This window comes from Podarcis vaucheri (assembly GCF_965113315.1).
Source record: "Podarcis vaucheri genome assembly, chromosome: 5".
Lineage (NCBI taxonomy): Eukaryota > Metazoa > Chordata > Lepidosauria > Squamata > Lacertidae > Podarcis > Podarcis vaucheri.
Genome location: NC_138763.1, coordinates 103,928,317 through 103,990,413, shown reverse-complemented (window position 1 = coordinate 103,990,413; position 62,097 = coordinate 103,928,317). Strand labels below are relative to the sequence as shown.

The 62,097-nt window shown below is 42.5% G+C and overlaps 2 protein-coding genes and 1 pseudogene across 4 annotated transcripts; 2 read left to right on the top strand and 1 right to left on the bottom strand.

Annotated features, from left to right (window-relative positions):
• Positions 1-1,394: 1,394 nt before the first annotated feature.
• Positions 1,395-29,368, bottom strand: TTC38 (tetratricopeptide repeat domain 38). 2 transcript variants are annotated; one of them, XM_082223214.1, is made up of 14 exons: positions 29,256-29,368; positions 27,932-28,009; positions 25,018-25,099; positions 23,058-23,229; positions 19,404-19,577; positions 18,033-18,108; positions 17,086-17,205; positions 13,402-13,461; positions 12,172-12,210; positions 10,671-10,752; positions 9,628-9,793; positions 7,561-7,720; positions 6,045-6,118; positions 1,395-3,092 (listed from the first exon to the last, which is right to left on the bottom strand). In XM_082223214.1, the coding sequence occupies exons 1-14, from the start codon at positions 29,277-29,279 to the stop codon at positions 2,999-3,001; spliced, it is 1,401 nt and encodes a 466-aa protein (XP_082079340.1). In that variant the 5' UTR covers positions 29,280-29,368; the 3' UTR covers positions 1,395-2,998. The 2 variants fall into 2 exon arrangements, with proteins under 2 accessions (XP_082079340.1, XP_082079341.1); XM_082223215.1 differs by having other exon boundaries at positions 27,932-28,072; positions 29,256-29,347.
• Positions 29,369-29,903: 535 nt separating this feature from the next.
• On the top strand, positions 29,904-40,712 carry LOC309532583 (polycystin family receptor for egg jelly pseudogene; annotated as a pseudogene). The gene has a single exon. The product of its transcript is annotated as a polycystin family receptor for egg jelly pseudogene (transcript).
• An 11,669-nt stretch (positions 40,713-52,381) lies between these two features.
• LOC309532958 (uncharacterized protein) lies at positions 52,382-55,518 on the top strand (the record flags this gene model as incomplete). The annotated part of the gene is made up of 2 exons (XM_082223741.1): positions 52,382-54,682; positions 55,386-55,518. The coding sequence occupies 2 exons, from the start codon at positions 52,382-52,384 to the stop codon at positions 55,413-55,415; spliced, it is 2,331 nt and encodes a 776-aa protein (XP_082079867.1). The 3' UTR covers positions 55,416-55,518.
• Positions 55,519-62,097: the final 6,579 nt, after the last annotated feature.

Here is a 62,097-nt window from a genome sequence, read left to right as displayed (position 1 = left end):
TTACAGTGTAGGTATGTTAATAAAACAATCCCACCTTTGTGCTGGAGAGGCTGCAGTAGTATAGGTACAACATTTCACATGTGGGCATGTGAACATATACGCCCTTCTGAGAGAGGGTATTTACAGATAAGAGCTATATTACAGGTCAACATGTTGAATGTACCACAAGTTTGGGGACTATTTTTCAAGAAGGGCAATCTGACCTTTGCTATAAAGAACCAAAAACTTTTTTAGTAGCAGTTACAGATAGGTAGCCGTGTTGGTCTGCCATAGTCAAAATAAAAAAATTCCTGCCAGTAGCACCTTAAAGACCAACTAAGTTAGTTCTTGGTATGAACTTTCGTGTGCATGTGTATCTGAAGAAGTGTGCATGCACATCAAAGTTCATACGAAGAACTAACTTGGTCTTTAATGTGCTACTGGAAGGATTTTTTTTTTTTTTTTTTTTAGTAGCAGCATGCCTACTAGTGGCACAGAATGGGAAACGATTGGAACACCAGTGTATTTCTCATTGGGGAAAAAAGTATGGTTTATTGCTGTATCAGAAAAATTAACAAAGAGATTACATGCATTGTATTATTCAATCTATGTGATATCTTTGTTAATTTTTTTATATAGATGATTTTGTTGAACTATTGCATCCTTATATATAATATTGATAACCCTTCTTGTAGTTGTTATACCGTATTTTTCGCCCTATAGGACGCACTTTTCCCCCTCTAAAAATGAAGGGGAAATGTGTGCGCGTCCTATGGGGCGAATGCAGGGAGTTCCCGCCAGGCTCCCAAGGCTTGCGGACAGCAGCCTGCAGCTCGAAACCTGGGGAGTGCTGAGCATCATGCCCCGGGGGGCTTCGGGCAGATATCCGCAAGCCTGGGGAGACCAGCGCGACTTCCCACCGGTCTGCCTAGGCTTGCGGAGAGCAGCCTGTTCTGGGGGCTGGGGTCGGGGAAGTTCGGGCTTCCCCTGCCCCAGCCCCATGCCTGGGGTGGAAATATTTTTCCCCCCTTTATTCCCCCCCCAAAAAAAACCCACTAGGTGCACCCTATGGGCCAGTGCACCCTATGGGGTGAAAAATACGGTATATTGGAAATCAATAAATCTCTTTTTTAAAAAAAATCCCAACCCACAAGTAATCTCTGTATTTTTACAGTCAAGACTAGACAGTAAGAGCAGCCTTGTCTCTTTCCTTTCTTCCTCTAGAACCTGTACATTGTCCTTATTACCACATTCAAAAGAGATGCTGGTGATTTTATCACTACACACACACACACACACACACATATGAATGAGATTGTGTTTGCTAGTTGCTTGCTTTTTTAAAAAAACATGGCTTTTCTATTGTATTATTTTTCAGTGCCCAAAGAGGGTTAGTTTTTGCAAGGTGTTAAGTGTTAATAAAAAAGAAATTCTGGGCCTCTTCAGATGAGCACTTGTAAAATGCTGCTCCCACACCATCTGAGTATTCTCATGCTATCCATGTGTCACAGAGAGGCAGCACATGGCAGTTCTCATACCACAAACCTAATGTAGGAAGAAGCGCATAAAGTGTGAGGAGCTGGCGCAAAAAAAAAAAAAAAAAAGAACCACTGGAAGATCATATTTATATGCTCATCAAATTTTATCTGTTGCTCTGAATGAGAGCTTCTGAATTGTATATCCAAAAATTAAATTTTGTTAAAGGAACTGTTTCATTTCTACCCTGGGAAGCAGCAATTATAGTGACAAATTTCCATTCCATTCATGAATTACATAAAATGTTCATTGTCCAAAACGTATGGTAAGATGGGCACAGGTAATGTTATTCAAACGGAAACATGGAGATGTTTGTGGTCAATGGGAAACAATTTTTATGCATAAACAGAAGATAAAATTATTAATAAAATTATAGTTTGCATAATTATTCCAGTACCGCGCCCCCGCCCCCGCCAAAGCATGATTAACAAACACTCACTACAATTCTGGGTATTGAATGCTTTGCGAAAAACAAGGCTATTTTTACTACATGGCAGCAATTCCTAGTCATAAAAATATTGTTGGAAATTTCAGGCATTAATGAAAAAAATGTTATTCTATCAGATCAGATCCACAGTTGCTCTTGTTGATTTACACACAATTTAGTTAAGAAGAGAACATTGTAGCTATATGATAACATTTTCCAGTTTACAAATGATAAGAGATCAGGGAAATAACGTAAAGCAACTATTGCCATAATCCCCCCCCCCCCCATGAAAGAAAACACTTCCATACACCAAGGTTGTCCACAAGATATATTCACAAGCATACCCGAGGCACTTTTGGAGGTACCATGTGGAAAAATGTGTATTACAAAATTTGTGTATTCAACCTGTAGTCCCCAAACTATTAATTGCATCATGATAATAGTTTCTGAGGCTGCCAAGGCACAAAGGCAATGCAGTTTTTACAGTACTGGTATATTAGTTTCCCAGTTATACCATACAACTTCATCCCATGCTATTCTGGAAACAGCAGTACAGTCATAAATAAATACACTTTAGGATAAGTATTTTTGGGTTCCGCTCTGCAGAAACCCGGAAGTAACGGAACGCGTTGCTTCTGGGTTTCGCCGCTCGCGCATGCGCAGATGGTCAAAATGACGTCACATGCATGTGCGGAAGCGGCAAAATGTGACCCGCGCACATGCAGATGCGCTGTCATGTCTTATGTTCTGTTCAGGATGCAAACTGGGCTCTGGAACAGATCCTGTTTGCATCCCAAGGTACCACTGTAACCTCAAAAAAGAATCTTCCTGTAGCTGTCTTGTCATACCCCACTCCCCTTTGCCTTTCTAAATACATATGGGAGCCATTTACTTTGAACAGTTCAAGAAAGCAATGTTATGAAAGTGGTGCAAAAGCTGAAGTGAAAAAATGCAACATAGTGTCTCCTCAATGTGGTTTGCTTCTTGCCATAATAGGAAATTGTTGATTAGGAAAGCTGATGATGAACCTGTTGCACAATAAGGCTTTTCCAAGGTTTATCCCAGAGCGTGAAGGGCTGTGGTCTTCCGCAACAGTCGCTCAGTCAATGGTGAATTTGGTCTCAGCTCATCACGTTCTAGAAGGAGGCACCTGAAGGTGAAGAGTATAATTAATAAATAAATAAATAAAATAAATAAATAAATAAATAAATAAAATAATATAATATAATATTTATCTGCTACCCATCAGCCTGGGGTGTGGCAGCCACTCTGGGTGGCTCCCAACAAAAAATAGTAAAAACACAATACAGCATCAAACACTAAAACTTCCCTGGACAGAATCCTTTGACTGGTCAATGGTCATCTAAGTTCACAGGCCCACTCCATTGTTACTGTTTTTTGTAAAAGCCTCTCCATTAAGAGCTCAAGTTATTTAGCTTAGTGCTTTTGAGAACTGCATCCCATAAGAAGCTCCAAAGTGATTTATATAGTAATAAAAATCACGTTAGGAGCAGTGCTACCTTACCACGGCATCTTATCGATATTTCATCTACATTTGTGAAACAAACAAAAACCCCTAATGATAAAGCACTTACCAATTCTATGACATTAAATTTAAGAGTAGAAGATGTACTACAGTGGTACCTCCAGTTACGACCTTAATTCGTTCTGGAGGTCCGTTCTCAGCCCAAAACCACTCGTAACAAGAGGGGCGCTTTCACTAATGGCGTCTCCCGCTGCTTGGGGCCCTCTGGCATATTATAGCAAACATTTATTTTATTTATAATTTTTATTTGCAATATTGATATTACACACATACAAAAAGAAATACAGTTATACAAATAATACAAATTACCTTAACTAACATGTACCCAAAAATGAATAATAAAAAGAAAATTACAAAAATACAAAAAAGAAAAAGTAGGAAAAGAAAAAATAAAAATATCAAAAGAAAAAGAAAAAAGAGGGGAAAAATGACTTCCTTCAACTACTACATGGTTCCCATAATCTCATATTTTTGGTTGTCTGTAATCATTTTAAACTTTGTGGAGAGATAATTTGTTTACCTGTGGAGTTTTTAATATAGACTGAGCCAATCGCAATTTGGGGAACCTACCTTCTTCATATAATTTAGAAAGACATCCCATTCTCTCCTGATTTTTTCACTTGATTGATTTCTTACTATTTCAGTTAGTTTCGCCAATTCAATATATTTGCTTAATTTTAGTAACTACTCGTCTTTTGTTGGAATTGTATTGCTTTTCCAGTATTTTGCAATTGTAATATTATAGCAATCATGACAAAATGGGTTTTTGAGGGTATTGTGACACAGAACTACTTTTAATGTTCCAGAAAAGCAGGGCGAGATAAAGTGTGAGCGAAATATAATGCTTAGCTTCTCCTTTCCAAGTCTCTTTGAAAAGAGAGAAATGTGTGTTGTCAGAACGTCATGTACAAGATCTACATTTCTCTGCTTTGAGTGGAATGTGGTGAGAAGGGAGGAAGCGCAGACCACTCAATGTTTCCTCTTCTGCTTCTTTTTTGGAGTGTTTAAAATGGCTCACAGTGATGCTTCCTCCCCACTCAAAGTGCCCTACTAGACAACAGTGCACTGAGTCAGCGAGCTCAAAACTTACTAGTTCTGTTGGGTGCCAGGACTGAGTAGTGGACCTAGCCTATGCCGGATGGGGAGAAAACCCTCCCTGGAATACCCGAGAGACCATGGGCAATGGAGCAAGTTGGAACCAAAGGTGTGAACCAGAGCACTCTTCCTAGTTTCCTGCTGGAAACATATCTCCATATATATCATCCAGAAGGGAGAGAAAAACACAACACAATGGCAATGTGTTGAACTGCCTAGAAGGGCATGATAAAAAAGTCCATGGCAGACTTTTAAAAAAGGAGAAAGGGGGCTGAGTTTTGTTTTCTTACAGGATAAGCATATGGAGAGCAGCTTTCACCAGCCTTGTGCCTGGGAGGCTGGTTCCATCCGCTTCCCTCCCTTCCTCTAACAGAACTTTGTCAATGCCCCGGTGGTTTTCTGTGCTTTGAGCTTCATTGCAGAGTACACCCAGATATCTAAATGAAGAAGTTTCTTCTACAGACTGCTGATCCAAGCCCCATCTGTAACTAGGATTGTGCCTGCCAAAAACCACAATCTTGGAGTAATTTATAGACAGACCTTCCCGTTTACAGTAAATGTTGAACACCTCCAAGAGATTTTTGAGACCCAGTTGGGAAGAGAGAGGATCACTAAATCATTTTCATGCATAAATATGGAGATCTTTCTCTTCCTAATATTACTGGAGAGAGCGAGTTTGCATTGGCTAAATAAGGCACCAAATCATTACTATAAAAGTTAAAGAGAGTAGAAGCCAGAATGCAACTGTGCTTTACTCCTTGTGACATTTTAAACGCATCAGTCAAACCACCATTTAAACCAGGGGTCAGCAAGGCTTACCAGCCATGGGCTGGATCACTCCCACGGAGATTGTCTGTGGGCCGGACCAGTGCAGCGCTACACCGGAAATCACATCTGCGCATGTCTGTGGCACCAGAAATCACTTCTGTGCATGCCCAGACGCCAAAAATCGCGCCTGCGCAGAAGTGATTTTCGGCACCTGGGCATGTGCAGAAGTGATTTCTGGTATCTGCATGTGCGCAGATGTGATTTCCGGTGCCGCTCAGCGAGTCCCTGCGTTGGTTTAGCACAGCATGCAGAGGACTTGAGCATGAGCGGGCAGCTTGTGGGTCAGTAAAATGGTCTTTGTGGGCTGGATCTGGCCCATGGGCCGCACGTTGCCGACCCCTGATTTAAACCTACTCTGACCCTCAATTCTGTGTTGCTGTATAGTTATTAGATCAATAGCAGAAGTCTGCAGCTGATGGCTAACATAAGCAGAACATTCACATTCCCCCTAAGGGGATATAAACAGGTAAGGCTGCCATAGTTTCAATAGAACGAAATTGCTTCAACTGGGCAGATTCCATCCTTCCTCCCTTCACTGGCCATTGCCACCCACCACTCACATTTATGAATACATCCCAATGCTTAATTCAAGTAATAATCAGAAATTTGTATTTTTCAGAAGGTGGCACTTACCTAGCAAGTTTTTGGTTAGCTTTAGATTTACATTTCAAAGCAGCATGAATCAGTAACTGGGCAAAAACATCTCTCTGGAAAAAAGATAACAGCCCAAGATAAGTTATGGGGGATTGGCATTGGGAGAGAAATCCCAATTGCTAACCGTTTATCCATAACTATAGTTTGTATTTGCTACTGTTTTTGTGTTCACTTGCCGCCTGTTAGTTCCTTTAAATACCACATGGAACAGTAAATTAATATTGCAGCCCAAATTCCCTGAGTAAATTGCTGGTAAAGTGATTTAACAAAGGCAACCAAGGGCTCATTTTGCCATCAATGAATACCAGACAATACCAATTTGCTTCTGTCAGGCACGCCAAGTAGGAGGGGCCCCTCAAAATTTTCAGTGAAGGGGACACTCCTCACAAAGTTCCACAACAACCATATGCACACACCATGGGGCATCTGAGCAACACACCAGCCTCCCCCATGGTGATGTCAGCACACAATGGGGCATGCATGCACAGCACGACCACACTGCGGGATATACTGACATCATGCATGCACACAGCAGGGTGTGCTTACGTCATGTGCACACTCCATGGGGAATGCATACATTGCATGCTGACATCGCGCGGGGTCAAGGCAGTGCACATGATACCTGTTGCTACTGATCATAGGGAAACAGAATAAGACTGGAATTGTTGGGGAAGATCGGACTGTATATCAACCATCTATTATATTTGGTATATGGGTGTAAGCTGTGAAACAGGTAAGTGCTGGCTCAGTTTGCCAGATGGCTCAGGAGAGCAAGCAGTGCAAAATGTTTCAGATACTCAAACACTCCAAATGCATCATTCAGGCAACACTCATTGAAGGCATCACATGTGAAATCATGTATTTTGGGAACACCTGAAAAGCCTGAAAATAATAATAATGATGATAATAATGATAATAATTTATTATTTATACCCCGCCCATCTGGCTGAGTCTCCCCAGCCACTCTCTAAACCACTGGAAACCCTTGAAAAACCCTCTTGCTCAATCACCTTGCTCAAGAATGGAAGATCAGAGACTGGGCCATATTGACCAGGTCCAAAGATGCTTTTTAAGAAGCGGCTTAATAACTGCCTTTTCATAGCATTCAGAGGGTGGCAGCATTTGCCCTCAGTGATCGTCTTTCAACCAGCGTGAAAGAATGGTTGCTTATTATGTCTACATTTGTAGAGTTACAGAGAGACTATGAAGCAGCTTCTAGCAGGGAAACACACCTTTAGCTAGGGGGAGCTCAAGCTGTCAAGCTCTGGGCATCTATGGAGCAAGATCACAGAACAGTTCTGCCATGGAGTACTCAAGTAACCCCAATACAATGACTCTTTTTAGAACTTGTTTTCAAAGCTGAAGCTCTGCCTTCACTGTGCCCTCACCCACTCCTGATGATACGACTCTGGCCTCCATTCTTCATGCTTTAATGTCACTCCACCAACAATGAACAGAACAGTCAACAAACTGAGCATTAAAAAAATTCCCTCACCTGCGCATTGCTCCCTCCTATTTCGACAATTTGGTAGCGAATGGGATACAGTAATTCCACTGCCTTGTCATAATTGCCATTATCAAACTCTACAAATGCTTTCAAAAGAGGCAGCCCTAATTTTGGAACTAAGTTTAGCTCATGGTCTTCATCAGGTGCCCTGGAGAAGAGAAAGAGAGGGGGAAGCGAAAAAAGTAGATCAAAATATTTATAAACCAGTAAGTTGTTGGTGAATTTGCACATCCAGATACTCAGAACTCTGGCAGAAAACTGAACACCTATTTAACAAAACGGTCCAGAATATACCGTAATTACTGTAGGAATTGTGTTGTAATTAGCTGCTTTATTTTACCTGGATGGTCGTACACCACCAACCTGATGCATCAGTTTATATCTTTAAGCAGATTATATCCAGCTGTTAAGCAACACTCATTTTGTTTGACAAAATAATACCTAATTAACACTTCAGTATGGTGTGGTGTGCACAGACAACATCTTAAAAGCATCGCAGGGAGACACACGCTTGGGACACATGGAAGACCATGGGATGCTGGGAAGCTCCAGCCATTCCCTGGACTTATGGGACAAAATGCCACAGTATCTAATTTGCTAATCAATTCCAATTCCCAAGTGGTCTTCCTCTGAAACTTTTTAAAATTAACTTTAAGGTCTGCTACAATATGTTGTAGGAGAAAGAAATGCTTCCCAGGCAGATTTCCAAGTGTTCCCTTTTCAAGTATCTCAACTGCATCTGTCTATCTTCATATACAGATCAACCTGCTTGGCCTTCTGGAAGGACATTGTTGGCAGACAATGATATATATTACAACAGAAGATGCACAGATGATTAAGCCCGTAATGCTATGGTTATTGTTTAGTTCCACAATAGTACTGGAATGCTTTGACTTGCTCACTTATTTACACTGGCCATCTTGCAATGGCTATTTATCACCAGTGGCTAGTTGGGGAATAGGTCACACCCATGTTGACTGCATTTTACTCATTTGTTTATATTTCGTATCCCATTTTGCAGAGATTGCACAGCATTGACTCTTGCATTGCTTGGAATTTTGGCCTCATTGTGTTTGTTTGTTTGTTTGTTTGTTTGTTTAAGGCACCATGACCAGGTATTCATTATTTACCCATCTTGGTGTGCATTTTATGTATCTGATTAAATGGCTCTGGCCCACAAATGCTTCTGCCACCAGTGCTGGGTTCAGGGTGGTGCGGGGGGTTCCCCAGCACAGGGTGCTGAGTCGAGGGGGTGCAAAATTGAGAAGATCAATAACAGAAGTTCCATTTGGGGGCACAAAATTTTGGCCTTGCACAGGGCACCATATTACAGAAGATTACCAAAGTCCGCCCCGGATGCCACAGTAAACCTTACAGCATCTTCAAGCAGCAACAAGCTGTCACTTTTGAATCTCTGTTCTGGGTTCAGATAGCAAGGGCACAATGTAAGGGAGGCTGCTCTACCCCTCAACGTGGGTCTTCCTCCCACTGCACAGCCTGAGTGCCTTTCTGAGAGAACTGCGTTACTTGCCTGCTAGGGCTTGGCATTAAATTGGGCAATAGAGAAATTTCCATAATTTAGACTGTATTGTGCTTATTTTTTTCCTTCCTGTGCTTGGGCTGAGCTTTCATGGTATTTCTGGGCTATACATCTAAAATAAGCAAACTAACCATTTCCCAACACATCTGTTTTGTACCTGCTGATAGCAAGTACGAGAGTAACAGCCAAATCCTCTCCCCTCCTGCAGCAGAGAAAGCACCCCATTTGAGATAGACAGGGTAGGCATGTCTCACTCAGCTCCACTTGGCTCTAAATACAAAAAAAGATCTCCTTGTAGATTCTCCTGGTGCGAAGCAAGGTTGGGCAGGGGTTAGGTGCAAGGTTGCCCTCAACCCTTTGCGCATCTTCTTGAAGTCTGGCAGCTCCATCTTTACATTGAGTAGAAACTCTAAGGAGGGGATTTCACATGGCGTTCAGTGCCCACCCAGTCCCCTGAAACGGGGCAAAACCTAAGAAGAAAAAATTGCCTATTCATAAAACTGTTTGTTGCTTACTGGGTGACTTCATGAAGAGTTGCTAAGAGTTCATCAGTAGTTTTGTGGTCCTGGGCCCCTAATGAAGACATCAGAATATGAGCATCATTGAAAACCAGGATGTGATCTTTGGCATGTTTTTTTGTCAGCTGGTTTACTGCTTTCCACCTGTCACCAACATTCAGACCTAGGAGAAAAGTTAACACGTTTTTTAAAAAGCAACTTAGAATATTAAAAAATGGCCATGCACATTTACTTCAGAGCAGACCCCACTGGAAATAGTGGGACATACTTTGGAGTAAAGATGCATAGCTTTTGCTGCAAAGCCACTGAGTGCAAAACACTTTTTTATATGTACTTTAATGTCTATACTCATACATAAGCATTTAGGACCTCTCCAGAGTGGTTTTTTGATTTTTAGATTATTCTGTAACATGTTTTTGACATAATAATGCTCTATTACTGGCTGATTTATTCTGCTTTAATTTGTTCTGCAATGCTTCCACATTATTGCTGTCTGGAGGACTATAGCACAACAAAACAAAAGTAGTACAAAAAACAACAACTCTCAGAATATTTGTCGTATGAAAAATTATGGGATTTCAACAGGACGATGCAGGATTGGAAATGAAGGAGCCCCAAGAGATTTGCAGGTGAAAGTCTTGAAAGTGGACTCACTTATGACTGTCCTGAACACAAATCACTAGGCATATGCAATAAAAGCGACGTCTGGAGGGTCCTTTACTGGCTATATGGATTCATGTCTCAGTCATTGCTGACTGGAAGCTGCCTCTAACCCAATTCAGTTGGTCTGGGTACCCAATACATTGAAACAAAACAAAAGAGATGGAGGGGCAGAGAAAAGTAGCCAAGAAAATTGTGAGATTTGCTAGAGTAGCTCATGCACAGTATTGCTCAGGCCAGCTCTTTTTCGGTCCTTCTTCTGTTTAGCCAGGGAAGGGAGTGAAAGCTAGAGCAAAGAGATTCAAATGCATAAAATAAAAAGAAAACTGTTTCCAGTCTAAATAGGCAAGAGCACAGCCTCTTCGGAGTTTCTCTTTTACCTTCTAACTGAAGCCGATACAGCATGGAGCAATTGTCAACAACATCCAGCATAGTTCCACTCAACTGGCACCTGGGAGCAATCTGTAAACCGCAAAGCATTCAGAATTTGGATTGGCCTCACAGTCCAGATTTAAGATTTCTAATATTCTCCTTAAACTGTGCTTTAGGAGACAGCTATCTTGCACTTTGCACTTCCTTCATCCCCTTGTGAACCTCTGAGCACCATCCATGTCAGAAGAGTTTGGGACTCCTCCTCCTCCTCCTCCTCTTTACACAGACTCTTTTTTGCTGCTGCTTCTCTATCTCCAGTTCTTCTAATTCAATAAGGGACTGTTCTTTCACAAAACTGATTAGAAAGTCTCATTGGGAGAGAGAGAGCACCACATACTTTTGCTGTTCTTGTTGATCCAAAACCACATATAAAAATTAAAAGAATTAATAGAAGTTACATGTTTCTTTGGAAGACTGAAATAGCCCAACAAATGCTTATGATAGGAAGAAAGACATGGGTGTTGATAAAGATACAAGGCACTTTCTATTTCACATACACAGAACTATAGAAAAGCTACTTCTCAGATTGCCAGGCCAATATGGATCAGGAAGCTAGGATGTGCCAGCAACACACCTCCTTTAGAAGAACCCATAGTGCAGTTAATGCCCTAATTGTGACCTGGCCATAGCAATGCCACATGTAGCAATGGGAAGTCTCATGTGAGAGATGAATGAAATAATGAAAAGGATTCTGTGAGGCCAAGGCTCCTCTCCACAGAGGAGCCTCTGAAGGGAACCTGCAATTCTGCGAAATCCCTGCCTGAAAGCTAACCTTCCCAATCGAGACAGAACATTTCCTACCCACAGAGGAGACTCAACAGTTGTACCTCTGTGTAAGTTGCTACCTTGAGTTTGCCTTCTTTCAATCAGAATGAATGTCCAGAGCAATAATTTCTACAAGGAGTTATTTCCTTCTGTTACATACTCCCAGGGTAAACCTTTCTAATGCAACAATGAAGAATACTTCCAAATTTACTTCAGAAGAAAAAAGAGTACATCTCAACTATCAGAAACAACGTTTTAGTGCAAACTCAAGAGAGTTCAAAGCAGATGAACTATCCAACCCCCCCAAACACTTGGACTGTGCTTTCATCTTACAAAATCAAGGTTGTAAAGCAGAGCTATGTATATTCTGAGCTAAAACACTGTTTAAAAAATTTACCAAATTGGCTCAAATTCTGCAACAAAGTAGGCTGGATTATCAAATCTGCATCTTTTATGTTGTATCTGGCTAATGTTGTAAAATCAAGCATGAGCGTGCAATCCTATACACATCTACCAGGGTGTAATTCCCCTTGAAGCCAGGGCTTAGTTCTGAGAAAATATGTTCTTCCTGGTGCTGAAATTATAGTTATTTTAATGGGGAGTGAAAATGCCAGCCTATATACAGCAGAAGGAAAGGCACAAATATGGTTTCACGTGTCTGTTAAGTATGCTGCTCATACTTACATGAGTGTCATAAATTGTCAAAGCAGCCTCGTAGTCACCCTACAAGAACAAGGAGGATTTCATTTTATTCATGCATTTGCAAACAGTCAACTCATCATATTGTAACTTCTGTAATTACCATGCATTGGGATCAATAAATTAGACTACAGTGGTACCTCGGGTTACATACGCTTCAGGTTACAGACTCTGCTATGCCAGAAATAGTACCTCGGGTTAAGAACTTTGCTTCAGGATGAGAACAGAAATCGTGCGGCAGCAGCGGGAGGCCCCATTAGCTAAAGTGGTGCTTCAGGTTAAGAACAGTTTCAGGTTAAGAACAAACCTCCGGAACAAATTAAGTACTTAACCCAAGGTACTACTGTATCAGATTTCTGACAAACTGAAACATGTTTTAAATGTGCAGGTAAGAGAAAATGCAGTTTTGTTGGTGAGTGGGGGCACTGCACATTGGCTACAAAGTCACCACCCTTTGCCCCCAGGGAAACAGCTGCTTCGGTGTTGAGGTATACAACTCAAGGTACTGTCTGCCACCAGAATGCAGTTCCTGGGAGTAGATTATCCCCAAGTGCAGCTCCCCAGAGAGGAAAAGCCATACCATGATCTATAACCATACCCACAAGTTGTTCCTTCATGTGTTGTTCTAATGGGGCTTCCCATGGCATCTGCTGAAGGTTCATGCCTATTTAGCCTGAGCAGTGCTGCAGAATGGTATGGAAGCACTTCATTTTCTAAACCCTCATTCAGCTGATTTTAGCGAAGATAATTGCAAGTGACTTGCAGGCAGACACAACCTTACTATAGAAATGGGCTATCACGTGTTATCATGCTGTGTTGCCACTGGTTTTACTGTATTCAAATGAGTTCTATTGCTTTGAGCACTTAAATGGAAGGAAGTTGGCCTGGAGATCAAATTCACTGCTTCTTACTAAAGTCTCTAACTGTAGACAGACAGAAGAGGCACCCTGTCATTCTGCAGAGCATTCAGGGCAGAAAAGAATTTAAAGACCCTAGCAAATATTTTGACCTCACCATGGAGCACTATCTGGTTTTCCCAGCTGTAACAATTTTTGTGTGAATGTGAGAAACAAATATATTAAAGAAACTAAAATGAGATAAGGAACTTAAGTGTAAGGGTAGTCAAAGGATGAATGGTGAAAGGATAGCAGCAAATGAAATGTATTGAAAGGATTTTCTTGCAGACTCAATACAGTTACAGAAGCATCCACATACCTTTTCAATAAAATACAAAGCCCAGTGCCAGTAGTTATGGCAAGCAAGCATGTCGCTATCCTGGAAAAGATGAAAGAATGATGAATAAATGTTAAATATAGTTTTTTAATGGTCTACCATTAAAAAGTTACAGAATGTTAACATCAGAAAGTAATCATAGATTGTCTAAGGGAAACTCTAGCATTTAGACTTGGCTAGTACAGTGGTACCTCGGGGTACATACGCTTCAGGTTACAGACTCTGCTAACCCAGAAATAGTACCTCAGGTTAAGAAGTTTGCTTCAGGATGAGAACAAAAATCGTGCAGCAGCAGCGCAGCGGCAGCAGGAGGCCCCATTAGCTAAAGTGGTGCTTCAGGTTAAGAACAGTTTCAGGTTAAGAACGGACCTCCGGAACAAATTAAGTACTTAACCCGAGGTACCAATGTAATGAAAAAAATAGAGAGCTCCAATATAATGATCAAAATTAGGTTTTGAGAGCAAAATATTAAAGCATGCCAGAGGAAAAAAAACTTTCCTATATTTAGGAACAAATAGCTAATTTAAATAAAGCATCTCATTCTTAGAACTGGAACCTGGCAAACACAGTGACCTGAGAATATGAAATAAGGATCAACAAACTAGAATCATAGAACTGCAAAAACAGAAGGGACTCAAGGGCCTGAGCTGCCACAGGAAACTGCGTAATAAGGACAGTCAGCTTAGATGCTCAGGGACTCAGCCTGGCCCACTGAGGAGCTGGTGACCTCTACCAGACCTCCTGCAACCATAATCTTTCCACTAACCCTGTAGGGAAGGCCAGTTTTCATGTGACTGATGGAAAGGACTGAGGTCGAGAGAAAACTGCCTTGTCTATCAATACCTTCAGCATGTCAGTTTGCATTTTTTGGTGAAGAAGGTATTGAACTATTTGGTGAAGAAAGTATTGATCCCATTCTAACTGATTCAAGATCAAGAGTGTTCTGGAAGCTTCTCTGTGTGATACAAGCTGGAAGTTTCTAGCTGACAAGCAAGCTTCTATTCCAGGGGTCAGCAATTTTTTTCAGCCGTGGGCCGGTCCACTGTCCCTCAGACCTTGTGGGGGGCCAGACTATATTTTGAAAAAGAAAGAAAGAATTCCTATGCCTCACAAATAACCCAGAGATGCATTTTAAATAAAAGGACACATTCTACTCATGTAAAAACACGCTGATTCCTGGACCGTCCACAGGACGAATTGAGAAGGTGATTGGGCCGCATCCAGCCCCCGGCCTTAGGTTGCCTACCCATGTTCCATTCTGCCTAGAAACAGGAAAAATATTCCTGATGTTTAGGTTATTCCTTCAGAGAAGCTGAACAGCTGGTTTAAACTGGTTCTGTTATCTCTTTCACTCAAGGTCCTGCTCGAGACCAGAAGGAGCTTGGTTTCACTTTATCCCTCTTTTATTCTGGTGTGATGTTCTGTATATAGTATGCTTAGTGTTAATGTTTTAGTCTTATTATAAGTTATTGCAAGTTTAAGTTAAGTCTGCTGCAGCTGGATTTCCTATGGGCAGTGCCAATCCTGAATTTATTGGATTTGTGACCATTATGCTCATCTGCCTTCAGCAGCAGTTAAAATTCTGCTGGATGAAACATAATTGCCCCCGGTATATATTTTTGGGAATCAAAACTGCAATGTGTTTCAAATTTTACCCTGTTAACTATATACTGGAAGCTGCTCTGGATCAATACGAGTAGAATTCTTGACTACAACAGTTCTCAAAACATGTGGTGCTTAATTCCTTATTAAAAATGTAAATCCATAGGAAAGTTTGAATTAAAAATTCCATGAAAAACATGTTCCAACACAATGCCCCACTTCAAACAACAAGGTATAAGAACAGGGAAACTAATCAGGTTTCCCAGAAGTTCTCTGAAATTGAAAGGTTTTGGCCATCTTTTCAAAAGATACATGTGAGCAGCCCAAATTACAATCTGAAAAGGCCCTTTGGTCTCTGACTTACCTCAGAATGACAAGGCACCCAAAGCGTAGCCTCATCAGATGTGCTGATATTTATACACTAGTGGCTTTGCTCCGGTTTGCTCCATTTACACCCCCCACGCCATTCCCATTAATCACCTAGAGCGCCTCCCCCACCACCACATGCAATGACTAAGCACACACACCCCTACTTCTTCCATCCTCCTTTTTTTCAAACTCTCCCTTGCACACAAATCACCCTTATTTCCATGCCTTCTCCATGCAGCCTCTTTTGCACAAACACACATACAACACACTTACACAAGCTACTGTATTTTCAAGATGAATAGATTTTTAAGAGCAAGCCTGTCAATTAACCTATTCAGTTGAAAAAGATCAAGTTCGGTCAATTGTTAATCAACTATCTCTAATTACTACACTGAATCTGGAACTTCATGTGGAAGACAACACATGGTACCAGGAGTGAAAAACCAGATTGTACGAAGGTACTATGGAATATTTGAAGCGAACAAAACAGACCTGTGGCGTTTGCCCTCCTAGGTGACAACATGCTGGGTCCTAAGGAAAGGGTTAAATGAGTGTGAAGTGATTGACAAGTGGGAACCCAAGGGGAGGAATTAGAGTTAGTGTTGCTGGGGAGGGAGTTGGGTGTTAGAGAAGAGAGAGGGAGGATAAGTCTGTGGGTTGGGATAGTTTGATGTGAGAGAGTGAGAGAATCTGTTAAGAGGAGTCAGATAGACAGTTGGGATAATCAGTTAGAAGTTATTAGGGAGGTATAGGCCAGTAAAGAAACTAAGATTAAGAAACTGACAAGAAAAATTATCTGAAACCATAAACTTGCTCATGCTTATAAAATAAACTTGTTTATTTGGTTTAATGTTAACAACTGTCTGTACTCCGTGTGTACCCGAGAGAAACGGGTTGGTGGCAGCGGAGAAGCAATCACAGTGGTGGCACAGGGATCAATAGACCGTCAAACGTCCGGTAACCCTGTGTGATCGCCACAAGACCTTTCCCCAGTTCCCTTCTTCGGATCATCATCATCATGATTTATTAAATTTGTATCCCGCCCTTCATCCAAAGGTCTCAAGGCAGTAAACAGCTCAGAAATACAGAACAGCACCACAGACCTTGTTTGAAACTGCTGTGCACACAACCTTGTTCCCTTTACTCACGCCTCTGCCATTGTTTAAAATCACCACTTTGCTGCTCTTTGTTTCCTTTATTCAAATCTCTGCTTGATTCAAACCGTTATTGTTGTTTTATACCGCCATTTTGAACATGCCTTCTCTTTTACTCCCCTCTCCCATGCAGACTTAATGCAAATCCAGGATTGTGACGAGGCACCACAAATACAGTGGTACCTCGGGTTAAGAACTTAATTCGTTCTGAAGGTTCGTTCTTAAAGTGAAACTGTTCTTAACCTGAAGCACCACTTTAACTAATGGGGCCTCCTGCTGCTGCTGCACCGCCACATGATTTCTGTTCTCATCCTGAAGAAAAGTTCTTAACCCGAGGTACTATTTCTGGGTTAGTGGAGTCTGTAAGCTGAAGCGTCTGTAACCCAAGGTACCACTGTACTACAATCTGGACTGCATGATGGCAGCCTTACATTTTTATGTATATAGGAAGATAACTTGCTATGCGGAAGAACGTGCCATGGAGCAGGCCTTTCAGGGTGAGAGTGTGTGAGCAACCACCTCAGAAAGCAATATATTTTACCTTCCAGTTGTTTTCAGTTTGCTTCATAAATGACAGCCCATTCTTCAGATCTGCCTTCATTTCGTTCACGTGAGCTATGGTGTGGACAGACCATGCATCTGTTTGGTTGATAGCTAAAGCCTAACAAAAGGTTAAGAGGAAAAAATTGTACTTGTTAGCTAATGTGCTCTGTTGCTAGAAAAGCATAAATAACACTTGGCTTGGTTTCCTCTTGGTTGAGCGACATGGTGGAAAGGTCATTCCAGATGCAACTGAAGAATATTAGGCTAGTACACCAAAATGAGGAGCAAGTGAAAAGGATTCTAGAATGTTTCTGGAAAGAGTCCGTTGACACCTATGAGGAAGTCACTTAAACTGAGGACATCAGAATAGCAAAACGAGGTTGCGTGAGATAAGGAAATGAAAATATTGTCTGCAATATCTCCCAGGCTGTGCCTTTTCCTGGCAGTATAAACTGGGGAAGCCAGGAAATCTCAAGAGGCCAAAAAACTATTCCTTTTAGCTCTCGATGGGCCAGACTGGCATAACTACTAGAACTACTAGGGCGGTTCATAAAAAACTTTTTTTTTTTAAATGCCTGCTCCAAAGATCTCATCTTACTACACTAGGGATTATATAGCTGTATCTGAAATATCATGCATATCACTTAATACCTTGACCCTGCTTCACTGAATTGAAATTTCAGCCTTCACAACATAGGGAAATGGCCAAATAAACAGCTATTTTTGTGGAGGAGGGTCAAGATATTAACTGATATGCATGAAATTTCAGATGTAGCTATATAATCCCTAGTGTAGTAAGATGAGATCTTTGGAGCAGGCATTTTTTAAAAAAAGTTTTTTATGAACCGCCCTAATAACTACCCAGCTTACCACCAATTACCTCTCTCGCTCACCTACACAAAAAATAACTTGAACACCCCATATTTCAGCCTTTTTATTTTTTACCTCATAGGCAAGCTTCTCAGCACGATCAAAGAAATTGGTTTCCATCAGTCCAAAGGAGTACATGCCTTTTAAGTAGCTAAACAGAAAAGGTAAAAACTGACAGTCAATATGAGATTACTTAATAGCACCTTGATAAATACCTTAAAATAGAAAAGAGAATTGTACTTGATGAAACTACATAAGAACTAGCATTTGCAACAGGTTCTAACTAGAAATTAGTACATTCAGGGAATCGACACTTCATTCTTAACACATGAGAGCATGTGTCCAAATTTCACTTCAGTCTGTAAAGCGTGTCAGCTCCATCCCTCCTCTGGTCCTGGTTCCTCAGAACCCCAGGTGGTCTCTTGTACTCAGAGGACCCTTGAGGGAGTCCCGTACTTGGTCACATCCTTTTATCACAGGACACCTACTATGTTTGGTTCTTTATATAGTTTATTTTCCTGACAGTCTTTCCTCTCTTCTCTGAAGTAAACAGCCACAGACCCTTCCATATGCCTTCTCCCCTCATATCTGCCTCCTTGCTCTCCTGGGTTCCTCGTCTCTTCTCATGGTCCTCCTCTTCCCTGCTGGGACCTGGGCTGGGTGCTTTAAAGAGCTGCTGGGTGCCTTGGGATGAATGGCATTTGCATGTAGGTCCTTCTCCAGTCCCAAGGCCTCCGTGTTGCATCCGACTGGCCAAGGAGCTGCCTGGAGACTGACAATGCCTGCCAGGCACCTTACACACAAGCCTTCTATTCTCTCAGCCTCAGATCCTCTTTCTAGAATCTTCCCCTCCATTTCTGAAGTTCAAAGGCAAGTGCCAACCATTATGTAGGCAAACAGCACCAACCACACACAAGAGGGAGGTAGGAGTAAGGCTCAGGGAACTGTTTGTATTTGTGTTTACCTCAAACAACAACCACTTTAGGCAGGAAACAGCTCAATGAGGAAACGATTATGTGGGATCAGAATGCAGATTAGCAGTTGTCAGGTGGGGTTTACAAAACCATGGGGGATGGAATTGTTTACCATGGCGGAGGATGCAGATGACTGATGGGAACAGTGTATGGGAGCCCTCCAGTTTGTCACAGGTCTCACTTGCTTAAGAATATTAGTACTGGGGGGGGGGGGGACAGTTATTCTGAAAATTGAGCTTCTTATTATGAATCTTTCTCTAAAATCCAGTTGTGTTGATTTACATGTACTTTTAGATTGTACCCTTGTAGACTGATCTGGACACCTTTTTTGGCTGAAGAGTAGGGTAAACATGTTTTAAAATAATAAACAAATAAGTTGGACTGCAAGATCTGATAATATTTCTTATCTGAGGTTCTTGAATTTGAGCATGCAGTAGAATCAGAGAGTGCAGCAGAAGCAAAATGATCTTACCTACTAAGAGGAATGTCTGGTGTCCAATAAGGATAGACTCGAGCAATGGAGTCTCTCATCTGGGTTTGATGTCCCAAGTAGAAATAAGTGTCATGTGCAAATTTGAGGGCTAACAGGTCAGTTGGGTGGTTCTGCAGGATTTGATCCCAGGTGTCACAAGCTTTTGGGAGCTGCCTACACAGGGAAAAAACCCAAGGCATATAAATATCCTTCAAGGCGTATAAATATCCGTTCACATAGTTGGTGCCTATTTCGCGCAGATAACCAGGAAGAAATGCTGCAATAAATAATGTATCCCCCCCCCCCGTCCTTTTAGCCAACAGATTATAACCTTGTTTGGAGGGTTAGTAAAAGTTGTTTGCACCACTGGTAACTTTTGTGGGTTTGCGTGCAAGACTTTTTCATACTATAAACCAGTATTCTTATATTTAAAGGTGTACAATGCTGCTAAATAATGTGAATGAGATCTCCCATATTTAATTACTGATTACCTTGTGACTTTCTTTTTTGAAGTACAGTGGTGCCCCGCAAGACGAACGCCTCGCGAGACGAAAAACTGGCAAAACGAAAGGTTTTTTCGTTTTCGAGTTGCTTCGCAAGACGAATTTCCCTATGGGCTTGCTTCGCAAAATGAAGCTTGCCCCGCAAGCTCCGGGGACAGCGGGAAGCGCAGCGCATCTTCCCCGCTGTCCCCGGACCTCTTTTGAAGCAAGGGGCGGCGCGGAGAAGATCGCTTCTCCCCGTTGCCAGCCCCGCAAGCTCCGGAGACAGAGGGGAAGGCGCAGCGCCTTCCCCTCTCTCCCCGGACCCCTTTTGAACCAAGGGGTGGCAAGGGGGAGAAGCGATCTTCTCCTCTCCGCCCCTTGCTTCAAAAGAGGGGACAGAGTGGCGCTTCCCCTCTGTCCCCGGACGGTCTCCATAGGAACGCATTGATTGATTTTCAGTGCATTCCTATGGGATTTCGTGCTTCGCAAGACGAAAAACTCGCAAGAAGAACAAACCTGCGGAACGAATTAATTTCGTCTTGCGAGGCACCACTGTACTATTTGTTTACTCAAGCCTGCACAGCTTATGACCCAGGCCACCAACCACCTAGGGCAGTCTGCCAGGTGCCGGGGGGGGGGGAGTTGCCAGCAGGCTCCTATGGGTGCCTGGAGGGCCATGTCTGTCCTTGTGGGGCACAAGAAGCACAGGTATGACTTAATTTTAAGAGCTACATGTTAAAAGAAGTAGCCCGAAGGAACTGTTTCTAATCCCTCTGTGTCTGAAGGGAGCAACTAAAACTAATGGCACTAAGTGTTGAGAGCTACCATTTGTGGATGAGATTCCATACAATTAACAACAATAAGCTAGAAGCAGGTTAGACCCTTGAAAATATATTTTTCGTTTAAGAACTCAATTTGAAACATCATCTGTCCTTTCACTCATTATACAGGGCTACCAAATAGCATTATAACATTATGCCTTATGGACAATGAGGAAAGGAAGTTATTACAAGAAAAGACGGGCCTAGTCTTTGTGAAAAAAGTTAAATATCTGGGGGTCAATTTGTCGGTGAAAAACTTGAATCTATATAAAGATAACTATGAGAAATTATGGAATGAAATTAAGAGAGATTTGGAGATTTGGTCGAGTTTGAAATTGTCATTAATGGGCAGGATATCTGTAGTTAAGATAAATGTATTGCCAAAGATGTTGTTTCTGTTTCAAAGAATGGCAAAAAGCACTATCTAGATTTATCTGGCGGGGGGAAAACCCAGAATCAAATATAAATTACTAATGGACTCGAAAGAAAGAGGGCGATTTTCCCTTCCATATTTGAAGATGTATTTTGAAGCAGCAGCTTTTTGCTGGATTAAGGAATGGATACAACTAGAGGACACTGATGTTTTAGATTTGGAGGGATTTGACAATGTGTTTGGATGGCATGCATATCTATGGTATGACAAGGTAGAGGCCCATAATGGCTTTAAAAATCATGTGATTAGAAAATCTCTATATAATGTTTGGATTAAATACAAAGATCTTCTAGAAAGGAAAACACCCAGATGGCTTTTGCCAATGGAGGCAAAGGCCCAGAAAAAATATGGAATCCAAGTGGTTGAGATATTCAGATTTGTTATTGGAAGATAATGAAGGATTTAAATTAAAACCATTTAACCAAATCAAAGATAAAATAAATTGGTTACATTATCACCAGATTAATGAATTGTACAAAATAGATAAGAAAAATGGTTTTGCTTTGGAAAAAACTAAATTGGAAATGAGGTTGTTAGATTCTAAAGTTAAAAATTTGTCTAACATGTATAATTTATTGTTGGAGTGGCATACAAAGGATGAACAAGTTAAATCTGTGATGATAGATTGGGCAAGAGATGTGGGACATAACATAATGTTTGAAGATTGGGAAAGGTTGTGGAGGAAAGGGGTCAAGTTCACTGCATGTACAATGTTAAAGGAAAATAATATGAAAATGATGTATAGATGGTACTTGACTCCTGTAAAGTTAGCAAAGATTTATAACAATAGTGATAATCTATGCTGGAAATGTGAAGAAAAGGAGGGTACCTTTTACCATATGTGGTGGACCTGTCCCAAGATGAAAAACTTCTGGGAGAAGATTTATAATGAGTTGAAAACAATGTTGAAATATACATTTGTTAAGAAACCAGAGGCCTTTCTTCTTGGAATAATAGGTTTGGAATTGCCCAAAAAAGATGCTAGACTGTTTTTGTATGTCACAACTGCAACTCGAATTTTATTAGCCAAAAATTGGAAAACACCAGAAATACCAACAGTGGAGGAATGGCAGATGAAGATGATGGACTTTTGGGAGCTAGCCGACCTGACCAGAAGAGTCTGCGACCAGAGGGAGGAGGAACATCAGGAAGAATGGAAGAAATTTGAAGACTGTTTATCGAAATATGCTAAGATAAATTAAACAGAAATACTTGCAAAATAACAGATAGGCTAAGGACTTAAATATGTGAAATTATAAAACAATATGTTTAAAGTTAAGATGAAAAGAGACAAAGATGTTAAGGAGTAAGTAAATTTTATGAGAAACTGTCTTGGAAAACCGTTACAATGTTATATAATGAAATTCAGTCAAGGGAATTTGAGGAAGTCATTTCACTATGATATTAATATTGGACTAAGTTCAGTTTTGATTTGTGTTTGTTTGTTTAAAAATGTGGAAAAATAATTTTTTTGGAAATATATATATATATATATATATATATATATAAAAAACACATTATGCCTTAGGTCCAAGGGTAGATGTTGCAAAGCTATTGTTTGGCAAAGGAAAAAAAGCGAAATCAGAAGTGTTTTAAAGGAAAGTAGGGAGGGCAAGTACCAGGGCTTTTTTTCAGCCAGAACTCACCAGAACTCAGTTCTGGCCCCTCTCAGGTGGGCGCCAATGTCACTGCAAGAGAATGAGGGAGGTGTTCATGGTGAGTTCTAGCACCTCCTTTTCTAGAAAAATAGCACTGGCAAATAGCACTGGCAAAAAACCAAATCAAGTTTTTTACAACCGACATTGCCCCTGAGAAAATGAAAATAAACTGCTTGTTCTGCAGATTTTGAGAGCTACTTTTTACAGAAAAGGCAAAAAAGCTTTCCAACTTCACTGCCTAAAATCCAAGGACTTACCCATTAGCAAAGAGCTCCAATGCAGAAACGTGTAATTTCTCTCGTTCAGTCAATGGCTGAGACTGTGACAGTGCCACCATTTTCTTTATTGCACCATCTAGTTTTCTGTCAAGTCGAGGTGAACTCCCAGTACCAATCAGAACCAAACCATTAGCAATCACATGACCCATTACTGCAGATAAAGTCAGAAGTAAAAACTTTACGTAAAAGATTATATCAGTGGACAAAACCTGTAGTCCTTTACCTAATTTCATGCAGATTAGGAGGAGCCTGGAAGGAGAGGAGTGGGGAGGAAGTCAAAACTGATGGAGTGATGGAATGAGAAAGGGTGGCAAGCCCTCTGGAAATTATTAATTCAGACTTATTACAGGAGTGATCTGTGTGTCCGCTGGCAACTCCTTGGTGAGCAGGGAGAGAAAGGGGTGGCAGAAAGAGGGAGAGAGGAAGAAAGCGAGAAGGGAGCGCTCCCAGTTGCTTTGGGCTCCGGCATGCAGCCCTCAAAAGATTGCCCAAGAAAATGGGGCCCTCAACAAATAAAAGCTATAGTCATATTTTAGTTATATAATAGGTTGTTCCTCAAACATATTTCTTTATTTTCTCAACTATACAGACAGCCTGATTCTAGATCAAGGGAAGTAATAGTGCCACTGTATTCTGCTCTGGTCAGACCTCACCTGGAATACTGTGTCCAGTTCTGGGCACCACAATTCAAGAAGGACACTGACAAACTGGAACGTGTCCAGAGGAGGGCAACCAAAATGGTCCAAGGCCTGGAAACGATGCCTTATGAGGAACGGCTAAGGGAGCTGGGCATGTTTAGCCTGGAGAAGAGGAGGCTAAGGGGTGATATGATAGCCATGTTCAAATATATAAAAGGATGTCACATAGAGGAGGGAGAAAGGTTGTTTTCTGCTGCTCCAGAGAAGCGGACACGGAGCAATGGATCCAAACTACAAGAAAGAAGATTCCACCTAAACATTAGGAGGAACTTCCTGACAGTAAGAGCTGTTCGACAGTGGAATTTGCTGCCAAGGAGTGTGGTGGAGTCTCCTACTTTGGAGGTCTTTAAGCAGAGGCTTGACAACCATATGTCAGGAGTGCTCTGATGGTGTTTCCTGCTTGGCAGGGGGTTGGACTCGATGGCCCTTGTGGTCTATTCCAACTCTATGATTCTATGATTCTATGATTCTATGTAATGAACCTCTATGTGGTTTACAAAGAATAAAAACAAAACATTAAAAATATCAATAAAAGACTGTTAAAAACAGGTATTTAAATAAAAAAGATAGTTCAAATCAACAGGAGGTTTAAAAGATGTGTTTTAACCTCAGCTTTTACATATGTGGATAGGCTTGCATAAACAGAAATGTTTTAGACAGGTTCCAAAAAGACTAAAGTAAGGGAACCCGTCTGATGTCAATACAGAGAAGGTGGCCAGGTAAAATAAAAAAAAAGTTCTATCCATTTACCTCCAAGAATCACATCCAAAGTATTTTTCATCATATATTTGAACCCATGAAGACTAGAAACATTAGCTTTTCTTTTTTTAAAAAGAAAAACAAAACTTAAGATCCGACTATGGTGAGAAACTGGCCAATCTAGATTCAAATCATGGCTTACAATGCAAGTTTATTTTAAAGTAACCATATATAGTGTTAAGAGAAGTTTTTCTGTTCAGATGAAATGACAGATCTCAGGTAACTAAAAGTTGAATGCATAAGTTTCTGAAGGAGAGAGGATGGGTAGGCAGATGAATGAGTCCAGGGGCCAGCTGAGCCTGAGTTCAACCATTATGGGTATTGGTGGTCCCAAAGAAAATAAGCATTGCACCTCCCTCCCTCCCTCCCTCTCCCCTCTGACCTCTCTCTCACACACACTTTTTTGGCCAATTTTTCACATTTTCTACAAGGAAACAACGTTAGGGCACACAAAGATGCACTGAAGTCATTTCGTTACTTACAAAAATTAGGGTCAGCTGCCTGTAGTTTTGAGAAAGTTCCTTCAAGGCCCCCTAAACTATTATCGTTTTTCCAGGTGACATACTGTAAGAAATACAAACAATACACTGGTTAAGAATTCAAGAAGAGATAAGTTTCTTTTCATCATCTCATGCAAGCGAATCTTACATTAAGCAGAAAACAAATTTAATATATTTCCACTTCTAGCTCATGTGGCAATCCACGGGAATATTCTTAAGGTGATTTTCTTAGTTCCATTAATACAGTATACAGAATTCAGAACTACTAACCAACTTTAATTCTGTTATTCCAGTCTCTGCGACAGATAAGTCCAATTATTCCTGAGTTGAGCTCATGATTCCGGGAACTAAGATACTACTGGGGGCAGGGGGGCTGAGCACTGCATTTCCCTGCAAAGGCAAGAAGGGCAAAAAAGATTGTTCCTGACCTGACTGCAGCATGTCCTGTTGCTGCACGTGGAAGCTTTGCTGCTTCAATTGTTTTAACTCTTTTTAATTTGTGTGGTGGGTGTGGTGTTGTTTGTTTTTATTGAATGAGAGGAGAGCATCTTGTGTTGGGGAGAGCAGGGAGGTTCCCCAATTGCAGTGGTTCAGGGTGGGGGGAGGTGTGGTGTGGGAGGGGGTGCAGGCTGAGTAAGGGGCAAATGGCACAGGCGGTTATTAGTATTATTAAATTTGTTTATATCCTGCCTTTTTCCTAGGTTGGGTCTCAAGGCAGCTTACAGATAAAATAGAAACGGCTAAAAATGTAGATTTATGTTGGGGGTGGGCAAATGTCCACGACTCCTCTTGTTTTACTTAAGTATGTTTACCCTACATTTTCAAATAAGGTGCTTGGCATACATACAGAATAAAAGACAAAGTTAAGTGACTGTGCCACGTGCCAGCTCCTCCTCCAGCCTGGGCAATTGTGGTTGTCCTGTCAGCCAACCTTTGGGTCTGTTGATGAATGCCAGGCTGGCTCGGAGTAAGACCTCCCTCACCCATGACCTGATTGTGGATGAGGAAGCCCATCTGGTCTGCATCACTGAGCCTGGACGGGTGAACAGAGCAGAGTTGATCTCACCCAGCTGCCCCCACCTGGGTACTTAGGGCAGCAGCATCAGGACAGATTTGAGTGTTGGGGAGGAGGAGATACTGTGGTCCAGAGATTCTTCTCTCCCTCTCTCTCCAGGCTGTTTGTACACTTGGTGGGAAATCTAGAGTGTGTGTTCCTGGCACTGGACAACCAGGACAGAAAAGGGGATTCTGCTGGTTTGCCACCTGCCTCGCTGCCAAGCAGTCTCCCTGCCTGAGCTGACAGGATGGTTTTAAGGGCAGTGTTGAGCACTCCCAGACTGCTGGTTTTGGGGGACTTCCAACAGCCATACTGAAGCAACTGTCTCTGGGGTGGCTTAGGACTTCATGGCTGCCACAACCATCATGGGGCTGGTTTAACATGTCATTGGTGCATTGCATGTGGCAGGCCACACACTGAACCTTGATTTCTCAACCGGTCAGGAACGTTTTTATACCCGAAGGAGCGTCTCCACCCCCATTGTCCATTCCGTACACTGAAGTCCAGCGCCGAGGGTCTTCTGGAGGTTCCCTCGCTGTGAGAAGTGAGGTTACAGGGAAACAGGCAGAGGGCCTTCTCAGTAGTGGCGCCCTCCCATGAGATGTCAAGGAAATAAACAACTGCCTGACTTTTAGATAACATCTGAAGACAGCCCAGTTCAGATAAGTTTTTAATGTTTGATGTTTTATCGTGTTTTTAATATTCTATTGGGAGCCGCCCAGAGTGGCTGGGGAAACCCAGCCAGATGGGAGGGGTATAAATAAATAAAATAAATAATAATAATAATAATAATAATAATAATGATTTGATCTGAAAGTGGAAGATATGGACATCAGTTCCTTGTCAAGGTCAGATCACTGCCTTTTCAGCACCTTTTCTCCTCTGCAGAGCCAGGGGGCTTATTAGGATGGTCTGCCCTTGGAGACTGATGGATCCAGTGGGTTTCAAGGTGATTCTGGGGGGTTTTCCAGTTACTATGACTGGTTCTCTTGTCAAAGTCCTGACCAACCTCTGGAACATCTGAATGGCTCAGGCTGCTGACATTATAGTTCATGAGCAACTTCTCTCATTTCACAGAGCCTGCTTGGCTCCTTGGTATACTCCAGAACTTAGGACAATGAGACAAGCTACAGCAAGGCCTGAATGCAAGTGGAGGAAAACTGGGACTGTCTCTGAAGAGGGTTCAGAAACTTCAGGTGGTGCAGAATTTGGGGGTTACGTTGCTCACCAGAGCAAGACGGTTTGAGCATAGAATGCCAGTCCTGGCTTGACTGCAGTGGGTGCCAGTTAGTTTCTGTGCTGAATTCAAAGTGCTGGTTTTGAAATATAGAGCCTTAAAGAGCTGAGGACTGCAATGCTCCTGCTCACTCCGCTCATCCAGAACCGGGGAGACCAGGGCTGAAATCCCCAGCTAGTCAAGAAGCTCCCTGGGTGAGCAGGCCCAGCTGCCATCTCCCAGGGTGGTTGTGAGGAGGATGAAACGGGGAAGAGGGGAACCAGGTGACCTTCTTGAGTTCCTCGGAAGATTAAGGTGGTATGTAAATGTAATAAAAATATTCATTTATCAAACAGCCATTGCCTTCACCTTTCTTCAAACTTTTTGAGAGCATAGCAAAAGCAAACTAAAGGGAATTTTATCACTAAAGGGGGTCTTTATTTTCCCTTTATTGATATGAATTTTCCCTTCACACCTGAAAGACTAACACAGCCCCTTTGTAACTGCAATTTTCTTATTTCACCCCTCCAAAATTTATGGGAAAACGTATCTAATATTTACAAAAGGTAATCCATTAGAATAAATGTTGTTTTTAAGTGCCATAATCTCTTCTTCATTCCTACCTGAGTCAGGGCAGCATCATACATTTTACAGGCCTCATTACTTGTGGTTGAAAGAAGAAGTCCCGCATCCTGCCAGGCCTGGAAGGCATAAGACACAGCTTACTTTATCTCTAATGTAGAAATATTAAAATTCTGGAAACTCTGAAGTCATAACAAAAGAACACTTAAATTTTTTTACACACACACACTTAAATTTTATATACTACTTGAGAGTAGTAAAATCTCAAAGCAGTTTAATAAATACATGAATTGTTAACTGTCCTGTGATCCTCAGATGAAGGGTGGTATTGAAATTTAATAAATAAATAAAATAATTTAGAGCATTTGTACCCTTGCTCTTCAGCCAAAAAAAGGCTCCCAGAGAAACTTGAATACAATCAATGAAAACAAGACAGCTTCGCCCTGCAGGCTTACAATCCCACAAGCGCTGCAGCCAAGGGGAAAGGGACAGGGAGGGAGGAGGAAAGAAGCAAACTCAGCACCAGCGGGCAGAGAGTGGGCCCGGGGGCAAGAGGCAGAAGATGGGGCTGGTCTAGAAGAAGCCCTGCCCACCATCACGCCCACCAAAGCAGTCCATCTGACTTACCCATCATACCTAAAACTGAGGAGTTTAAGAACATTAACCGTATCAAGGTTCAACAATGCATTTTCCCACAGAGCCTCTAAAATCTCTCTTCTGCTATGACAGTGTCATCATGAGAAGGAAATGTGTAAGTGAGCATTTCGGTCAATGTATAACCGGATGACAAGAGGACCTTTGAGCTTTGAGCCTCAAGTGAAAATGCCCTTACATAGTTCATGCAATTATCCTGTGGTCTCTGCAGGCTTGACGAAGAAATTATGACCAAACACACACACATTTTATGTCCACGGACTTTTACCACTGCTTAATTTTCCAGTATGCTGGGTTTTATCTCTGCCTTTTTAGTTAACAGCTGCATTGTAAAACCTTTATGTTTCTGAACGCAGATTATACAATTTACAAAGATTCAAAATCATTACTGCATTGAGCAGATTAAGGCTGCCATCCTAGCCCCATTTCCTGGGAGTAAGCACCGTTGAATTCAACAGGACTTGCTTCTGAGTCGCATCCAATAAAGCATTTCCAAAGGGCTCCTGCTGAAAGTTTCCCATTTCCACGGGGTAAGGAACACCAGCTCGCGCCCCGCCGCCCTTGCTCTCGAGTAAGCGCAGCTGGACACGGGCCCCCGATCCGCGCTGCAGGCAAAGCCAACCTTCTCCGTTTCCCCCGGTCTCTCTCCGCGCCTTCGCCCCCCATTTCTCACCCCGGAACTCAAATGCCTGCGGGAGCCGCGCGACTCACCTGGCAGTCGCGGAGATGCGCCATCTTCCCGCCGAGAGAGGCTTCGCTCTCCGCCCCGGAGTCGCCGCCCCAATCCGGAAACGGCGTCGGAAAAGAACCTGGAAGCCAGAAGTCGCCACGGAGCAGCGAAAGGCGAGGCTGCGGCGCCCCCTCGCGACTCCCTCTCGCTTTGCCGGAGCAACGAGCCGGGCTGCCCGCGTCCTCGGGGGGCTGGGGCTGGCCGGGCGCGGGGGGCGCGGGGAGGCCGCGAGAGCCCCGCGTCCTCCGGGCGCTCCAGCCGCGAGAGCCTGGGCTGCCCGCTGACTGGCCTTGCGCGGCTTGCGAGGAGGCTCCCTTTTTATTTTTAGAGGAAGTGCATATTTTATTACGCAGTTTGGGGGTGCTTGTCTTAAACGGAAAGCATTTAAATTGGGGCCACTTTAATTTCTGAAGTGTGCCGAGAATGTAGGTGCGCGCGTACTTGTTTCAAGTGTGCGGTGCAGACACGTGTACCTCTCGGGATTCTTGGGGGGAAACGAGCTCATGGCTTCCCTCTCAGGCTTTGGAAACAACGAGCTCATAAATGGTGTTGGGGAAGCTTCTTTTGGTCACTTTTTGTAGCAATGGCCTGCTCTTCCTCCTCTCCCTGTCCTGTCTGGATTCAAGGTCAGACCCCCATCGGAGTCGGGGAAGGAATACAGGGGCCCATAACTTGGTGGCCTTTTCAGGGTGAAACTATAAAGTTGTGAGAATTGTGTGAGGCCAGTGTGACTTGCTGCAAATGCATAACTGGGGGGTGGGGGTGGGGGTAGGCAATGTTAGGTTTTCGACATCACAATGTATCATCAGCCAAACATCATGGTTTGGCTATAAACCACCTCAGCTCTCCCCACGGGCGCTCAGCTCCCCAGAGGAGCCAGCCCATCTCTCTTTCCTTGGGGCTCCTTCCTGAGGCTTCCTTCGCCGGCATGGGGGCAGGTGAGCTACCTCTTTCTTCCCGCTCGCCCCCCCCCCCAAGACGGAACAGGCGGCGCTAGCCAAGTGCACAGAACCTGACGTGTGGCTGGGGGGCAAAGTCTGCAAGGCCCAGGGTGCAAAGCCACCCCATCTGTGGCTTGCAGAGTGGGGCTGCCTGAGGCTGCTGGCAGGCAAGCAGGAGCGGGATGGGGGCTCTTTCAGCTGGGGAGTCTTGGTGCTGTGCACACCAGCTGACTGGCACGACATTGCAGCCACACCAGCCCGGCCAGGTGGAGACATTAGGCACTGACCTGGCGCCTGGACACCTCCATTTCCTCACAAAGGGCTGGCACCCAGCTAATTTTGAACGCTGCCTGAGAGTTGCTGGAACTGAGTTCTGGCATGTTCCAGCTGAAAAAAGCCCTGTTTACATCTGTCCTGTTATGTACTGAGTTGAATAGGATCCAAAATGCAGCAGTCTGATTGGTCCTAGAACAATAGGATTCAGAATGCAGCAGTCTGATTGGTCCTAGAACAATGCAGCAGTATGATTGGTCCGCAGGAGCCACCCAATCCAGCTCCAGGTGGAAGTGAATCCGCAACCTGATTGGCCTACAGGAGAATCCCGGAATTAGCCAATCACATGCGTCCCATTGTGTAAATAATGTATATAAAGCAGATTTTGGGGGGAACTTTCATTCCTCCTCACCACTATGAGCTGAATAAAGAGCATGAAATCCACTCTCGCCTCTGAGTATATTTCATGTCCCTCAACTTGTTTAATTTTCCTAGCTCTGATGTATAGCAAGAAGCCAGGTGGGCTCTATAAAGTAGGACCATCACCTTGTCATGGGGAGTGGGCTTGAATGTTCCTGTTACCCTTGTGAGCAAAGCCGTCCGGAGTCTCGTACTCCTGGTAGGGTCACCCAAGGCAGTAAGGTCAAGGGGAAGGAGTTAGACCAGGGGTCAGCAACCTATTTCAGCCATGGGCTAGTCCACTGACCCTCAGACCTTGTGGGGGGGCAGACTATTTTTTTTGGGGGGGGGGGGATGAACGAATTCCTATGCTCCACAAATAACCCAGAGATGCATTTTAAATAAAAGGACACATTCTACTCATTTACAAACACACTGATTCCCGGACCATCTGCGGGCCAGATTTAGAAGGTGATTGGGCCGCATCTGGCCCCAGGGCCTTAGGTTGCCTAGCCCTGCAGTAGACAAAGAATGATCCAGGAAGTCCTCAATGGCAAAATAGGCAGAAGATAAGTGATATGTTACAATGGCTGTGAAGGCAAATGAAGGCTGCAGCATGCTATCGTAACAGAGCCTTACTGCAAAGCCTGTGTGGTGGTCAGCATGCACTGATCTGATTCATGCACAGGCATCTTCCAAAACCCCATAACGGACTCACTGTTAATACTGTGTTCATGGAAGACAGTCTTACTGTGCTATAAGTGATCAAAGAAGAAAAAGAAGAAGGTAAAGCAGGAGAGGGCACGTAGGAGTGATCATGGCCCAAGGGCATTTGTGTATTCCACAAGTCAGCCAGGACTTCAACATAGCAGCCATAAGGTCCTGAGCCGCCCCAGAATTAATGGAACCAACAGTTTTGGAGTCCTCAACTCCACCTCCAAGACTATCTGTCAGCTCAGGCAGGGACTCTGCTGGGCAGTGAAGCAGAATCCTTAATCTGTACCAACTGTCCAGTACCAGGCACAAGCCCTCTAGGTCTCCATTCAAGCAGGGCAAAGCCTGGAGAGAGAAATAATCCCTATAGACTACAGTAAATTCTATCTGACCCCAGAGTGTGCCCAGTGCTCCACTGAATACCCAGGTGGGCAAAGCAGGGTGAGACCATCTCCACCGTGCCCATCCAGACAGGTCTTGATAATGCAAACCAACTCGGCTTCCTCATCCATAATCAAATCATGGATAAAAGAAATACATCAGTAATAACTTTTGATACAAAATAGCAACAGGAGCGAATTTCAACTCATCTAAAACTTTAACCATATCATTCATATAAAAATTAAATTTGAAATGTCAATATATATTCTTGCTGATGCTAACAAGTGTCTATATTTTCTAGGTAATTTTAACCTATACAGTGGTACCTCAGGTTACATACACTTCAGGTTACATACGCTTCAGGTTAAGAACTTTGCTTCAGGATGAGAACAGAAATCGTGCTCCAGCGGCGCAGCAGCAGCAGGAGGCCCTATTAGCTAAAGTGGCGCTTCAGGTTAAGAACAGTTTCAGGTTAAGAACGGACCTCCGGAATGAATTAGGTATTTAACCCGAGGTACCACTGTACTGATGTATAGGAAATAGGCGACTATATTTACTGTTTATAATTTCTGACCCAGTGGGAGTCCAGCAATATTACTGCATGCAACTTTCAAATCAATGAAGGCAAAATAATAGCCTATGGAATTTCTAAAATGCAAATAGCCAGCAATTCATTCAAGTAAATATACATAACCTTTTATTCATTTGTACAGCACAAACATAATCATTGCTTTATATTTAAAAAGATCAGGATCAACTAGATAGATAGATAGATAGATAGATAGATAGATAGATAGATGAGGAATCAGGAATATAAAGAAAGTAATGTTACTTCTGTATTGCACATGAACCTTAGTTGCTTGGGGCAACAAGTAAAAGATTCTAGAATTAAAACAATTATTGTGTGTGGAACTGTTGATGCTGGTAGTCAGCTGCTGCTCCTGAACCATCAAACCAAAGATGCTTCTTGTCTTCCTCTTCTGTTGCTGTTCTCAGTATGCAACAGCTGTACCCTTTCGTTTTCTACCACCCCCACTGTTGGTCACCTGCTCAAACCCACAACACCGTGTCTATCAGAAGCATGACAATGAACTTCGTGTTTCATGTTTCTGGGATGAGAGAATTGACCTGAAGTATTCAAGAGCCCAAAGTCTGCCTTCAGAGATCAAGGAGGAAAAGCTGGACACGGTACCCCCTCCTCACTGTCAGTGGTACCAAGACTCCATCTTGGTAAAGAATACAAATCGCTGGTCAGGTGAGCTGGTCTTAGGCGCAGCTCTGACTCGGGGAGGCCTCCACCCACCATGGGCTTTTATTCGTGTCACAGTGCAGTGTGTATCCGTTTCGTGCCATGTAGCCACATGTGCTCATAAGAACCTGACAATTGAAATTTCCAGGCAGGATGTCCGTCTTTTCCTCCTCTCGCCACGTACTTTACCTATTCATGAGTGGCAACCAGTGCAGCTGGGTTGGTGTGCACGCCTCAAGAGTTCCACCTGGAGTTACCGCTTCAAGAGTCAAGGGGGTATTCCTGAAGACCTCCTCATCCCCAGCAACCTCTATAGCGAGTCACTTGCACCTACTGTTTATCCTCATGCAGAAATGCACCAAGCATGTACATCATATTACAGCTACTACATAACTGTGCGCTACCAGCTCCGTGGATTCTACACTGCTTCACTCCATATTGAGAATGGACCTCCACTTGGACGTAGCCTGAGCTTCTATGTGCAGCCTGCTCTGCTCCATGTGTTCAGCACCTCCTCCACACTGCTCAGCCTTCCTCACAGGACCCTCAATCTTTCATGGACTCTCCAACCCCTCAGCTCCAAAATAACAGCTTACACACTGGTGGATGTGCAGGGTTTGGAGGAATGGTCTGACTCCTACAGTTATAATCCTTTTGCTCTGCAAAGTGATTTCTGTGCTGTTCGCAAACCACAAAATTCCAGGGAGAAAGTGGTGGCCAGTCTCTATTTTCGTACTAATGAGAAGATGCCTGAAAAGCTGGCAGGAAAACTTGATTTCTTTAATGAGACTTTGATTTTCAGAGCAAGCACTGGAGCCGCAACTTATCTCACACTCAATCCACAGAAAACCAGAAGAGGCATTTACATTTTTAGCCATACACTGGGATTGTACTATTCTACACAGGAAGACAGCACTACTACCACCACTAGGAAGGGCTACAGCTCCCACTATATCTTTTACGAGGAGCAAAGCCTCTGTTACCTGATCATTGTTGAATTCATGCAGCTGCAATTGTCCAAGTTCAGCATCCATGTGTATCTGAACCGGAAAGGGACTTTGTTCAGGTCTCTAGGAGAAAAAGATATTGAAGTTCACGTTTTCAATGGACATTCTCCAGACAAAAGTTTGGTCTATATTGTGTGGTTTATTCCCGTGCAACATCCACTGCTGCAGTGTGAGTGGACCTTCAACCTTCAACTTTTTAATTCCAGGAAAGAGTACATCCTTTGGAACAACACTTATTCTTACAGTAACGGTGTCAAAGATGCTGCCCATTTTCTCCCTCCCTCTGTTTTATCTATCCGACCTTCACAATACATGGGCTTTGTAGCCAAAGTGAATTGCAGCAAAAGTGGACTTGCACGTGCCGTTTTAAAAGCCAGTATCAATACTTTCGCGTCAAAGGTCCTACACCCAACAGTGGCCTGTCAGCAAAGTTACTGTCATGAACTGACAGCTATAATCCATAAACCCGATTTCTCTGATCCAATCATACATTATAAGAGAGAGTCAGCAATTACCTTGCAAGCAACTGCAAAGGCACAGTGCAGGACAAGTGCAGATATAGATATACTGTGGAAAATCTATAGCCTTGAAGCTGCATATTCTATTCCAGACTGGCCAAATCCTCTTAAGCTACCTGATGAGATAAATACAAGTGGAATCATATTTCATATACCTAGAAATGTCTTATTTTATGGCTTTCATCATGTAAATATGACTATGACAGTGTACCTTCCTGCATATAATATAAAAATCATGGAGTCTGATTCAGTATTTCTCCAAATTCTAGAAAATGACCTGGTAGCAATCATAGCTGGTGGTTTGTTCCGGACAGTTGGTGTTTCTGATCATTGGACTTTGGATGCATCTGCTTCTTCTGACCCTTATTCAGCCAACCCCCTTGAAGGAATCACCTTTAATTGGTATTGCACCAAACGGGAATTGGACTATTCAACAATGAGGTTGAGCCCAGAGGGAAAATGCTGTCCAAATCAAGTAGATATACGCTGGACACATTCAAGTGCTCCAGTTCAAAAAGTAGAACCTAATACATTTCAGGCAAACACAAAATATTATTTTATTCTAGTAATTCTGAAGCAGCACAAATCAGCCCATGCATTCCAAACAGTTCATGTGCTGCCTGGTTCTGTACCAATACTGGATGCCACTTGTTTAGAAAATTGTGGGAAAACCATCAAAGTAACAGAGCGATTCATTCTGTCCGCAAGATGTCTAAATTGTGCAAAAACTAGTCAAACAGTCTACCTTTGGTCACTTCTTTCAGCAAACTCTAAGGAAATACATTTTGATTGGGCTTCCAAAACTACAACTGGGAGATCAAAGCCATACATGCATATAAATTCATGGGCATTCAGATACATGGAAGACAAATTCTATACTCTTAGCCTGAAAGTAAGCACAAAGGGAAAACAATCAGCTGTTTATAGGCATTCATTTTATGTTAGCTCTCCACCTCGGACTGGAAAATGTATCATTTATCCAAGGGAAGGCAGAGCATTCCGTACAAAATTCGTTGTCCAGTGTACTGGATTTGAAGAAAAAAATGGACCTCTTACATACAAAGTGATAGCACATTCAGATCTAACAAGAATGACTGCAATATCTTCTGTGCAAAATAATACATTTGGAATAATAGTGTATATTGGTCATCAGCAAAAAACCCCTCCATCATTTCTCCCTGCTGGTATTCCGTCTAAAAAGTATGCCTTAGACGTATATGTTCAAGTATATGATGCCTATGGAGTATTTTCTGAAGTAACTTTGGAAGCAAATGTTTATGATCCAATAAGTAAACCAACTGTTCTTCTCCGTGAACTGTATGGTTTAATCAGTGGGCAAAGTGGCCCTATGTCCTTTTTCTTTGAAACTAAAGATTACTTTAATATAGGCTTTCTTACCTATATGGTGGCCTCTGTATTAAATAATATTGAGACTTTGCCAACCAGTCAAGGCTCTAAAACTGATTTGCGGGAAATCCTCCTTAATGTGTCTGCAGTGATTCCTTTGACTGAAATACAGATGATAGCCCAAATGGTCTCAAGTATTTGTCAAGTGACACAGGATGCTAATGAAGTTAATAGGAAAGCACAACTGTTTGCGGTCAGAACACTAAAAGAGGCCACTGAAGCTCTCAAAAGGCTCAGGGACAAAGATCTAGGGTCTCAGGAAGCAGAAGTCCTTGGCAATGGTATATTTACTGGCTTGTCCAATGTGTTGAGTGCTTCTCTCTTAAACCATAGAAATGTCAATGTCAATGCAATTAAAGAAATAATTTCTGTGACAGGAATATTAGCTGACCTCATCTTACAAGGTAAAGTCCCTGGGGAACATGAAACTAATATGGAAGCTAAAAACTGGTCAGTTCACTTATGGAAAGGTGAAAAGTGGGAGGTTTCTAGGACTTTCTCTAAGGGAAGACAATGCAAGAACTACTTTTATCCTCAGCTGAAGCAGGAGAACCACATTGAGTTACCAGCAGATGCTGTGGTTTCCACAGTGCATTATGTGTTTGAAGAGAATCCCTTCCCTTGGATGGCAGATGCAGCAGATATTCATACAGTAGTGACTGGACTCAAAATGGTAGGAGTCAAAGCTAATGGTGATATCTTGGGGGTTACCCCCGAGGTGGTGGAAGTTATCATGCCAAGGAAAAATAAGGACTTTGCAACATTTAATCTGACAATTGGGCCAGATAAAAAGCTTTCCAAAACAACTGGTGGATTTAGTATTGAAGTCAAAGGAAACTTCAAGTATGTATTTATCCAGATTTTGTGCAATATGAAAGTGACTTTCAACATATCTATCTTTCTGGGACTCAATGTCAGCCATTCTCCAATAGCTTCTTATATTGTTTTCCATGACAAACCTCCAGCACCACGTGAAATGAATCCTGGCCTCACTAACTGTGCATTTAAGGCTGTGCGCATACTTTGTCTTCCTCAGTCATTGCTTCAGTCTCCGCTCCAAGGCAATAAAGCAAGCAAGTGGAACATTTCAGTTGTACTACAATCACACCCAATTGTGAGAGGACAAACCAGAAAGATTGTCCGCATTGCTGTTTATACACCCAATTGTCTAGGTATGGATGGCATTCAGAAACAGTGGAAAGAAGGACTGTGCCGTCTGGGCTCTCAGACCACCTGGTCCAAGATACACTGCATCTGTGAAGCAAAAGCCCACAGCACAACAAGAAGTAGACGCCGATCACAGGAGGCTTCTCATGCTGTCAGATTTGTAGCTGGCAGCTTCATTTTGTACCCTAATCCTTTGGATATAAACAAGGTCCTCTCAGCAGACTTTGACACAAACCCAGTGACAATGCTGGCTGTGTTTTTCATTTTTTCAGCCTACATCTTGTGTACTACCTGGGCCATGATCAAAGATAAAGCTGATTTGAAAAGAAAAAACAAAATACTAGTTTTACCTGACAATGACCCCTACCATAAAGTGCGCTATGTGGTCACTGTATACACAGGAAGTCGCTTGGGGTCAGGCACCACAGCAGATGTTTTTCTTGAATTGATAGGTAAAAATGGTGTCAGTGATGTCCATCACTTGAAACACCCACAGTTTCCAACTCTCTTTCGTGCAGCTGTTGACACATTTCTCCTAACTACTAAATATGATTTAGGGGATCTTCTTTCTCTTCATGTCTGGCACAATACAGGGGGTTCCTCCCCTAACTGGTTCTTAAGCAGAATCAAAGTACAAAATATGCACACTAAAAAATCTTGGCTGTTTATATGTAGAAACTGGTTAGGTCTTGGCAAGGCTGATGGCAAAATAGAACGATCAATTGTTGCTAAAAACCTAAAATCAAGCTTAGATAAAATGGATTACTTCTGGATAAGCTTTGCCAAGGACTTGGAAGACAATCATATATGGCTCTCAATATTTTCTCAGGTTGTCACCGGTTCTTTCACAAGGGTACAAAGGGTATCTTGTTGCTTGGTAATAATGCTGTGTAATTTGCTATTCAACATCATGTTCTTCAGTGGTGCAGATGATCGGGAGATTCTTTCAGTGCAACTACGGTATCTGAAATCCATGTATATTGGATTTGTGAGCGCTTTGTTTTCTATTCCTTTACAACTGACCATACAAATCTTGTTTACATATTCCGAGGAGAAGCCTTTGCTGCATAACACGAGAAATGGGTCAAAAAGAAGCCCCTCTCTTATGCCTGAAACCCTTGAGAAAGAAGGCAAATCAGCCTATTCAAATGGGAAAGACCAGCATCTGCCATTATCAGAAAGCAATGCTAGCAACAATAATGCAACAGACAGTACTACTTTCGAAAATGAGGAGCCACTGCACCCAGAGTTCATGTTCTTTAGTAAAAAGCCACGCTTTTCGTGGTGGTGCAGATATGTCTCTTGGACACTGGTCTTTCTCATATCTGGAGTTTCTTCATCTTTCATTATATTATATGGTTTGACCTATGGCTATACAACATCAATGGAGTGGTTTATAGCATCCATGACATCATTTTTTGAGAGTGTGTTTTTGCTGCAAACCATGAAGTTGTCTCTCATATCTGCTATGAGTACTATAAGTCTCAAATACTGTAAAAACATCCCCTGGATAAGCACAGAACAGTACCAGAATATGAAGCTGATCCAATCAAGTGTGGATGAGAAAGATCTGAGAAAGATTCACCATGATCTTTCCAAACTTAGACACAGCAAGGAATATGAACCTTTAACAGAGGATGAAGTCATAGTCTTGAGGAAAAGAGTAAGGGCTCAACACTTAGCATTTGTGTTTGTAAAGGACATCGTAATTCACATTGTCTATTCATCCTGTGTTTTCATTGCTGCATTTTCCGCAGAACCCACCACCACTTTTTATTACAATAAAGCTATATATAATAAATTCTCGTTTGGTTTATCAGATGTAAATAAGCTGGAGCATATTTACATGTGGACGAGCAACGTCTTTCTGCCCTTAATACATAATGACTACCACCCTACCTATGTTTCAGAATCTTGGTCTAAAATTCTTGGTTTGCCCAGAATGAGGCAAGTAAGAGCGAAGAATACTGAAAAGGAATGTTTCCCTGCTCGCAACTTTGCGCAAGGTCATATGATTAGTGAAAGCCACTGCCGCTATAAATATAACAGTGATCCAGAAGATCAAAGTAACTATCTTGGGTCATGGACAATCCCAACCAATCAACCAACTCCCAAGCACTCCAGCAGTTTTCAAGGATTTACATACCAGTCAGACATTGACCAATGGGAATATAAATCATATGGTGTTGTAGATTCATACGGGCCTGGAGGATATTCCTTTTATTTTTTTCCTGGAGAGCAACGACCCAATACAACAATGAGGATGGATGATCTGCAAAGAAACAACTGGCTTGATAATCGGACCTGGGCAGTGATTTTTGAGTTAACAACTTTTAATCCAGATGTGGATCTATTCTGCAGCATTTCTATCGTATTTGAGACTACTGATGTAGGTGTCGTTAATTCAAGTTTGGTAGTTCATTCTTACAAACTCTCTATTTTCCAGTATGAACCCACCTCTAAGAGGGTTGTGTATGGAGTTATAGTGTATATTCTTGCCTTTTATCTTGCTGATGAATTTAACATGTTACGTCAAGAAAGGATAGGTTATCTTCAAACAGCAACTAACGTAAATAACTTTGCAATAAAGACAACCTCTATGTTTTTTCTGTTGTTAATTGCACTGAAATTTAAGCTGGCATTTACATTGTTGGAATTTCATCTACTTAATCCAGAACAATTTGTTCCCTTCCATGTAGTTTCCCAAATCGATCAACTCTACATGATGATTTCAGGTTTTTTGGTCTTCCTTCTGATTTTGAAACCATACCGATATTTCAGATTCTTGTACAATGTGCGCCTTGCAGAAAAAACAATGTCAGTAGCTTTTCCTGAGTTTGTTAATTTGACTCTGTTTGCGGCCGTATACTTTTCTGTATTCACATCATTTGGGTACCTAACATTTGGCCAAAGTGAGTGGAGTTTTCATACTTGGATTCTTTCCCTCCAGACTGTAGTTTCATATTGTTTTGGAGCAGTTAAACTGGCTAGTTTTTCATCCAACCTGTGGCTAGGGATATTTTTTCAGGCTTCATGTATGTTTACAATGATGTTTATTTTCATCAATTTATGGAGAGCCCTAATAATCTCTACTTATAACTCAATGAAACAACCTACTTATGAACAACATTCTGATGAAGCAGAAGCAATAAACTTTGTGGTTCTGAAGATCCAAAGTATTTGGTTTTCCATCACCCGTCAGACACCACCCACAAGTGACAGTGATCATGTCAGCACTGTAATATTTGGAAGATCTGTGGTCAAGGATGACTACGTGTGTGGCTTGAGAAGCAGGCAAGTAAATGGCAAGAAAATTGTTTATCTTTCTGTTTGAGAAAGACAGATTAAACGGTGAATAAATTGCATAATATTTCTATCCCAAGCTGATCTCCACAGTTTCCATTCTCTTCCTTCATAATTATTTCCACTTCAGATGTTTGTCTCATAATTTAAAATTGATTCTCCTTGGGTTTCAAGTACGTATGAACTCTTATACAAAATTAGGTAAAGGATATTATCCTGTGTTGATAATTTAGTTCAGTGTCCTTTAATAGACCAGTCATCCCAAGCAGAGCCTGCAGGGGTGGGTCAGATGCCATGTGCCAAGGGAGGGGAGAGGCTAAGCTCACCTTTCCCACTCACTCACTCACTCACTCTCTCTCACGCACACACATATACACGATACACGCACAGCTTTTGTCCACTCAGAAGGTCTGTCTGTCTGTCTGTCTGTCGATCATATCACAAAGCCTCCTCCTCCTCCACTCAGCCCCACATGCATAAAGATACACACACACAGGCTATGTACACAAGGCATTTTAAAGTGGATTTGATCTATCCAATATTTTCATTTTTTAAGGATTCTCCAAATGAGATTGTCCTCACCCAAGTGGCAAACTGCACTTTTACCCCCCTTTAATTTGAATTCTTCCAATCTGTGGGAAATGTGGTAAGGGAAAAAAATCCAGTATAGGATCAAATGTTACCCAACTGGTTGTACTGTAGCACATTGTATGGGTAGGTTTTTAAAACATGTTCAGGGATATTTGGGTGGGTGCCATTTTATCACCACACTCCCCTACTTTCAATGGTGAGGCATTCCTGGGGAGCTGCTGGTGAGACTGAGCACAGGATCACACTTTTTCAAAAAGACAACTGGCTATTTTGTTCCAAGTCTGGCATATCAGAAAACTTGTATCTCATAAATGAATGAATGGCTAAATGCACAGGCCAACAAATACTTGTGCCCATGCCCACAAGGGACCTTGGGTTTCCAGAACTCTCAGAGGATTTTGTTGTTTGTTGTTGTTGCCATCCGTCGGTCTGAAGAGACAGTGGAGTGCGCCACTGGGGGCAAAGTCAATCTGTTGAAGAATCACAGCATTTGCTGTGGCTGCAGCAAACTCATAACTGCTGCCTCCCACGTTTTGCTGCATCTACAGCACCAAAGTGGCTTGAGCAGTGCATATGGAGGTCGTGGGCAAGACCTCCTTCTCGGCCTCCGTGATATGGTCCAAAAGAAGGCAGAGCGATGCGTTTAGCACCAGCTTGGCTGCAGGAGTTGCTGAAAGGAGGTATACAAGGTGCCATCCAACCATCTTAGGAACTTCACTCCTAGTTCGTGTAGGGTTTATTCCTTAGCCTTTTCTTCCCCTGAAGATATTCTGCAAAGCAGCAGTTGTTTTCCTTCTCCTAGATGGGCTATCTTCCTTGGTTGACCAACCTCACACTTCCCTCTATAGCATGTGCAGAAGCTGCCTTCTTGACTATTGGACCCACAATTGGTCTCGTCTGCTCAATCTGCCGGAGCCTGTCTTCGCATGCAGGTGAGGCCCATAGGCTACCCGCACCTGGTTTAGCTGGCAGTCAGGCTGTTTCCCGGGGTGTGGACACTGTCACATGCTGACAGCTTCTAAGAGCCACAGAGTGGGGACCAAGGGCGGACAAACTACCCCAGAAGGAGCACAACATGCCCCCCACTAAAGGCACTGTTCTTCACCTAACATCCCATAGAACGCTCTGGGAGGATAGGAAGTAGTAATTGAGGGGATGGGGAGACAAACAGTGTGAATACATTCCATCAAGCACTACCCACTAGTGTGGATTGGAAATATTGAGATAGAGTTCAACTGAAGGCATGCACAAAAGTGCACATGGAAAAATCGGATCTGTGTATGTGCTTGAATACTCTGTTATGTACATAGCCATAGTCTGTCACATGTGCACTCACCCTAAGTGCACCAGGATTGTGAGGTTTAAACCTCCACTTGCACCTCTCCACTGCCATACCCTCCAACATTTTCTCACCCAAATCTGGGGCATCCCCTTTCCCGCATCATGCTGTCCCCACATCTCCTCAGCCTCCTCAGCCTCTTTGCAGTCTCCTTGGCCTCACTGCGGCCTCACCGTGGCTGCCGGAAGTGGTGCATGCATTTCCAGAAGTGTGCTTCTAGATGTGCTGTGCCTGCTTCCGGGAGTGCAGTGGAGGCCGCCATGGAGGCCGCGGCAGCTATCATGGCTGCCACATTGGAGGAGGCAGCGGCAAGACAGCGGAAGCAAGACATCCTTGATTTCAAACAGAAGCCACAGCGGCTTCTGTAAATCTCACACTAAATACAGTGGTACCTCTGGTTACGTACTTAATTCATTCCAGAGGTCCGTTCTTAACCTGAAGCACTTTAGCTAATGGGGCCTCCCGCTGCTGCCGCACGATTTCTGTTCTCATCCTGAAGCAAAGTTTTTAACCCGAGGTAATATTTCTGGGTTAGCGGAGTTTGTAACCTGAAGCTTATGTAACCTGAAGCGTATATAACCCGAGGTACCACTGTAACTCTGTACTGTTAGGATATTTCCGTTCCACCTTAAAAGGGAGCAGGCTTTGTGAGTCACAGAGTCTGCGCATTTCCTGTTCACAGGATGTTTATGTTTTCTGTTGCTTTCGTTTCTCTCTGTGTCTGGAGACACTGAAGCAGGCAGTCATGTTTTTCTTTGTTCTGATCAACGCTGAATAAAACTTGTAAATAATGCTCTCCTGAGTGCGACTTTTGCTGTGCATTATCTGCTGATAAGATTGTGCATCAGTTCCAGAATGTGGGAAGCTATTTCTGGAGCTCATGTCGCTAATTGCTGATACGGCGTGTCTATGGGAGATCGATGGACGTCCGGAGGCGACGTGGGGCCATGATGGACTTTGTCTCCCTGGCAGTATCCCAATAACAGGTTATGGGCCCAGATTCATGGCACTTACAGGAGAGTAAGGCTGCGACGGACTGCTGAGAGGTATGTGGAGTGTGGAAAGTGAGGCTTTTCGTTGCCGTGGCAGAGTCGCTTTTGATGTCCGGCTGGCTTAATTGGCCTGGGACTCGAGCCAAGCAGAACTCAAGATTAATGAGCTGCCGAGATTAGAAGTCTCTGAAGTGAAATAGACTCACGGCTCAAGTAAAAAGCTGGAATGGAGTTTTTCCAAGTTTTGAGGCTGCTGAGTGCCCAAAGCTAAATGGCCACAATTATAAGACCAGGGCTGTGTGGTGTGAGAGTTTGTTGCGACAGTTTGGAGTGTGGCATACTGTGTGTGAAGCCCCTCCAGTTCCTCTGACAGATAGATGGAAGGCCCAACATTCGAAGGCTATGGACATAATAGTCTTGTCCGTCTCTCTGGAGGAAATTGCCACGCTAGCTGGCAACACGACTGCACGTCAGATGTGGAATGCTTTGAAGATAGCCCATCTGCCAGTCATCCCAGCCCAGAGTTTGACTGCATCGGAGGTCCTGGCTGTTTCCCAGAATGAGAGTGTATGCAGGGATGCTGAGGGCACCGGTTGCAAGCTGCAGGGGGAGCTGACTGTGATGTCATCCCAGGCAGCATTCCAGCCTCCAGGGGGAGCCAAGGAGTCGGCAGCTGAGAGCTCTGTTTCTCATGGGAGCCAAGGTCATCCTCACAGATACCGGAAGGCCAGAAGTAAACAGAGACAGATGCCCGCAGATGGCCAGAAGCAGAGGGAGGGTGAAGAGCCCACGCCAGTGGAAAACAAGGCTTTGTTTGCTGGCACAGCTTCACCAAAGGCTAAAGGCAAGTCTGATGGCCAGGAGCAGGGGGGCAAGCAGCATAAGCCCACGCCGGTGGAAAACAAGGTTTTGCTTGCCAGAAAAGCTGCTCCAAAGGCCAAGGCCAGATTTGTTGTTGATTCTGGTGCCAGCCGCCATTTAGCAAAAGACCGGCATCTCTTTATCTCCTTCAAACCTCAAGAAGGTGAGATCCACCTGGCTGACAGAAAGACGTTGTGGATTGCAGGAGAAGGGACTGTGAGACTGGCAAGTCTGCACACTACCATCAAAGATGTACTTTATGTTCCAGGTGCTATAAACAATTTGCTCAGTGTCCCACAGCTGACTGGGCGTGGCTTTGAGATTTCCTTCAAGAGAAGCGTCTGTGTCATCAGGAAAGGCAAAGAGGACATTTTGCATGCAAAGTTTATAGATGGTTTGTTCTGTATAACTTATGATGACAAAGGTGCTGCTGTGTCTAATGTTGATTCTTGTTGTGTTGCACAAACTAACAAAGTTCTTCATGCAGGATGTATTCATGATGCACACAGAAGATTTTGTCACCTATCTTGGCAGGTGCTGGCCAAGATGCCAGAGATGGTTGAGGGTTTGAACATCAAACCCTGTAAGTTTCACATTAAATGTGTATCTTGTGCAGAGAACAAGGTGAAGGTTGCTCCAAAAGGCAAGGAGTCTAGCAGGCAGGCTTCCAAACCCTACCAGCTAGTCCACGCAGACCTGGTTGGTCCACTTGCGCCCTCTTTGGGTGGAGCAAGGTACTTCATGGTTCTAATTGATTCTTTTTCCAGGTACATTCATGTGTTTATCCTCCAGCAGAAATCAGACGCATTTCCTAGGTTCAAGGCATTCTGTGCTTGGTTGGAGAATGTTCACGGTAAACGTATCGGCTGTCTTTTTACTGATCGGGGCGGGGAGTTCACTTCTCAGCAGTTTGAAGCTTTCCTGACTGAGAAGGGAATCCAGCATGACTTGTCAACGCCTAGATCGCCATGGATGAATGGGCTTGCGGAGCAAGCAAATCCAACTTTGCTTCAAGGCCTGAAAACCTTGTTGCATGATGCCAATCTCCCTGATAAGTTTTGGGGGGAGGCTCTGTCGAATTTTGTTTACACTTTTAATCGCAGATTGTCATCACCTATTGGTTGCACTCCCTATGAGAAGATGTTTGGTAAGAAACCGTGCGTCAAGCACATGAGAATCTTTGGTTCTGACATGTGGGTACACACCCCACAAAGCAACAAGCTTGGGAAGCGTGGGGCACATGGTTTGTTCATGGGGTACGAAAAAGGTGCATACAGGGTATGGATGACTGACTCTAAGTCCATTAAGTTCACAAGGAGTGTTGAGTACAGTCCTAAGTGGGGGGGGGGAATGTGGGAATTTTCCAGAGTTACCCAGAGGAAGATGAAGGTGATACGAAAAAAGCAGATGATGCTGAGGAAGCTGAGGAAACTGAGGATGATGATGATGATCAGAGTTCGGATTCCAGCTCAGTGGGCGGCGCTGCTGCTGATGTCGGTGACAGTGATGACACAGCAGACTACAAGAGCGCAAAGGCCTCAGTCAGACCATCTGATGCGTCTGACAATGAACTGGAAGAACCACTGTTCACCATTGGTCACTTTTCTCCTAAGAAGGAGGAGATGAGTCCAGAAGACTTGCATCTAGTACGCAGATCTGAAAGGGCGACCAAAGGCAGACCTCCAAAGAGATTTGCTGATGAGTTTGCTAAGACAGCAACTGCTGTTCTTAGTAGCTCACAGAAGGTGTGGGAACCTTCAAGCTTCAAAGAGGTTCAGGAGTTAACCTCTAAAGATGCTGAGCCTTGGCTTAATGCCATGAAGGCTGAAGTTGATTCCTTGAACAAGAACCAAACTTGGAGCTGATACTGGTAGTCCCAGGAATGAGACTGGTTGGCAGCAAATGGGTCTTCAAGGCCAAGACAGACCAGAATGGCAAGGTTGTCAGACACAAAGCCAGATTGGTTGCCAGAGGTTTTTCACAGGTACCAGGACAGGATTACCATGAGACCTACTCACCCACCGTCAAATATGAGAGCATTCAGCTGATGCTCAAGATCGCTGCGGAGGAGAAACTGCATGTTTCCCATCATGACATTAATACAGCTTTTTTGTACGGAATTTTGGGGGGAGGAGCTGTTTATGCTTCCACCTGATGGAATGCAGATACAGAAGGGAATGGTCTGTAAACTGCGGAAATCCTTATATGGTCTCAAGCAGAGTGCCAGGTGTTGGAACACAAAACTCACTGAGACGTTGCTTTCTCTAGGTTTTCACCAGGGCAAAGCTGATCCGTGTGTGTTTGTCAAGGAGGAGGGACAAAACAAACTGTATTGTTTATGTTTTGTTGATGATCTTCTGATGTTTTGGAAGAATCAGGCTTTTTACCAAAGCACCCTAGCTCAGCTGAAGGAGCACTTTGACATGAAGGATCTTGGTGAGGTATCCAACTATCTTTCTCTGCAGGTGGAGAGGGACCAAGCAGGTAATTTTCTGGTACACCAAACACAGAAAATTGCTGATGTATTAACCAGGTTGAATTTCATAGAATCATAGAATCATAGAATCATAGAGTTGGAAGAGACCACAAGGGCCATCGAGTCCAACCCCCTGCCAAGCAGGAAACACCATCAGAGCACTCCTGACATATGGTTGTCAAGCCTCTGCTTAAAGACCTCCAAAGTAGGAGACTCCACCACACTCCTTGGCAGCAAATTCCACTGTCGAACAGCTCTTACTGTCAGGAAGTTCTTCCTAATGTTTAGGTGGAATCTTCTTTCTTGTAGTTTGGATCCATTGCTCCGTGTCCGCTTCTCTGGAGCAGTAGAAAACAACCTTTCTCCCTCCTCTATGTGACATCCTTTTATATATTTGAACATGGCTATCATATCACCCCTTAACCTCCTCTTCTCCAGGCTAAACATGCCCAGCTCCCTTAGCCGTTCCTCATAAGGCATCGTTTCCAGGCCTTTGACCATTTTGGTTGCCCTCTTCTGGACACGTTCCAGTTTGTCAGTGTCCTTCTTGAATTGTGGTGCCCAGAACTGGACACAGTACTCCAGGTGTGGTCTGACCAGAGCAGAATACAGTGGCACTATTACTTCCCTTGATCTAGATGCTATACTCCTATTGATGCAGCCCAGAATTGCATTGGCTTTTTTAGCTGCCGCGTCACACTGTTGGCTCATGTCAAGTTTGTGGTCAACCAAGACTCCTAGATCCTTTTCACATGTACTGCTCTCAAGCCAGGTGTCACCCATCTTGTATTTGTGCCTCTCATTTTTTTTGCCCAAGTGCAATACTTTACATTTCTCCCTGTTAAAATTCATCTTGTTTGTTTTTGCCCAGTTCTCTAATCTGTCAAGGTCGTTTTGAAGTGTGATCCTGTCCTCTGGGGTGTTAGCCACCCCTCCCAGTTTGGTGTCATCTGCAAATTTGATCAGGATGCCCTTGAGTCCATCATCCAAGTCGTTGATAAAGATGTTGAATAAGACCGGGCCCAAGACAGAACCCTGTGGCACCCCACTAGTCACTCTTCTCCAGGATGAAGAGGAACCATTGATGAGCACCCTTTGGGTTCGGTCAGTCAGCCAGTTACAAATCCACTGAGTGGTAGCATAGTCAAGACCGCATTTTACCAGCTTCTTTACAAGAATATCATGGGGCACCTTGTCAAATGCTTTGCTGAAATCAAGGTAGGCTACATCCACTGCGTTCCCTTCATCTACCAGGCTTGTAATTCTGTCAAAAAAATTTGGTTGATGCAAACCCAGCAAACACTCCGATGGTGATAGGTTACCAGGTAGATAGTACTGCTGAAGCATTTTCTGACACTACGCTGTACAGATGCATTCTAGGCAAGTTGAATTTCATTGCTAGATGTTCAAGACCTGACATAGCTGTAAGCTGTAACCTGCTTAGCAGACATGCTAACAATCCTACTGTTCAGGATTGGAAAGCTCTGAAGCGCACAGCCCGCTATCTGAAAGGGACTTTGCACTACAGGCTGAGGTTCACCAGTCAGAAGACTGGAGGTCTTGAAATCTTTGCAGATGCAAGTTTTGGAAGTGACACCATGGATGGTACAAGCACTTCTGGAGTATGCTACATGTACAACCACTGCCTGTTTGACTGGTTGTGCAAAAAGCAGACGACAGTGAGCCTAAGTTCCTGTGAAGCAGAACTCAATGCTCTGTCATTTTCACTCATGGATTGTGAATGGTTGATGCAACTGTTTAAGGACATCAGAGTTTCTGTGAAATGTCCTATACAAGTGTATCAAGACAATAGATCTCGTTTGGCTTTGCTGAACTCAGAGAGTTGCAAGCAAAGAACCAAGTACTTGCAGATTAAGCTACATCGTGCAAGAGAGTGTATTCAGAAAGGATTTATTCAGGTGTCCTACATGGAAGGGAATGAAATTCCTGCTGATCTGTTGTCTAAGGTTGTTAACAGAGAACAACTTAAGGTTTACGTACAAAGGTTGCAATTGGGTTGAACCACGGGTACTACAGGCTACACGGAAAGGGGGAGGAAGCGTATATAACCCGAGCGTATATAACCCGAGGTACCACTGTAACTCTGTACAATATATAGTTTACAAAAACAGACAGACAGACTACAAGAGCGCAAAGGCCTCAGTCAGACGCATCAGATGGTCACTGAGAGGATGCCTTTAACCTCTCCCCTACATCCCCAACACTCTTCTTTTATCTTATAGGTGGCAAATTACAATGGCCTTTGGTGAGTTAGGATATGAGCTCTTTATTTTAGTGTATTTGTAAGCCATTTGTTCTGTATTTTAATTCCTTATTTTTGAGATTTCATTGTAGGCTGTTCTTTTTTGTAAACTGCCTTTGAATTCCATTCCTGTGGAAAGCTGAGGTATACATGTTTTAAATATCACCATTTTTACCACTTACTCATTCTAATAGTGACCTCTAATAGTATCATTAATGTGCATGACATAAATTCAACTTGAAGGAGGGGGAGGTGAAGGGGAAAAGGAGAAGTTATTTAGGCTAAATTTCTGTGTGATGTGTTGTGTACTCAGTGGTTCTGCCAAAGACTCCATAGGAAGACTTCCGGGTTGGTGCCTCCGGCAATGGTGGAATTCCTCTGACCGGGAGGAATTTGCCCCGTGGGAATTTGGGTCTGTATCGCCACGGCGAAGGCGGAGACCCGTAAAAATCACAGGCGGGAGAAGCCTGTGAACGTGGGATTCAGTGGGCACCTTTTGCGCCTCCCCTACTCGCGGGGAAACCCGGTTTCGGTGATCCGGAGCTATGTGGGGTGAGTGGCGCGGTGCTTCGAATTGTCTGCTTCTTCCACGGAGCGAAGCCGCATAGCTGTTGTTGGAGAGCACTGACTTTTTCTTGTGGACAATTTGACTCTAAAGTAATTACCCGTGAGTAGAGCTGAATTGGGAAGAATTGGATTTTTAAACGTTTAATCTGGCATCGAAACGGGGAGGTTCAATACAGGAAGTCCGCCTCCCTTTTTTGTAGATTAACTGAAGCAAGGAGACTGCAAGCTAAAGTCTTGGAAAGCCTTTTGTAAAGGACTAAATTTCCATCGGTAAAGAACTAAATCCCCCCTTTTTGGAGGCAGGAGAAGAGGGGGGGAAGTGGTGGACTGAATATGCCTGTAGGAGAGAGTTAAGAGAGTTAAAATACCGCCGCTCTGACCCTGTAAACGGGCTGCTAGCAGGATTGATGTTTCTTGGAACGTCCATTGACAGCGTTTAGAACGTTCATTGACAGGTAGCTAATCAAGAGAATACATTGTTTCTACTGTCTCCAGTTGTTTTCAAAAAAAGGAGGAAAGTAACTGAAAATTGAAACTAACTTTGGATTATTGAAACTGTGTTTAAAAGAAGACATATTGACCGATACAAATACAACCTGTTTTCCCCTAGTGGAAGCTTTTGAAATTGGTTACTTTACAGGAGCTGGGCTAGGGGAATTTCCAGCTGCAAGATAAAAAAGTGTGAGACTTTGGAATTGACCTTGAATCACTTAAGTGTTATGGTAAACGGAAAGGAAAAAACAGACGGGATGTTGACAGAGGAGGCCTTAGTGGCTGCATTATTGAAAATAAACGATTCGCTGGAACAACTCCACAAGAAAACAGATGCGATAAATGTGAAATTGGGTGTTGCAAATATTGAAATTGATTTAATTGTAGAAAGTTTAAATAACTTGGGACAAAAGGTGAATACCAATTCAGAAATCACCCAGAAACTGACACTGGAATCTACTCTGATACGGCAAACTGCAGATGAAGTCAGGGGAAAAACCCTTGCTGCTGAATCTAAAGTAATACAACTGGAGAGGAGAGTCCCATCCATACAAAGACAACTTGATGAACATAAGCTGACATTCGTTATGATTGAATTTAAAGAAGAACGGATGAATTTGAAGACCAGAGCCCTATCTGATTTGGAAAAGGAAAGCTTGACAGAGTTTCAGGAGGTGACAGGACTAACAATGGTTGAGAAAGAGAGGTATTTGGAGGTTAGTATGACCGCCAAAAATGTGAATCTGCTTAAGGATAACTGTGAAGGATGTTGGATTGAAGAGAAGGGGGATTTGGAAATATGGACAAATCAGAAGTTGTTACTGTTGGGCCGAGTTACTGTGGTGGGGATGAGGGCTGCTGTGTTGCTGGGGATGTTGCTTTTGTTTCAAACATTGCAAGCTTTGGATGGGATGGAGGGTTACAGAAGGTGGCATAGGGATGCTCCTAGAGTTGTTTGGCAGGGCAGGAAGCCTTGAGTAAAACTTAAGATATTGATGGATGCCAAAGAAGGAGGTGGACCTGCCCTGCCAGACCTTTAAACTTCGTTGTGAACCATCTGCTTTTTGCTGGTTGAGAGAATGGTTGCTTTTTGAAAACACTGAAGTGTTGGATAATGGCAGATGAAGTTGATGGACTATATGGAATTGGCGGAAATGATTGGCAAGATCCGAGACCAGGGAGAAGAGTCGGTGGAAGAAGATTGGAAAAAGTTTAAAGACTATTTATAAAAATATTGTAAAATTAAGGAATGTTAGAAAAATGTTGGAATGAAATTACATGGCTTTAGTAGAAATGTCATAAGGAATTAAGTATAAATAGATTAATAGAAAATTAAATGAAAAGTATGGCAAGAATGTGTTAAGATAATTATAGAACAGAAAACAGAGTAAGATGGAAAAGAATTGCTGAAACAATTAATAGAAGTGGAATACAAAAAGGGAGGTGTGAGGAGGTCGCTGGAAATAAGTGAATGAAATATAAGATATTGAAAATGTTTGAGGTGTTTTTAATTTGTTTTTGTTTGTTTTGTTAGTCCATATAGCGTTTTTGTATTGTATTTGTATTGTTTTTTCTCTTTTTCTTTTTTTGTTTGTTTGTTTGTAGTGTTGTGTTGGAAATGTTGAAAAACTAATAAATATCATTTATAAAAAAAAGACTCCATAGGAAGAGTTGGCTTGAAAGAAAAGAGAGGCATCTTTTACCCAAAAGCCAACAGGTAGCAGTTCTAATATGTTCCCATTTCTCATGGGGTAATTTACAGAGAAAATTAAAGATCTGGGATTTCCAGTGCTTATGGGATTCATAAGATATAGAGATAAGCATACATGCTGTTTAGATGGAATATAAGCTCCAGTCTTATCACAGTCATTGCCTTTTCAAAATTAAAGTCCTACCAAACATTCTCCATTAAAATTGTAATCGATACATCTGGGCAACATGGCAATAACACAGGTTTATACAAATCCAGGGTAATGTGAGGACTATGAAGAGGAGCGTGGGATTCAACCACAGAAAAAGACAAGGACTATTGTGGCCATATTGAAAATGGGCATGAGTTGCCTAAGGCAACAGCAGAAAGGTTCTAGAATCCATGCAGACTTTCTTTTTGTGCTGTTGCTAGGAGATAACTGTTACTACTGAGTCAGGTTTCTTTTTCCTGTCAATGATGAGGTACCTTTTATGTCATGCCTTCCTCTTCTGCTGTTCATGTTGCTTGCAATACCGAGTGGCAGCTCCTCTTGATCTCCTTCCACCACCATTGTTAGTCACTTGTTCAAAGCCAGAAAATCGTGTTTATCAACGTCAAGATAACGAACTCCAGGTTTCATGTCTGTGGGATGAATACATTGAATTGTGCTACTCAAGAGCACGAGGAGTGAATTCTAAAAAGAGAGAGACAGACTTGCAACCCGCTCCTCATTGCCACTGGTACCGAGATTCCATCCTGGTAAACAGTACAGATAACTGGCTAGGTGAGTTGGTGCTGGGTCAAGGCCTGCCAGGGGAAGGCCCCTATCCACCATGGGCTTATAGTCGGATCACAGTACAGTGTACATCAACTTTGTGCTCTGCACCCTTGTGCTTTCACCACAACCTGAGCATTGAGGTTACCGGGCAAGATGTCCGACTTTTCCTGCTCTGGCCACGCACCCTTCCAGTTTTTGAATGGCAGCCAGTGCACCTGGGTTGGTGCGCACGCCTTAAGAGTTCCTCATGGAGCTATCACTTCAGGAGCCAAGGGGGTAGTCCAGAAGATCTCCTCATTCCCAGCAACCAGCACAGTGAACCACTTCCATTCGCTGGCTACCCTAATGCAGAATTGTACCAGGTCTGCGCATCGTACTATAGCTACCACCTGACTGTATGCTATCCCCATCGTGGATTCTATACCGCTTCAGTCAGTGTTCAGCATCGACCTCTGATCAGCCTTAGCATAGAATTATATGTGGAGCCTGCCCTGTTGCATGTCTTTAGTGTACGTTCCAAATTGCTGAGCCACCCACATGCGACAATCAGCCTTTCCTGGAGTCTTCTACAGCTCAGCCAAGGAATAGTAGCTTATAAACTATTAAGCATGCATGATACAAGAGAGTGGTCTCACTTCTACAATTACAACCATTTTGCTCTACGCAGCAATTTCTGTGCTGTTCCCATACCATATCACTCCAAGGAGAAGGTGGTGGCCAGTGTCTATTTTCGTACTAATGAGAAGATGCCTGAACAACTGGCGGGAAAACTTGATTTCTTTAATGAGACTTTGATTTTCAGAGCAAGCACTGGAGCTGCAACTTATCTCACACTCAATCCACAGAAAACCAGAAGAGGCATCTACATTTTTAGCCATACACTGGGATTGTACTATTCTACACAGGAAGACAGCACTACTACCACCACTAGGAAGGGCTACAGCTCCCACTATATCTTTTACGAGGAGCAGAACCTCTGTTACCTGATCATTGTTGAATTCATGCAGCTGCAATTGTCCAAGTTCAGCATCCATGTGTATCTGAACCGGAAAGGGACTTTGTTCAGGTCTCTAGGAGAAAAAGATATTGAAGTTCACGTTTTTAATAACAGTTCTCCTGAAGACAGTTTGGTCTCTATTGTGTGGTTTATTCCCGTGCAACATCCACTGCTACAGTGTGAGTGGACCTTCAACCTTCAACTTTTTGATTCTAGAGGAGAGTACCCAGTTCAGAACTATACTTTCACCTACATAAATCATGTCAAAAATGCAATGCAATTCATTTCTGATTCTTTCTTAACTTTCAACTCTGCCCTCTTCACTGGTTTTGTAGCAAAGGTGAAATGCATTGGAAATGGACTTATGCCAGCTATTTTAAAAGCCACAGTCAACACTTATGCTTCCAAGGCCCTCAGATTTAGCATTGCTTGCCATCAAGAACCATGTTCTATTAAGGAAATTAGTATCCAGAAGCCAGATGCTTCTCAACGTGTGGTATATTATACCCAAGGAACAGAGTTTACTCTGGCTGCTGATACACGTATCACTTGTCCAGGTCCTAATCAAACAAATGTCATTTGGAACATCTATAAAGTTCCAGATCTGACTACTACACCAGATTGGTCAAAACCTTTTAATCCACCTAGCATTGGAAGAAGAAATTCCACCATATTAAAAGTACCTGGTCCTGTCTTAGATAATGGCTTGTATCTCTTTAATTTTACAATGAAATTAACCTCTTTGGATACATGGAAGAGCATGGAAGGATCTGATTCACTGTTTGTCAAGATTGGATCAGATACCTTTGTGGCTGTCATTGCTGGAGGCAGTATCCGGACAGTTGGATTTTCTGATGAGTGGATACTTAATGGATCTTCATACTACAATGGTGAGGCAGTCCAACCCTCTAAAGGGCTGTCCTTTACGTGGTATTGCAGCAAACAAAAAACAGACTACACATCAATGACTCTAAGTGAAAACGGGAAATGTCATCCAGATCAGGTAGATTTAAAATGGATAACATGCTCTGTTCCAGTTCAAAGAGTGCAACCTGAAACACTTCAAGGAAATAATGTGTATTATTTTCGCCTGGTGGTTCAAAATGGTAGCAGAATAGCTCAGACGGAACAAATAGTACATGTGCAAGCTCCTCTTGCCATAATCCTAAATGTCACATGTATTGAAAATTGTGGTGAGTCAGTAATTCCAACAGAAAGATTTTGTCTTTCTGGCAAATGCCTAAATTGCAGAAGTGGCAAATCTCTCTATTACTGGTCACTTTACTCAGCACAGTCCAGTGAAATAAATTTTGATTGGTCTTCAAAAAGTACAACTGGAAGATCCAATCCATATCTGCATATAAATGCTTATGCATTTGTATCCATGGCAGAGCAGTCATTTACATTTAGTCTGAAAGTCACCACAAAGGAAGGACAGTCAGCCATCTACAAATATTCTTTTTATGTGAATGGCCCACCTCAGATAGGAAAGTGTGTTATCAATCCAAAGATAGGCATGGCATTCCTAACAAAATTCATCATTCAGTGCCGTGGATTTGAAGACAAAAATGGACCTCTTACATATAAAGTGATAGCATCATCAAATCAAATCAAAACCAGTGCCATATCTTCAGTAGAGAATAATGTTTTGGGAATAATAGTGTATGCTGGTCATGAGCCTAAAACTCCTCGTTCTTTTCTTCCAGTTGGTATACCATCTCAGAACTCTACCTTAATCATATATGTTCAAGTGTATGATGCCCTTGGAGCGTCTTCTCAGGTAATATTACAAGCAACTGTGTATGAGCAAATAAAAAATAAACCAACTCGTGTTGTTCAGCATGATCTACATGGTTTAATCAGTGGACCAACTGCTCCTATGACAACTTTGCTTGCAGCTAAAGATTACTTTAATATAGGTTATTTTGTATATATGGTAGCCTCTGTATTAAATAATATAGAGACTTTGCCAACCAATCAAGGCTCTAAAACTGATTTGCGACAAATCCTTCTTAATATAACTACGAGGATACCTACAACTGATGCTCTGAAAATAAACCAAGTGATTTTGAGTATTTGTCAGGTAACACATGAAACTACTGAAGTAAACAGGGAATCACAACTGCTTGCAGTCAGAAAACTAAGAGAGGCCACTGAAGCTCTCAAAAGGCTCAGGGCCAAAGACTTCGGTTCTAAGGAAGCAGAGATCCTTGGCAATGGTATATTTATCGGGTTGTCCAATGTGTTGAGCGCTTCTCTCTTGAACCATGGAAATGTCAATGCCAATGCAATTAAAGAAACCATTTCAGTGACAGAAATATTAGCAGATCTAGTCTTACAAGGTAAAGTCCCTGGGGAGCAAGAAACTAACATGGAGACTGAAATCTGGGCCATGCATTTACGGAAAGATGAGAAATGGGATGTTTCAGGAACTTTCTCTGACAGACAATATTGCAGGAACTGCTTTTATACTGAACTGAAAAAGAGTAATCATGCTGAATTACAGGTAGATGCTGTGGTATCCACTGTTCTTTATGAATTTGACAGAAATCCCTTTCCATGGTTGCTTTATACAGAAGATATTGGAACAATGGTGACTGGATTAAAAATGACAGGAACCAAAGCTAACGGTGACGTAATCAGTATCACACCTTATGTGGTTGAAATGATCATGGCTAGAAAAGAGGAGGCCATCTTTGACTTGACTATAGGACCAGACAAAAATCTCCCTAAAACAACTGGTGGCTTTAGTTTTGAAGTAAAAAGAAGCTCCAAAGATATTTTTATCCAGATTGTGTCTAAAATAAATATTACTTTTCATGTATTTATATACCTAGGCCACAATATCAGCCACCCCCCTGTAGCTATGTATGCTGCTTCCCATTCCAGTCCTCCTACACCAACTAAAATGGATACTAATGTCACTGGTTGTGCAGTTAAGGCTCCATATATCCTTTGTCTTCCTCAGTCATTGCTTTGGTCTCTTTTCCAGAGCAATAGAGCAGACAGACTGAATATCTCTGTTGTCTTACAATCACATCCAATTGTCAGAGACCAAACCACAAAGATAGTTCGCATTGCTCATTTTGCAGCAGCCTGCCTAGACCTGGATGGAATTCAGAACCAGTGGAAAGAAGGGAGTTGTCATCTTGGCCCTCAGACCACCTATTCCAAGATACATTGCATCTGTAAAGCAAAAGAGCGTAGCAGAAGAACAGCCAACCCCAGGCCATCAATGACCTCAGGACTTGGTATCCAATTTTTGGCTGCCAAAGTACTTTTATTTCCCAATCAAGTTGATATGAAAAGGTTCCTTTTAGCATCAAGTGGCCAAAATCCTGTAACAGGGTTGACAGTTCTTGCTATTTTTATAATCTACATCTCTTTGGCTATCTGGGTCATAAGAAAAGATAAAGCTGGCATCAGGGATCAGGTCATAGATTTGCCAGACAATGATCCCTTTCACAAGGTGAGGTATCTAGTCACAATATACACAGGAAGTCGTTTAAGATCAGGCACCAATGCTGATGTCTTCATTGAACTGATTGGCCAAAATGGGGCCAGTGATGTACATCATTTAAAACATCCACAGTTCCCAGGGATCTTCCAGGACGGATCCATTGACACCTTTCTCTTAACTACTGAGAGAGACTTAGGAAACATTTGTTCTCTTCATCTCTGGCGCAATAATCATGGCTTTGGTCCTAACTGGTTCTTAAGCCGAATCAAAGTACAAAACATGGATACTAAACAGTCATGGCTATTTATATGTAGGAAATGGTTTGATCCTGGCAGGGAAGATTGCCAAATAGAAAGGTCATTTACTGTTACAAATCCCAGTGTACCCTTAAGCAAGACTGATTATTTTTGTATTATGATTAGCAATGACCTGTTCAAGAACCATCTTTGGCTGTCTGTCTTTGTTCATTTAGAAGATGACTCTTTCAGCAGATTCCTCAGGCTGACTTGCTGCTTAGCAATACTGTTAAGCTCCCTGATGTTTAACACTATATTCTTCAACGATATTGACCAACATATTTATTCAGTAGAACTACAGTATTTGAGATCTATAATAATTGGAATAGAAAGTTCTTTGATTTCAGTTCCTGTGCAATTGATTCTGGTAACCTTGTTTAAGCATTTATCAAAGAAACCTTCAGCCTGGAATGCAGCTCAAGCTCACCCAAAAGGAAGCTCCTCCTTTTCATCTGAAAACCTTTGTGAAGAAGGCAATTTAAAAGCTGCTCCAGCCTCAGAGATGAAGTCCCAGCAATTCCCCCACAGAGACACCAATTCCAGCAATAATGTTGCAGCAGAAAATGAAACCTTTTCTGAGAAAATACACAAACCACAGTCTACTTGGTGGGTTCTATATATCGCCTGGATCATGGTGCTTTCTGTATCTGGTGTGCTCTCATTCTTCATTGTCCTACTTGGCCAATCCTATTCCACTAAAACCTCTTTTGAGTGGCTAATAGCTTCCATTACCTCATTTTGCCTAAGTGTGCTTTTCCTTGAGACCTTTAAGGTAGTTTTTTTTACAGCCTGGAATACCATTTATCCAAAATACTGCAGAAATATCCCATGGACAAGATACCAAGATCTTAAGTTTAATGATAGAACTATCCCTGCAAAGGAGATGAGACAGTTACACGAAAACCTTGTCAAACTTAGAGCTTCAAAGAAATACCAACCAATTAAAGGTGAAGAGCTTATAATATTGAGGAAAAAAGCAACTGTTAAGAGTCTAGGTTATATTTTAGCAAAAAATATGGTCTGTCACTTTGTCTTTTTAGCTTTAATTTTAAAGTATACTCATCCTACAGAAACCACCAGTAGCTTTCACTACAATCGATTTATGCGTAAGAAATTTTCTCTTGGTTTATCTGAAGTAAATAAAGTAGAAGATATTTACAAATGGGTGAAAAATATCCTTCTGCCGTTGATACACAATGACTATCAACCAACCTATATTTCAGAGACCTGGTCCAAAGTCCTTGGGTCGCCCAGAATGAGACAAATAAGAGGTATACATTCCGACAGGGCATGTACCTATCTACATAGCTTTCAAAAAGCATTTCTGACGGATATTCACTGTGTACACCGATATGGAGGTGACCCAGAAGATCAAGCTGACTACAATGGGTCATGGTCAGCTCCAGTCAATCGTCCAGCTGCCAACCCCACCAGCTTTTCAGGCTACACTTATGAACAAAGCATTGCTGAGTGGGAATATGAGTCATATGGAGAATTAAACAGCTACCCATCCAGAGGATACAGCTTTTATTTTTTCACAGGAGAACCACAAATAAATTCAACAGAAAGATTGAAGACTTTGGAAAGGAACACCTGGCTTGATCACAGGACCTGGGTAACTATTATTGAGCTGACCACTTTTAATCCAGATGCAGATCTGTTTTGCAGTATTTCTGTCATATTTGAATTTTCATATGTTGGCCCTCTTGTCAGCAGTGTGTCAGTTCATTCTTATAAGCTCCCACTTTTAGCTGACCAAACCAGTAGTACGGTTTTCTTTTTTTTATGTATTGTAGCTATACTTATATTTTATATTGTGGATGAATATCGCATGCTGCGTCAAGAAAGGCTGAATTATATAAAAACAGCTGCCAATTTAATTAATTTTGGAATTAAGACAGTCTGTCTAATTTTTTTGCTGCTGATTCTATTCAGATTGAAGCTTGCTTTTGAGTTAATACAGTTTTATTTGTATAATCAAGAACAATTCATTCCCTTCCATGCAGCTGCTCATTTCGATCGAGTTGTCAGAACAGTTAAGGCATTACTGGCTTTTTTCCTCGTTATGAAAACATACCGGTATCTCAGGTTTATGTTTGATGTCCGCTTGGCCCAAAAGTCTTTGTTTGAAGCTCTTCCTACAATTACTAACTTGTCTATAGGAGGGGCCATTTTTTTTTTTGCATATATGTCAGTTGGGTATTTAGGATTTGGCCAACATGAAGAAAGTTACCGTACTTTGCTATATTCCTTTACTACTGTGTTATCTTACTGCGCCTTAGCATTCAGGGGAACTGAATTTGCAGCTGATAGGTTTTTGGCAGGGCTCTTCTTAACTTCCTTTTTGTTTGTGATGATTTGTGTTTTCCTCAATTTATTGCAAGCTATTATGATCTCTGCTTATACGGAGGCAAAGAGATCTATCTATCCAGAACATGCACATGAAGCTGAAATGATGGATTTTGTGATCCAAAAGATCTATAGTGCTTGGGTTTTTGTGACCACTGGTACACGGACCACAACACAGACAGTCATGTTTAACAGGATGCTGTATGGAAAACAAAGAAAAAACTATGTGCAACAGTTTAAAAAGGAAGAATAATAATAGAATAATTGATAAATAGCTTACCTTCCAGTTTGAAAAAGAGATGGATAAGAAATTGATTAATTTCTGCAATGTTTTCCTATACATTTCTTATACATCCTATACATTTTCTTGCTATATCATCCAAATACCCAAACTTGCGTTAAGGTAACTTATCAGTCACCTTTCAGTGATCCCATCTCTGATATCTCTAGTGATTTCCATAATTACTGGCAGAAGACTTATCAGTGAAGTGAACATATACATTCGAAATATACACTGATTGACTAATTTCAGGAACTTCTCAGCATGCACATGTTTCTGCACAGGAGTGAGAACCTCTAAAAAGATGGGGAACAGACCAGTTACATGTGAAATAGATGTTGCTATGCCTTGGGTTTGGGTTTGGCACACAGCTGCTGAACTGTGGTTATTAGCCAGCCTGTATCCCTACCACAAATTTACCTCAACAGCTCCAAAGTTTTCCAAATAAAGATGAGTGATAACCAGAGATAACCAGCAGGCAGGATTCACTGCATATATAGAAACTTTTGATGGTAATGGAATAGAAATGCTTTACATAGCATGCCTTCCTCTCTGAGTTTTAAACTCAAATTTCATCATTTTCCAGGAAGCCAGTTTTCTGTGGCTGCATCCAGGTGTCTTAGTTTAACATTACCTAGTTGTTAACACAAGATAGTTACTCTATGTAGTTAGAAGTGTTTGTTCACACAATTAGTCTACACCTTTTCTTAAGAATTCCACTCTTATTGCACAATATATGTTTGATGTTTAAGAAGTTAAAGTGGGGTGGGGTTTTCTTTTTTAATGAAACCATAGTAAACATCCCTTCAGTGTTAACTTTTCCTGCTCATTTGAATAAATTCTATAGGTTTCACAAAGTTTTGGTCTTTGACAATTGCTCCTTGAATTGTGTTTATTTCTTTAATTTACATAAAATAATAAAACATAATTAAAATAAGGTTGCTTCTACCCATCTGACTGACACACAGTATTGCTCTGGAGAGGAATAGGTGGACTTTGGGCTTTAAAATTTCAGTGGCGCCTTGTGTGGTGCCAAATGTTGGTGCCCCCCCTTTGCCTTCTGTTATTTATCATTGTTGCAGCACCCCCTCTTGGCTCAGTACCCAGTGCGAGCAAACAGATTGCGCTCCCCTAAGTCTGCCCCTGCTGTTGTGGCTGTGCCCACTCCCTTTCATTCTGTCCCTGTGTGCTCCTCCTTCCTTTTCCTGCAGTGGCAGATGTTTTCATAGCCAGTGGCACAGTGGTAGGAGCCATGTGAAGCAGCTGTACTGTGCAGTGATGATAAGATTTGATACCTGATTATGAGACTTGAATTCAGCCTCCCAAATTTTACAAGTTGCTCTGCTAAAGTATAAATCTACTTAACACTAAGAAAACATAGGTTCAAAAGACAACAGCAAATCACTCATTTCATGCTTAAGGGAAAATAGGAAGAACCGGTGAGGTTGACATCAATACAGTGGTACCTCGTGTTAAGTACTTAATTCGTTCCGGAGGTCCGTTCTTAACCTGAAACTGTTCTTAACCTGAAGCACCACTTTAGCTAGTGGGGCCTCTCGTTGCTGCTGCACAATTTCTGTTCTCATCCTGAAGCAAAGTGCTTAACCCGAGATACTATTTCTGGGTTAGCGGAGTCTGTAACCTGAAGCGTATGTAACCTGAAGCGTATGGAACCCGAGGTACCACTGTACCAGGAATGGTCCTAGAAAAGGTAATCAAATGGTCTTTCCGTGAGCATTTAGAAAAAGATGCTGTGACTACTAAGACCCAGCATGAGTTTCTCAAAAATAAGTCCTGTCAGACAGATCACATTTCCTTTTTTGAAGGAGTTACAAGCTGTCTTTGCATCCAGAGAAAGTTCCTAACTCACCAAGGGTTTGAGAGCCATTGCCTACCCTCCCCTGTTTTAGCCAGCCAGTTGGGGTGTGTCCTCTGTCACACGCTGGCAGCTTCGAGGAGCCCCAGGTGAGAGCTAAGTGCAGGGTGGTGACACCAGAAGGAGCACAACATGCCCCCCACCAGAGGTACTGCCT

Coding starts and splice junctions, on each gene's coding strand:
- TTC38 (XM_082223214.1), bottom strand. CDS start 29,279: ATGGCGCATCTCCGCGACTGCCAG. Junction 23,230..25,017: donor GGCAGCTGACCCTAATTTTT/GTAAGTAACGAA, acceptor CTTTATCTGCAG/TAATGGGTCATGTGATTGCT. Junction 10,753..12,171: donor TGACAATTTATGACACTCAT/GTAAGTATGAGC, acceptor TGCGGTTTACAG/ATTGCTCCCAGGTGCCAGTT.